The sequence below is a fragment of the Salmo salar genome, chromosome 18 (genome assembly GCF_965601325.2).
Source record: "Salmo salar chromosome 18, fSalSal1, whole genome shotgun sequence".
In the NCBI taxonomy this organism is placed as follows: Eukaryota; Metazoa; Chordata; class Actinopteri; order Salmoniformes; family Salmonidae; genus Salmo; species Salmo salar.
This window is the reverse complement of record NC_138308.1, coordinates 39,871,223-39,943,311: the sequence shown is the minus strand read 5'-3', so window position 1 is coordinate 39,943,311 and position 72,089 is coordinate 39,871,223.

Here is a 72,089-nt window from a genome sequence, read left to right as displayed (position 1 = left end):
AATACCTACTGTATCAGCCCTCTGACACAATGTTCAGTAATACGTACTGTATCCTTTGACACAATGTTCAGTAAAACCAACTGTATCCTCTAACACAATGTTCAGTAATACCTACTGTATCAGCCCTCTGACACAATGTTCAGTAATACCTACTGTATCCTCTGACAAAATGTTCAGTAATACCAACTGTATCCTCTAACACAATGTTCAGTATGACCTACTGTATCCTCTGACACAATGTTCAGTATTACCTACTGTATCCTCTGACACAATGTTTAGTAATTCCTTCTGTATCAGCCCTCTGACACAATGTTCAGTAATACCTACTGTATCCTCTGACACAATGTTCAGTATTACCTACTGTATCCTCTAACACAGTGTTCAGTATTACCTACTGTATCCTCTGACACAATTTTCATTATTACCGACTGTAATTTCTGACGCAATGTTCAGTAATACCTACTGTATCCTTTGACACAAAGTTCAGTAAAACCTACTGTATCCTCTGACACAATGTTCAGTAATACCTACTGTATCCTCTGACACAATGTTCAGTAATACCTACTGTATCCTTTGACACAATGTTCAGTAAAACCTACTGTATCCTCTGACACAATGTTCAGTAATACCTACTGTATCCTTTGACACAATGTTCAGTAATACCTACTGTATCCTCTGACACAATGTTCAGTAATACCTACTGTATCCTCTAACACAATGTTCAGTAATATCTACTGTATCAGCCTCCTGACACAATGTTCAGTAATACCTACTGTATCATCTAACACAATGTTCAGTAATACGTACTGTATCCTCTAACACAATGTTCAGTAATACCTACTGTATCCTCTGACACAATGTTCAGTAATACCTACTGTATCCTCTGACACAATGTTCAGTAATACCTACTGTATCCTCTGACACAATGTTCAGTAATACCTACTGTATCCTCTGACACAATGTTCAGTAATACCTAATGTATCCTCTGACACAATGTTCAGTATTACCTACTGTATCCTCTGACACAATGTTCAGTAATACCTACTGTATCCTCTAACACAATGTTCAGTATTACCTACTGTATCCTCTAACACAATGTTCAGTAATACCTACTGTATCCTCTAACACAATGTTCAGTAATACCTACTGTATCCTTTGACACAATGTTCAGTATTACCTACTGTATCCTCTAACACAGTGTTTAGTATTACCTACTGTATACTCTAACACAATGTTCAGTATTACCTGCTCTATCCTCTAACACAATGTTCAGTATTACCTACTGTATCCTCTAACACAATGTTCAGTAATACCTACTGTATCCTCTGACACAATGTTCAGTAATACCTACTGTATCCTTTGACACAATGTTCAGTATTACCTACTGTATCCTCTAACACAATGTTTATTATTACCTACTGTATCCTCTAACACAGTGTTTAGTATTACCTACTGTATACTCTAACACAATGTTCAGTATTACCTGCTCTATCCTCTAACACAATGTTCAGTATTACCTACTGTATCCTCTAACACAATGTTCAGTAATACCTACTGTATCCTCTGACACAATGTTCAGTATTACCTACTGTATCCTCTGACACAATGTTCAGTAATACCTATTGTATCCTCTGACACAATGTTCAGTATTACCTACTGTATCCTCTAACACAATGTTCAGTATTATCTACTGTATCCTCTAACACAATGTTCAGTAATACCTACTGTATCCTCTAACACAATGTTCAGTATTATCTACTGTATCCTCTAACACAATGTTCAGTAATACCTACTGTATCCTCTAACACAATGTTCAGTATTACCTACTGTATCCTCTAACACAATGTTCATTAATACCTACTGTATCCTCTAACACAATGTTCAGTAATATCTACTGTATCCTCTAACACAATGTTCAGTATTACCTACTGTATATGAGTGATAAACAGGTAGCACTGTACAACAACAGTTTTTTCCTCTGAAAGTATGCAATATGCAATGTCTAAGTGAACAATGCATCATACATGGAAAACGTAATTCATTTTGTTATAAAATGAATTTGTTTGACTGTGTTCAGGAGGTCTTGGTTGCCTGCGTGTTTTGAGGAGTAATGAGAGTTTCAGACCTCAGCAAGTTTGGAGGTAGTGGACCATGAAAGCCAGTATGCCAGTGGGTGAGCCAAGTCTCTGGGATGTAGGGATCATTACCAGTCTACCTCCTCCTCCCTCCTCCCTCTCCTCCCTCCTCGCTCCTCTCTCCCTCCTCGCTCCTCTCCCTCCTCTCTCTCCTCCCTCCTCTCTCTCCTCCCTTCTCTCCCTCCTCACTCCTCTCTCCCTCCTCTCCCTCCTCCTTCCTCTCCTTCCACCCTCCTCCTTCCTCTCCCTCCTCCCTCCTTCCTCCCTCCTCTCTCCCTCCTCCCTCCTCTCTCGCTCCTCCCTCCTCTCTCTCCTCCCTCCTCTCTCCCTCCTCCCTCCTCCCTCCTCTCTCTCCTCCTCTCTCCCTCCTCCCTCCCTCCTCGCTCCCTCCCTCCCCCTTCATCTCTCTCTCTCTCTCTCTCTCTCTCTCTCTCTCTCTCTCTCTCTCTCTCTCTCTCTCTCTCTCTCTCTCTCTCTTGCCCTCTCTTTCTTTCTCTCTCTCTCTCTCTCTCTCTCTCTCTCACTCTGTCAGTCTGTTTGTCTATCTGTGGGTCTGTCTGTGGGTCTTTCTGTCTGTGGGTCTGTCTGTGGGGGGTCTGTCTGTCTGTCTGTCTGTCTGGCTGTCTGTCTGTCTGTAATAAATATGAAATGAGCATCCACGAAAATATGTAAGACCTGACCATACTAACCCAACTTTGAAGATAGAAGACCTGACCATACTAAACCCACCTTAATGATAGAAGACCTGACCATACTAACCCAACCTTAATGATAGAAGACCTGACCATACTAAACCCACCTTAATGATAGAAGACCTGACCATACTAACCCAACCTTAATGATAGAAGACCTGACCATACTAAACCCACCTTAATGATAGAAGACCTGACCATACTAAACCCACCTTAATGATAGAAGACCTGACCATACTAACCCAACTTTGAAGATAGAAGACCTGACCATACTAAACCCACCTTAATGATAGAAGACCTGACCATACTAACCCAACCTTAATGATAGAAGACCTGACCATACTAAACCCACCTTAATGATAGAAGACCTGACCATACTAAACCCACCTTAATGATAGAAGACCTGACCATACTAACCCAACCTTAATGATAGAAGACCTGACCATACTAAACCCACCTTAATGATAGAAGACCTGACCATACTAAACCCACCTTAATGATAGAAGACCTGACCATACTAAACCCACCTTAATGATAGAAGACCTGACCATACTAAACCCACCTTAATGACAGAAGACCTGACCATACTAAACCCACCTTAATGATAGAAGACCTGACCATACTAACCCAACCTTAATGACAGAAGACCTGACCATACTAACCCAACCTTAATGATAGAAGACCTGACCATACTAAACCCACCTTGTGTAGTGTATATTCAGCACCTCTAACAACACTGTACTGTACATTACCCCACACACTCATCAACTTGGCTGATCTTTCTGTGATATATCGTCCCCTCGTTAATTAGTTTCCCATGATCCTCCACTTTCAAAAAACAGTAATAGGTTTGTACGTGTGTGTGTGTGTGTTTGTGTGTGACCAGTGACAGCGTCAGAGGAATGGGCTTTTAACTAACATGCAAAGTGATGAATGGATTGACCACAATGTAGACTAATGGAGCTGTGGAGCTAATTAGGCCAAGCAATGCTGGGCTTCAACTGTTCTGTCCCAAATGGTGCCTTATTCTCTATATAGTGCACTACTATTGATCAGAGCTCTATGGGTCCTGGTCAAAAGTAGTTTACTATATAGGGACCAGGGCGCCATTTGGGATGCAAATAATGTATATGGATTAGAATGAGCTGGACTGGATGAGGAATAAAAGAAGCCGACCTGAGAGAAGGATTAGGTCCTTCACTGGGGCTCAATCAATGGCTGAGTGACTGGATTGAGCATCCATAGTCCATACTCCTCCTCTACCACTGGGTACTAACGTTAGGTACTCCTCCTCTACCACTGGGTACTAACTTTAGGTACTCCTCCTCCTCTACCACTGGGTACTAACTTTAGGTACTCCTCCTCCTCTACCACTGGGTACTAACTTTAGGTACTCCTCCTCTACCACTGGGTACTAACGTTAGGTACTCCTCCTCCTCTACAACTGGGTATTAACGTTAGGTACTCCTCCTCTACCACTGGGTACTAACTTTAGGTACTCCTCCTCTACCACTGGGTACTAACTTTAGGTACTCCTCCTCCTCTACCACTGGGTACTAACTTTAGGTACTCCTCCTCTACCACTGGGTACTAACTTTAGGTACTCCTCCTCCTCTACCACTGGGTACTAACTTTAGGTTCTCCTCCTCCTCTACCACTGGGTACTAACTTTAGGTACTCCTCCTCCTCTACCACTGGGTACTAACTTTAGGTACTCCTCCTCCTCTACCACTGGGTACTAACTTTAGGTACTCCTCCTCCTCTACCACAGGGTACTAACATTAGGTACTCCTCCTCCCCTACCACTGGGTACTAACTTTAGGTACTCCTCCTCTACCACTGGGTACTAACTTTAGGTACTCCTCCTCCTCTACCACTGGGTACTAACTTTAGGTTCTCCTCCTCCTCTACCACTGGGTACTAACTTTAGGTACTCCTCCTCCTCTACCACTGGGTACTAACTTTAGGTACTCCTCCTCCTCTACCACTGGGTACTAACTTTAGGTACTCCTCCTCCTCTACCACAGGGTACTAACGTTAGGTACTCCTCCTCCTCTACCACTGGGTACTAACTTTAGGTACTCCTCCTCCTCTACCACTGGGTACTAACTTTAGGTACTCCTCCTCCTCTACCACTGGGTACTAACTTTAGGTACTCCTCCTCCTCTACCACTGGGTACTAACTTTAGGTACTCCTCCTCCTCTACCACTGGGTACTAACTTTAGGTACTCCTCCTCCTCTACCACAGGGTACTAACGTTAGGTACTCCTCCTCCTCTACCACTGGGTACTAACTTTAGGTACTCCTCCTCCTCTACCACTGGGTACTAACTTTAGGTACTCCTCCTCCTCTACCACTGGGTACTAACTTTAGGTACTCCTCCTCCTCTACCACTGGGTACTAACTTTAGGTACTCCTCCTCCTCTACCACAGGGTACTAACTTTAGGTACTCCTCCTCCTCTACCACTGGGTACTAACTTTAGGTACTCCTCCTCTACCACTGGGTACTAACTTTAGGTTGTGTTTCATTTTGATATCTCTCTGAAAGAATCTATATGGTTCTATATAGCTGTGATTTGGTGTTTGTTTGACATGTAGGGAAATGTCTTGGAGAAAACATCCGTTAATTAGGAAAGGATCATCAAAAAGGACAAAAATGGGGCCTGTATGATGAGCCAAAAAATAGATCCTGTACTGTTCTCAGCTGTTTTCCCTGTTGTCCAATGTCCTGCTCCTTCCTCCTGCTGCATGACACCTGCCACATGTTCCTCTGTGCTCTCTAACCTCTGTTCCGTGTAGACCCTCTTCCTGTTGGCCACAGCTCAAGTTCTGTGCCTGTGTGTGTGTGTCCTCTGCTTTCACCTCAAGAAAAATGCTCAATGATCACCGTGAGGAGCCACTATCATATCAGTGTGGCACTTCCCAGCTTTATTGCATGCAAAAATGCAAATAGCCCTTCCCTGCAAATAACCCTTCCCTGTAAATAACCCTTCCCTGTAAATATCCCTTCCCTGTAAATAGCCCTTCCCTTTAAATAGCCCTTCCCTGTAAATAGCCCTTCCCTGTAAATAACCCTTCCCTGTAAATAACCCTTCCCTGTAAATAACTCTTCCCTGTAAATAACCCTTCCCTATAAATAACCCTTCCCTGTAAATAACCCTTCCCTATAAATGTCACGTCCTGGCCAGTATAAGGGTTAATTGTTATTGTAGTTTGGTCAGGACGTGGCAGAGGGTATTTGTTTTATGTGGTCCGGGGTGGTGTTTTGGTAAAAGGGTGTTTGATTTAGTATTTCCGGGTTTTTGGTTTATGGTCTATGTTTATGTATTTGTATGTGTAGTCTAGTAAGTGTGTTTCTATGTAGAGTTAATTGGGGTGGACTTCCAATTGAAGGCAGCTGTGTGGTGTTGACTTTGATTGGAAGTCCTATATTAGTTGGGTGTGTTTGTGGGAGATTGTTCTGTGTTTAGCCTTGTGCCTTGCTAGACTGTCTGTATATCGTTCGTTCGTTCACTTGTTTTGTTATTTTGTACGTTCATTTTGGGAAGTTAATAAACGTCAAGATGAGCTTACACATACCTGCTGCGTTTTGGTCCTCCATTACCGACGAAAACCGTGACAGAATCTCCCACCAACTAAGGACCAAGCAGCAGAAGAAAAGGGATTTAGAGTTGGACTGGCGGGAGAGATGGACCTGGGAGGACATTCTGGACGGGGCTGGACCTTGGCACCAGGCTGGGGAGTACCGTCGCCCACGGGAGGAAATTGAGGCAGCCAAGGCAGAGAGGCGGAGGTACGAGGCCTTGGACGCACTGAGGGAGAAGCACGAGAGGCACCCCCAAGAGAAATTTTTTGGGGGGCACATGGGTAGTTTGGCTAGGCCTAGGAAGAGCCGGAAGCCAGCTACCCGTGGTTATATGGAGGAGCGTATGAGGTGGAGAGCGCCATGTTTTGCTGAGGAGCGCACTATCTCACCCATACGCACGCACAGTCCGGTGCGCGTTATTCCAGCCCCTCGCAGGTGCCGTGCTAGAGCGGGCATCCAGCCTGGTAGGAGGATGCCTGCGCAGCGCATCTGGTCGCCGGTTCACCTCCGAGGACCAGGCTACCCAACTCCCGCTCTACGCACGGCTACCATCAGGCCCCTGCACAACCCAGTCCGCCCTGTACAAACACCCCGCTCGTGCAGGGCTACTAGTTCCATCCAGCCAGGACGGGTTGTGCAGGAGGTAAGATCAAGACCGCCTGTGCGCCTCCATAGCCCTGGGTTTCCAGCTCCTGTCTCGTGCGGACCCTGAAGTGCGTCAACCCAGTCCGACTCGTCCTGTTTCCGCTCCCCGCACTAGCCTGGAGGTGCGTGTTCCCAATCTGGTACGCCCAGTACCAGCACCACACACCAGGCTTCAAGTGCGTAAACCCAGCCTCGCCAGTCAACAGTCACCAGAGCTGCCCACCAGTCAACTGTCACCAGAGCTGCCCGCCAGTCAACAGTCGCCAGAGCTGCCCGCCAGTCAACAGTCGCCAGAGCTGCCCGCCAGTCAACAGTCGCCAGAGCTGCCCGCCAGTCAACAGTCGCCAGAGCTGCCCGCCAGTCAACAGTCGCCAGAGCTGCCCGCCAGTCAACAGTCGCCAGAGCTGCCCGCCAGTCAACAGTCGCCAGAGCTGCCCGCCAGTCAACAGTCGCCAGAGCTGCCCGCCAGTCAACAGTCGCCAGAGCTGCCCGCCAGTCAACAGTCGCCAGAGCTGCCCACTAGTCAGGAGCTGCCAGACTGCCCCGAGCTGCCAGAGTGGCCCGACTGCCTGGAACGGCCAGAACCGGAGCCACCTCCAGATATAGGTGGGTTGGGGAGGGGGGGTGTAGCACAGTGCCGTCGTTGACGGCAGCCACCCTCCCTTCCCTCCCTTTAGTAGGGTGGAATTTTTGTTTTTGTTGTTTGGTGTTTTTTTTTGTTTTTAAGGTGCTTCCGGGGTTAGCACCTTTAAGGGGAGGGGGGGGTACTGTCACGTCCTGGCCAGTATAAGGGTTAATTGTTATTGTTGTTTGGTCAGGACGTGGCAGAGGGTATTTGTTTTATGTGGTCCGGGGTGGTGTTTTGGTAAAAGGGTGTTTGATTTAGTGTTTTTGGTTTATGGTCTATGTTTATGTATTTCTATGTGTAGTCTAGTAAGTGTGTTTCTATGTAGAGTTAATTGGGGTGGACTTCCAATTGAAGGCAGATGTGTGGTGTTGCCTTTGATTGGAAGTCCTATATTAGTTGGGTGTGTTTGTTTGTGGGAGATTGTTCTGTGTTTAGCCTTGTGCCTTGCCAGACTGTCTGTATATCGTTCGTTCACTTGTTTTGTTATTTTTGTATGTTCATTTTGGGAAGTTAATAAACGTCAAGATGAGCTTACACATACCTGCTGCGTTTTGGTCCTCCATTACCGACGAAAACCGTGACAATAAATAGCCCTTCCCTGTAAATAGCCCTTCCCTGTAAATAGCCCTTCCCTGTAAATAGTCCTTCCCTGTAAATAACCCTTCCCTGTAAATAACTCTTCCCTATAAAAGTTGACATTGCCTACTCTGATAGGTTTTTCTGCTGAGGTAAGGTAATTTACTACAGAATAGGAAGGCTGCTCTCTGTCACTCTCAGGGTCCATTTACACCCTTAATTAGCTGTAATTCTAGCACACACCCATTAGAGAGAGGGGGGAAAGGTGGGGGGAGAGAGAAAGAGAGAAGGGGGGGAGAGTGTGAGAGAGGGAGGAGAGAAATGCAGAGAGATGGGAAGACAGACACACCGAGAGAGACAGAGAGAAAGGAGGCACTAGGAGGCAGATAAAGATACATCCTCTCATCACAGTCTGAGACAAAATACACATGGAGAGAGCCAGTCCAGTCGGTGGGGTAACACTCTTTAGAGGAGAGGAAATGAGGGCCTCACTTTGTCCTTTGTGTCAGAGTGTGTGTGTTTGTGTGTCTATGTGTGTGTGTTTTGGTTTTACCAAACAAGGACAATTTCTCCGGGCCCCACAAGGAAAAACGCTTATTTTAGGCTTAGTGGTTATGTTTAGGGTTAGGGTTACAATTAGGGTGAGGGGCTGTGTGTTTCAAGTTTTATTAGTTGTAGGTGTGTGTGTGTGCAAGTGCGTGCGTGTGTGTGTGCGTGTGTGTGCGTGTGTGTGTGTCAGGGTAGGTGTGAGTCACTATGTCTGCCCTGGCTCCTGTCTCTGTTGTGTTTGTCTTGTCCTTTCCACCCGAGAACTCCAGAGAGGGCACCGTTAGATACGCTTTATAGACCTTATTTAGATAGTGACACAACAGGATGCTCCTCTGCTCTGCTCTGTTCTGTCTGAGTGACAGCCACGTGCACCACACTAAACACTAACAGTGCTTAGCCACGTGCACCACACTAAACACTAACAGTGCTCAGCCACGTACACCACAGTGGGAGTTCACATGATATGAGTGATGCTGTGTGTCCATCAGTCCCTTTTTGAAGGTGAAGTGACTGTTTCTTTCCCTGTTTCCTTGTTCTTACCAGAACTATTTTACCAGTTAAAGTTATAATGATATCTATCTTCCTACAACACCCTGCACTCTGAAGGTGTTAGTCAATATGTCTATTTGTTTTTCATTTCATGTTTACTGTTTATTCCTAAGATTCATAACCTTACATCCTGTAATAATGTCCGACAGCTTGGTGTCGTTGTTGTTGGTATTGTTGCTCTTGTTGTTGTTGTTATTTTTGTTATTGTTGCTGTTGTTGTTGTTATTGTTGCTATTGTTGGTGTTGGTGTTTGTATTTGCGTAGTAAATATTCAGTTCATTTTGTCAATTGTGTCTCAATCTCTTAATAAAACACTTACAACAGTATACAGTGTTTTCTTGTTATTTCTAATATTTTGGGGGGATTTGTCATGCTATTTACCTGAAATGGGATAATACATATAAATGATGTAAAACGGATACATTTTCTCTGAATCTGTGAAAAAACATGCAATTCTGACAACACGTCTTCTGTTCATGTTTCCCCCCAAGAAAGCCAGTGCAGAATGCTGCTGCTGCAACAGAAAACGTGTTTCTTTCTTTCCTGCAAGAAAAATGAAGTGTCAACATTTAATGATAGATATTTGCATTGTGATACAAATTGTGTCCTTGGCCCTAAACATAAGATATAGATCCATTAATAACGAATTCAGATGAAGTGTCCATTTTACATTCAGCTCTTAATGGATCTCTCTCTGTGTGTGTGTGTGTGTGTGTGTGTGTGTGTGTGTGTGTGTGTGTGTGTGTGTGTGTGTGTGTGTGTGTGTGTGTGTGTGTGTGTGTGTGTGTGTGTGTGTGTGTGTGTGTGTGTGTGTGTGTGTGGGGGGGGGGGGGGGCACCACCACCACCATCCAACAGTGACCCTGGTGCAATCGACTGACGAGAAACCCACCCAGAAGATTCATCACAAAGAAATCTATCACACCCATTCACCTTCTCAGATCAGACACTACATACCACAGTTTAGGGCTACTATACATTTCTTGTGTCTTTTACATCTAAAATATACATGTTAGTTTCAAAACAATATGCTAGCTGATGTTTCTTTTTTATTTCTGTTTTTCTTCACGTTTATCTCTCTCTTCTTGAAATTGGGAAGAGAGAGAGAGAGGAAAAACAAAGGGAGGAAAAACCAAAAAGACATAATCTTTTTTTCCATCATTAAGCTGTGTCTGGGAGATGATGTAGAAGCCGTATGTGGTCCAGAGGAAGTATTTATAGCTGGTTGGGATCTTGCTGGGCGCCGCTGATAGCTCAGATAATGGCAGAGAATGGGACGCAGCCAAGTGTTCTAATGACACCATGACAACGAGACAAGAGAACAGCGAGGATAAATAAATGTTAGCCATTTTCTCCCTCTCCTTCATTCTTAATGTCATTTTTTCTTGTTAAGGTCACTTAGATATAGACTCAAATAATAATAATAATAATAATAACAATAATAATAAAAAAGCTTGCGATAAATATTAAAATACTAAACTACCAAAACAAAACTATTTAACATAAAATAAATTGAAATTGGTTTTCTTGGGGCCTAATAGTGTGACATTCAGTTAAAAAGATAGCTCGATTTTTAATTTTTACCCTCTTTAATTCTTACGTTGATGGTTCAGTGGGTTTCCTTGGTGAAATAGGGGACAATACAAACAAGATTTCACCTCATTAAACAGGAACAAACTGTACAGAAATGGCACTTACTTATGGAAATGACTGTTAAACATGCACAGCATTATGTGCTCTAGCTGCCTGGGCCAAAAATGCTCTTAGTTGGAAACATTTAACCATGAACATATGATCAGTGTAGCCGCGACAGTGGAGTCAGTCTCAGACATCAGACTCAATTACCAATAGCTGTGTTTGGGCAGGAGGGTTGGAGGGTTGGAGGGTTGGAGGGATGGATGGTTGGAGGGCAGGAGGGTTGGAGGGCAGGAGGGTTGGAGGGCTGGAGGGCAGGAGGGTTGGAGGGCAGGAGGGCAGGAGGGCTGGAGGGTTGGAGGGAACGAGGGAACGAGGGAAGGAGGGTTGGAGGGATGGAGGGTTGGAGGGTTGGTGGGTTGGGGGGTTGGAGGGTTGGAGGGATGGAGGGCAGGAGGGTTGGAGGGTTGGAGGGCAGGAGGGATGGAGGGTTGGAGGGTTGGAGGGTTGGAGGGATGCAGGGTTGGAGGGCAGGAGGGCAGGAGGGTTGGAGGGCAGGAGGGTTGGAGGGATGGAGGGTTGGAGGGATGGAGGGTTGGAGGGCAGGAGGGTTGGAGGGATGGAGGGATGGAGGGTTGGAGGGTTGGAGGGATGGAGGGTTGGAGGGTTGGAGGGTTGGAGGGCAGGAGGGTTGGAGGGCAGGAGGGCTGGAGGGTTGAAGGGTTGGAGGGCAGGAGGGTTGGAGGGCAGGAGGGTTGGAGGGCAGGAGGGTTGGACGGTTGGAGGGATGGAGGGTTGGAGATGCAGGGGGGATGGAGGGCAGGAGGGCTGGAGGGTTGAAGGGTTGGAGGGCAGGAGGGTTGGAGGGCAGGAGGGTTGGAAGGTTGGACGGTTGGAGGGATGGAGGGTTGGAGGTGCAGGGGGGATGGAGGGCAGGAGGGCTGGAGGGTTGGAGGGTTGGAGGGCAGGAGGGTTGGAGGGATGGAGGGTTGGAGGTGCAGGGGGGGGGGGGCAGTGCCCCTGTGACAACAATTTTGGACCCCCTTGTGGCCCACCCTAAATGTGGAGTATGAAATAATTTGTACATAACTAATTTTTGCTATCGTTCTTTTTTTACATCCGTTATTAGGCAGTGGCAACAAGGAACACTAATTTAACCCACACATTTTCTAGAGGGACGGCTTTAGGCGGAACACAACAGTATTGTACCACATGCAAAACGATATGACTACAATAACGTCTAATGTAACGGGCCCCACTAACAGTACAACTGGCCCCAGCTTGGCCCCCCCTGTTGAAATGGTCTAGAACCGCCACTGTTGGAGGGTTGGAGGTGCACTCGGCACCCTGTGATGATCAAAAGGGACAACTGATTAAAGAAATACATTGACCTTAAAATGGAGCTAATTTAATCAAAGACTGTTTTTGCTATAGCGGAAATGCACTGTTATGATCTAACCACTTTTCTTTTACTAACACTGTCCTGTTAAGGCCTTCAGACAGTGTTGGGACGATGACCTGGACCTTTTGGTAGATATAGTTGAGGGGATTGTGATATAGAATATAAATGAACTCTGCATAGTTATTTTACTGTGCCATGCAACCACAATACATAAATAGGCCTACAGAGGGTCAGTTACAGGTCATACGACTGACTGACTGTCCTACAGAGGGTCAGTAACGAGGTCATACGACTGACTGACTGTCCTACAGAGGGTCAGTAACGAGGTCATACGACTGACTGACTGTCCTACAGAGGGTCAGTTACAGGTCATAAGACTGACTGACTCTCCTACAGAGGGTCAGTAACGAGGTCATACGACTGACTGACTGTCCTACAGAGGGTCAGTAACGAGGTCATAAGACTGACTGACTGTCCTACAGAGGGTCAGTAATGAGGTCATACGACTGACTGACTGTCCTACAGAGGGTCAGTTACGAGGTCATAAGACTGACTGACTGTCCTACAGAGGGTCAGTAACGAGGTCATACGACTGACTGACTGTCCTACAGAGGGTCAGTAACGAGGTCATACGACTGACTGACTGTCCTATAGAGGGTCAGTAACGAGGTCATACGACTGACTGACTGTCCTACAGAGGGTCAGTTACAGGTCATAAGACTGACTGACTGTCCTACAGAGGGTCAGTTACAGGTCATAAGACTGACTGACTGTCCTACAGAGGGTCAGTAACGAGGTCATACGACTGACTGACTGTCCTACAGAGGGTCAGTAACGAGGTCATACGACTGACTGACTGTCCTACAGAGGGTCAGTTACAGGTCATACGACTGACTGACTGTCCTACAGAGGGTCAGTAACGAGGTCATACGACTGACTGACTGTCCTACAGAGGGTCAGTTACAGGTCATAAGACTGACTGACTGTCCTACAGAGGGTCAGTAACGAGGTCATACGACTGACTGACTGTCCTACAGAGGGTCAGTTACAGGTCATAATACTGACTGACTGTCCTACAGAGGGTCAGTTACGAGGTCATAAGGCTGACTGACTGTCCTACAGAGGGTCAGTTACCAGGTCATAAGACTGACTGACTGTCCTACAGAGGGTCAGTTACCAGGTCATACGACTGACTGACTGTCCTACAGAGGGTCAGTTACCAGGTCATAAGGCTGACTGACTGTCCTACAGAGGGTCAGTTACGAGGTCATAAGACTGACTGACTGTCCTACAGAGGGTCAGTTACGAGGTCATAAGGCTGACTGACTGTCCTACAGAGGGTCAGTTACGAGGTCATAAGGCTGACTGACTGTCCTACAGAGGGTCAGTTACCAGGTCATAAGACTGACTGACTGTCCTACAGAGGGTCAGTTACCAGGTCATACGACTGACTGACTGTCCTACAGAGGGTCAGTTACCAGGTCATAAGGCTGACTGACTGTCCTACAGAGGGTCAGTTACGAGGTCATAAGACTGACTGACTGTCCTACAGAGGGTCAGTTACGAGGTCATAAGGCTGACTGACTGTCCTACAGAGGGTCAGTTACCAGGTCATAAGACTGACTGACTGTCCTACAGAGGGTCAGTTACGAGGTCATAAGACTGACTGACTGTCCTACAGAGGGTCAGTAACGAGGTCACAAGACTGTAGGAATGTTCTGCTAACTAGAAAGGGACATTTTTCACAGAATATTGTGTGACTTGCATTTTAATGTTAGTGGAAGATGTCCAGAAGTTTAAATTGTTAGAGGCTAGTGTTGAACAATTGAGGCTAATGTAGTAATGACTGTATTATAACTAGTAGTGGGATGGTAGCCTTTATATAAAGTGAGCCATTGGATGCTTTCTGGTTCTATATAGCAACATTTCTTCTAGCAAGTTATCCAACCTCTGGGGCCATGTTGAACAGTGTAACAGTAGAAAGGTAATGACAGACAAACAAAGTGGTCAGCAGTAGTGAGTATCAGTGGGTAAGCGCTGGTGTTTATGAGCAGTCCTCTGTGGCCCACATTACCACTGATGTCACTGCCAGGACCAGGGATGTTTTAGCACCAGGCTGCTAATTGAGAAGACTATGGGCATAACAATGACATTGTTGGGCCAAATAGCCCTCTTTCCAGCCCTCTCCAGCCCCCTCAAGCCCCCTCTAATCATCTAGCACTAGCTTCAGTCAAAGAGAGTTTAGGAAGTGCAACCTTGGTATTTAGGATGGTACCTTGCCTGAAACCCTTTTGTGTATCTCAAAACAATTAGCATCTCTGGAGAGGGAACGACCAACACACATTCTCAGACAGTTTTAAGTAGTTGATCGTCTCACTTTTAGTTAGTTTGTTTTGTTTTACCTGCTGGGTACAGCCTGCTTTACGGCTACCGTAACGAATTTATCTCGGACCAAAGGAAATGGACTGATGGTATCTGCCGTAGACTACAATTGTGTTCATCTAACAGTATTGTTTTTGATGATGTTGTTGTTGTTTTGTAGTACAGTATTCCTGGTGACTTTGGATATGACATGTACGTCATCCACGTATGTTTTCGGCAATTTATTTAATCTACTTCACAGTTTCATCGTCAACACAAATTACAGCTATAACATATTGCAACGGCAATTGACACTCCATAGAAAATATATACCATGTTAACAAGGACACATAAAAACAGGCCAGCTGTTGAAATAATTATCTTTGAGTAGTATCCTAAAAAACAGACGTGTTATTTGTGACCAATTAAGGTTCTGCTGGTATTCCATTTTAACATTGAGAACCAGGACATCTTCTGTTACCATCTAATAATAGTAACACACATGGTGATGTGTTTTGATTAACATAATGGAAAAATAGCCCACCTAATTTATCTTCTAAGTCCGAGGGAGAAGAGCGCCAGATTGGAGCCCGAGGACTCAATCCACCTCAACATATGCCGCCGCCATTGTATAGTCTCTGAATGCGACTGGAGAATATCTATCCGAGACCTTGTTTTCCGTGATATTTATTGAAAGAAAAAAAACATTTGACTTTACACGCTGCATACTTAGTGCATACCTACTGTGGTTATCAATGTTACAGCTCTGGCTAGAGGGGGCTAGAATTATGACTTCTAGTATCATGTGCATATACACAAGTGGACCTGTGATGGACCTGTGACGGACCTGTGATGGACCTGTGATGGGGATCTCTAAATAATGATCTATCATAAACTTTGTGTTTTAACCTTGCTGTGTATTAGCCTGTTTTTTTGTGGTCAATTTTAGACATTTGAATCTAGGAAGATTTGATTCTGTTATAATACAGGATCCACAAGATGAAGTATCCTGCGTTTGTATTGTCGAAAATGTTCCCACATATCTTCTCAGTTGTGAACACAGACGGACTATCTTTACTCTCCTAGAAACCAATCACCAGCCAAGGTGTGATAAATAACCCTGTAGCTACGGTAACACCGTCCGTTCTCAGACTATTTATCACGCAAAGACAATCAGTCAGCTAAGCCTGATTAATAATTTCAGGGGGATCCTCTCAACTTCGGAGGCTTGACCTGACCAGCAACATTAGGCAGAGTATTGTTGAAGAGGAAGCCAATAATACGGGTTTGGGTGTTTGCTCAGCGTGACCCGAGGCCTGTCAATGCTTTGCCCCCTGAAAGAGATCTGCCATTAAAGGGACATGAGAAACAAATGAGGCCAATTTCTCCTGCAGTGTCCCGTCTGATATGTCAATAAAGGTTCCCCGGCAGCCGCAGGACGCTCCACGATAGATTTTCTTCTCGCAGCAAGCAGACAACCAAATGTAATACATCTAACTTTCCTCCCTGCGATAGGCGGTGGAATCAGTCAGACAAACCGATGGACTAGCGGTAAGTAGCAACTAAGAGCAAACCTGAGGTCAGAGAATGATAAATGAATGAGATTTACATTGAAAAGAGGATTTGTTTCCCCTTGTTACAAGATATCCTCCAATAACATAAGACACGTTTTCATTTAAATGGTACTGTGTTTGGTAATGAATTGTCTTTTTGCTGTGTCGATGCTATAGCCAAGCATTAGAGGGAGAAGGAAGGTCAACTTTAAGCATCATCTACAGTTATTCGGTCTTCACCTTACCACCTCACAATGAGTATAATGGTACTATTGTTAGCAGTGGTGTTGTGGCCAGATAAAAGTCTCACATAAAATATTTTACTGCAGTGAGGTAAATCAGGGACACAGAGTGGTTCTGGGGGTTCTTAAACAAATCTACTTTGAAACAAAAGTCTACACCTCACACACATGGTTATGGACTATAAAAACAAAGACACCTGTACCATGTCAGATATAGAGTTGGAATGTATTACATTTTGAGTTTGCATCCCAATATTACACCTTATATACATCACAAAAGACTGAAATATAACTATACCGTTTGATATAGAAATACTGGATTTTCAGTGTTTAAAAAAAATGAAGGTTTATTAATTATGAAATTACTCCAAATAAGAATAACATTCCACCCATGAGGCCACTAGAGGGTGCTTCTGGTCATCGACTGCAGGAAAGGGCTACAGGGGCAAGCAGCAGCTGCTACATCAATTTCTTTGGACTTATAAATGAATGACATGTACCCAATGATTCTTGAAGAATATAACTTATAAATGCCTCATGAGTTCAACTGTCGTACCCCATCAGAACCCGGAATATAAGCATGTTTTACTCCTATGTTTGTAAACAAAGTAAATGTAAACCTACACTGTTTAGTGTCAAGACATGGTTAAAACTATTATACTGTTGATATCATGGATGGTCAGTTCTTGGTTAGTACTATACTGTTGATATCATGGATGGCCAGTTCTTGGTTAGTAATATACTGTTGATATCATGGATGGCCAGTTCTTGGTTAGTACTATACTGTTGATATCAAGGATGGTCAGTTCTTGGTTAGTACTATACTGTTGATATCATGGATGGTCAGTTCTTGGTTAGTACTATACTGTTGATATCATGGATGGTCAGTTCTTGGTTAGTACTATACTGTTGATATCATGGATGGTCAGTTCTTGGTTAGTAGTATACTGTTGATATCATGGATCGTCAGTTCTTGGTTAGTACTATACTGTTGATATCATGGATGGTCAGTTCTTGGTTAGTACTATACTGTTGATATCATGGATCGTCAGTTCTTGGTTAGTACTATACTGTTGATATCATGGATGGTCAGTTCTTGGTTAGTACTATACTGTTGATATCATGGATGGTCAGTTCTTGGTTAGTAGTATACTGTTGATATCATGGATGGTTAGTTCTTGGTTAGTAGTATACTGTTGATATCATGGATGGTCAGTTCTTGGTTAGTAGTATACTGTTGATATCATGGATGGTCAGTTCTTGGTTAGTACTATACTGTTGATATCATGGATGGCCAGTTCTTGGTTAGTAATATACTGTTGATATCATGGATGGTCAGTTCTTGGTTAGTAGTATACTGTTGATATCATGGATGGTCAGTTCTTGGTTAGTACTATACTGTTGATATCATGGATGGTCAGTTCTTGGTTAGTAGTATACTGTTGATATCATGGATGGTCAGTTCTTGGTTAGTAATATACTGTTGATATCATGGATGGTCAGTTCTTGGTTAGTACTATACTGTTGATATCATGGATGGTCAGTTCTTGGTTAGTACTATACTGTTGATATCATGGATGGTCAGTTCTTGGTTAGTAGTATACTGTTGATATCATGGATGGTCAGTTCTTGGTTAGTAGTATACTGTTGATATCATGGATGGTCAGTTCTTGGTTAGTAGTATACTGTTGATATCATGGATGGTCAGTTCTTGGTTAGTACTATACTGTTGATATCATGGATGGTCAGTTCTTGGTTAGTAGTATACTGTTGATATCATGGATCGTCAGTTCTTGGTTAGTACTATACTGTTGATATCATGGATGGTCAGTTCTTGGTTAGTAGTATACTGTTGATATCATGGATGGTCAGTTCTTGTTTAGTACTATACTGTTGATATCATGGATGGTCAGTTCTTGGTTAGTACTATACTGTTGATATCATGGATCGTCAGTTCTTGGTTAGTACTATACTGTTGATATCATGGATCGTCAGTTCTTGGTTAGTACTATACTGTTGATATCATGGATCGTCAGTTCTTGGTTAGTACTATACTGTTGATATCATGGATGGTCAGTTCTTGGTTAGTACTATACTGTTGATATCATGGATGGTCAGTTCTTGTTTAGTACTATACTGTTGATATCATGGATGGTCAGTTCTTGGTTAGTACTATACTGTTGATATCATGGATGGTCAGTTCTTGGTTAGTACTATACTGTTGATATCATGGATGATCAGTTCTTGGTTAGTACTATACAGTTGATATCATGGATGGTCAGTTCTTGGTTAGTAGTATACTGTTGATATCATTGATGGTTAGTTCTTGGTTAGTAGTATACTGTTGATATCATGGATGGTCAGTTCTTGGTTAGTAGTATACTGTTGATATCATGGATGGTCAGTTCTTGGTTAGTACTATACTGTTGATATCATGGATCGTCAGTTCTTGGTTAGTACTATACTGTTGATATCATGCATGGTCAGTTCTTGGTTAGTACTATACTGTTGATATCATGGATGGTCAGTTCTTGGTTAGTACTATACTGTTGATATCATGGATGGTCAGTTCTTGGTTAGTACTATACTGTTGATATCATGGATGGTCAGTTCTTGGTTAGTAGTATACTGTTGATATCATGGATGGTCAGTTCTTGGTTAGTACTATACTGTTGATATCATGGATGGTCAGTCATTGCATCCATAGCTCTGTCTTTGAATTTGAGAGTTGGTTACATTTTTACTGCACCATCCCCTTCCCTTTTTACCAAAACAGTGGTGGGGAGGACGCTTTGTTATTCTTTCAACTGCTGATTGCCATTTTAAGATTACAAATTGGAAAAGGTAAATCCCATTTCACCCACAAGCTTCCTCTGGTTTCTGACTTTTTGAGTGACTGCATGACATTTGGTGGCAGCAGTGGGATATCTGATTGTATCTCACTGGTGTTGTTAGTCCTCTTCCTTCACTGTGCATGCAGACGAGCCAGCACAACACAAGCTCTTTCATTCTGGCCCCAACAATCAGCAGCAGTAGAGCTCTGCCCCTCCATGGCAATTCTTCAGTCACAAACCATTGGACTTTCAGACGTGTTCTAAGGCTTGTTTCTTGACCTGATTGAAGTTTTCTGTCAGTGGCTGTGTGCGGCCCATTTGGCACCCTACTCCCTATATAGTGCACTACTTTTGAAGCATTTGATTGAACTCAAAGAGGCCCTGCTCAAAAGTAGTGCACTATGTAGGGAAAAGGGTACCATTTTGGATGGGCCCAGTTACTCCCTTCACTCTGTAAGTAAACAGGTGTCAACACAGCACTGCCACCTTGCAGATGGCAGCATCATTACCATTGATTCTGGCAGTGTTTCTCAGACAGGCCAGGGTCTAGATGGCCATGATGACTAACTAACCTTCCCACCTCTTGATGGGCTGCCGGCTACCTCAGGGGGAGATCCAACCTCATTTTAACTCCAGGAGCTGTGGAAGCCCTAATAAAGGCCTCTTTAGTGCCGGTGGAGACTATTTCAGTCCCAATGAATTTTAGCATCCAGTCCTTGTGAGAGACCGAGAAAGTGACGACGTGACCGCTTTGTTGTTGTCGTCTGAATACCATATTGCCCCTTTAATATTAAAACAACCTGACTTGAGTCCATTGTGTAACTTAGAGGAGTATAAATGACAGTTGTTAATGAATAACAATTGAACTAGACATGACTACTAGGCTAGCAGTCAGGTTGTTGTGAGGTAAAGGGGCCACTTCAAGCCATCGCCATTGGCCCCATTCATGTAGACCAGAGCAGACATTTTGAAAAGGGCCTGTGTCTGTAATACACTCAGCATGTACAGGACACAGGACCAGGTATGATCACCATACATGCTGGATAATCATTATCCTCATTTAACAAGTGTAATTAACCTTGATTGGACCAACATCATTAAGGGTGTTCCGGCTCTGTCTGTCAGACTACAGAGGGGCCAGACACACAGACCACATAGAGAATGGTCCCAAATGGCACCCTATTCCCTATATAGTGCACTACTTTTGACCAGAGCCCTATGTCTGTGTGTGAGAGTATTCTTATTAGGGGATGCAGAAGGAGTGAGAAGCAGGATATTTCCTTCTCTCCACTTTTAAAATGAATCTCATGTAATCTTATTTCACCAAGTCAAATGGCAGTGGGACAGGCTGGTTTATGCTGTAGCATTTGGTGATGCTGTTGGAACCAGTTGACTGCTGTAACATTTGGTGATGCTGTTGGAACCAGTTGACTGCTGTAACATTTGGTGATGCTGTTGAAACCAGTTGACTGCTGTAACATTTGGTGATGCTGTTGGAACCAGTTGACTGCTGTAACATTTGGTGATGCTGTTGGAACCAGTTGACTGCTGTAACATTTGGTGATGCTGTTGGAACCAGTTGACTGCTGTAACATTTGGTGATGCTGTTGGAACCAGTTGACTGCTGTAACATTTGGTGATGCTGTTGAAACCAGTTGACTGCTGTAGCATTTGGTGATGCTGTTGGAACCAGTTGACTGCTGTAGCATTTGGTGATGCTGTTGGAACCAGTTGACTGCTGTAACATTTGGTGATGCTGTTGAAACCAGTAGACTGCTGTAACATTTGGTGATGCTGTTGAAACCAGTAGACTGCTGTAACATTTGGTGATGCTGTTGAAACCAGTTGACTGCTGTAACATTTGGTGATGCTGTTGGAACCAGTTGACTGCTGTAACATTTGGTGATGCTGTTGGAACCAGTTGACTGCTGTAACATTCGGTGATGCTGTTGAAACCAGTTGACTGCTGTAACATTCGGTGATGCTGTTGAAACCAGTTGACTGCTGTAACATTTGGTGATGCTGTTGAAACCAGTTGACTGCTGTAACATTTGGTGATGCTGTTGGAACCAGTTGACTGCTGTAACATTTGGTGATGCTGTTGGAACCAGTTGACTGCTGTAACATTCGGTGATGCTGTTGAAACCAGTTGACTGCTGTAACATTCGGTGATGCTGTTGAAACCAGTTGACTGCTGTAACATTCAGTGATGCTGTTGAAACCAGTAGACTGCTGTAACATTCGGTGATGCTGTTGAAACCAGTTGACTGCTGTAACATTTGGTGATGCTGTTGAAACCAGTTGACTGCTTTTCCTTATACACTGGTTATTAGAGGACCCATGTAACATTGTGTAGACATTGTCGACACACACACATGCACACACACACACACACACACACACACACACACACACACACACACACACACACACACACACACACACACACACACACACACACACACACACACACACACTCATATTACCGTTAAAAACAATCCATAGAAAATGTCTTCTTTTCCACAATGGTTGTAAGATAAGGGGAGAACACAGTTTTTTCTGTGATGCGTTTTATGTGAAGTGATGCATTATGAAAGTATTATAGTGTCTTATGTCATTTCATAATGCATTGTAAGCCTTCATAACAGTTTATGACTAAGCATCATACACAAACTTCATATGACTATACAGTATTAATAATAAACATATGCATTATCACAAGGCCTAACACACAGCTATTTCAATAAGTGATGCTATTTCCTCCTCTCTGCATAGTTTCCCTCTCACCTCTGTCTCTCTCTACCCCTTTAAGACACAACAGTGTCAGCACACAGAAGACGTCCTCACTACTAAACCATGATAAACCAGCCATCCTTTATTCTGTCCTGGTCAGGTGTCATGACTCATTATATTTGCATAATGCAGGAGGCATCAAATTAGATTAGCATAATTCCTTTGATTACACTTGTTATTAAATGTGAGTGACATTGATGTAGAAAATGACCTGGTATAAAGGTTAATAGAGGATGTCACCTTCCAGGACCTGTTCCCTGTATCTGTCCCCTGTCTCTGTCCCCTGTCCCCTGTCTCTGTCCCCTGTCTCTGTCCCCTGTCCCCTGTCTCTGTCCCCTGTCTCTGTCCCCTGTCTCTGTCTGTCTGTCTGTCTGTCTGTCTGTCTGTCTGTCTGTCTGTCTGTCTGTCTGTCTGTCTGTCTGTCTGTCTGTCTGTCTGTCTGTCTGTCTGTCTGTCTGTCTGTCTGTCTGTCTGTCTGTCTGTCTGTCTGTCTGTCTGTCTGTCTGTCTCTGTCCCCTGTCTCTGTATCCTGTACCCTGTCCCATGGTTCTGTCCCCTGTCTCTGTCCCCTGTCCCCTGTCTCTGTATCCTGTACCCTGTCCCATGGTTCTGTCCACTGTCTCTGTCCCCTGCCCCTGTCCCCTGTCTCTGTCCCCTGTCTCTGTCCCTTGTCTCTCTCTGTCCCCTATACTGATCCATCATTCAGTCTCTCTCTGTCCCCTATTCTGATCCATCCTTCAGTCTCTCTTTGTCCCCTATACTGATCCATCCTTCAGTCTCACTCTGTCCCCTATTCTGATCCATCCTTCAGTCTCTCTCTGTCCCCTATTCTGATCCATCCTTCAGTCTCTCTCTGTCCCCTATACTGATCCATCCTTCAGTCTCACTCTGTCCCCTATTCTGATCCATCCTTCAGTCTCTCTCTGTCCCCTATTCTGATCCATCCTTCAGTCTCTCTCTGTCCCCTATACTGATCCATCCTTCAGTCTCTCTCTGTCCCCTATTCTGATCCATCCTTCAGTCTCTCTCTGTCCCCTATTCTGATCCATCCTTCAGTCTCTCTCTGTCCCCTATTCTGATCCATCCTTCAGTCTCTCTCTGTCCCCTATTCTGATCCATCCTTCAGTCTCTCTCTGTCCCCTATACTGATCCATCCTTCAGTCTCTCTCTGTCCCCTATACTGATCCATCCTTCAGTCTCTCTCTGTCCCCTATTCTGATCCATCCTTCAGTCTCTCTCTGTCCCCTATTCTGATCCATCCTTCAGTCTCTCTCTGTCCCCTATACTGATCCATCCTTCAGTCTCTCTCTGTCCCCTATTCTGATCCATCCTTCAGTCTCTGTCTGTCCCCTATTCTGATCCATCCTTCAGTCTCTCTCTGTCCCCTATACTGATCCATCCTTCAGTCTCTCTCTGTCCCCTATATGGACCTCTTTTACAGAGCACTCTTTATACAGCCTATGCATCCATATCATTACATTTCTATTGATTGTATTCTTCATGTCTATGCATCTCAGTATGCGATTTTGGAAACATTAACCTTAACCCTAATCTATATTAATGGGTTACTTGTACACACACACACACACACACACACACACACACACACACACACACACACACACACACACACACACACACACACACACACACACACACACACACACACACACACACACACACCACACACACACACACACACAATGGTTAAAGGTGTTTGTAATCATATATTTCAGGATGTAATGTCTATAGGGTGAGCAGTCACAACATTGGCCTTTCTTGGCCCATTTAGGCCCATTTACGAAGGTAATTATTGACAGAGGGCTTCAGTGTCATCAGTCAAGGAGGGGCCACATTGACTGGGTTAGAAAATACTGTGAAAGACCAGATCAATAGACTCTATCGTACATTTGAAAAGGGGAATGTAGGACATTCTCCTCTACACGGTTTATTTTTTATGTAAGTGGATGGTATAATACTGATTAGTGTATTGTGGCCATAATGGCTGTATGTATATGGGTGCCATAGTATCACCTCTCTCTTTAGTGTCTAAAGCATTGGCCATTTGTCAGGGGCAAAAGAGTTTCAATCTCTTTTCCATTTCATCCAGATAGCGGCGTCATTTTATTACCGATGGGCGAACAGGGACGGCGTTTCATAAGGTAAAAGGAGTTCCGCCCGCATGCTTTCCCCCAAGATAAAGTTGGCGGTTTACAGCTATTTCCAGAGCGGCGACTGGTAATGTATTATTCCGTTAAAGCAATGATCAGGTAGTGTTGGATGAATGGGAGATGTTCAGCACCATTACAGACTGGCACATCAGTGAGGCATTATTACATTATCGCTGCTCTTTAGTAGGAGATTGGGTGTGTGACCGGGTCCTGAATACACTCATCCCGCTCTCGGCGGCGTAAATTGCAGATTGGCTCATTGACTTCAATGATAAAATGTAAAAATTGCCAGTAAAGGGAACATAGACTCAGGTTCACTCCTTAGCTGTTTGTCAACGGGCAGATGTGGCTCAGACAGCGAACGCTGAGCATGTTAAAGAGATGCTTTTCATCTCCTGGAGAAGGAAAGGCAATGTCATTTATTTCCTAGAAACTACTAAAGCAATACCTCACAAGACACAAACATTTAAAAGAGGCGCATTACGTCTCTGGTTTGTCATACCACAATGCCTTTGTCCAAGATTAAAATTCCCCATAGGGTGAGAGATGAAATTCTAAAAGTCAAGGATAACATAAAATTCAACAAATAACTAACCCCAGACAGTATTACAGTATAGACATGCACAAGGCAATGACCTGCTCTTTATGGTGTTGTGCATCTAAATTAGCATTATATTTTCACATATAACATAGGACAAAAAGTTAGCTAAAAAGTGTTATTGTTTTACTAGTTCTGTGGTCTAATGTAGTTCTGTGGCTTAATGTAGTTCTGTGGCCTAATGTGGTTCTGTGGCCTAATGTAGTTCTGTGGCCTAATGTGGTTCTGTGGCCTAATGTAGTTCTGTGGCTTAATGTAGTTCTGTGGCCTAATGTGGTTCTGTGGCCTAATGTAATTCTGTGGCCTAATGTGGTTCTGTGGCCTAATGTAGTTCTGTGGCCTAATGTGGTTCTGTGGCCTAATGTAGTCCTGTGGCCTAATGTAGTTCTGTGGCCTAATGTGGTTCTGTGGCCTAATGTAATTCTGTGGCCTAATGTGGTTCTGTGGCCTAATGTAGTTCTGTGGCCTAATGTGGTTCTGTGGCCTAATGTAGTCCTGTGGCCTAATGTAGTTCTGTGGCCTAATGTGGTTCTGTGGCCTAATGTAGTTCTGTGGCCTAATGTGGTTCTGTGGCTTAATGTAGTTCTGTGGCCTAATGTGGTTCTGTGGCTTAATGTGGTTCTGTGGCCTAATGTAGTTCTGTGGCCTAATGTAGTTCTTTGGCCTAATGTGGTTCTGTGGCCTAATGTAGTTCTGTGGCCTAATGTAGTTCTGTGGCCTAATGTAGTTCTTTGGCCTAATGTGGTTCTGTGGCCTAATGTAGTTCTGTGGCCTAATGTAGTTCTGTGGCCTAATGTGGTGACTGTTGTGTGTGCTTGTATTGTTTATTTGGTAGAGAATGAAGTCATCATTTACCAGTGACCTTACCAGACCTTGGGATCTTCAGCAGCATTACTGTCACTGTGAGGAAGTTAAGGCCTTAAAGGGTTATTACACTGTTTACTAGACCTGGATAGTCCATTCATACTGTTTACTAGACCTGGATGGTCCATTCATACTGTTTATTAGGCCTGAGTAGTCCATTCATACTGTTTACTAGACCTGTATTGGAGAAGGAGGAAAGTTTTAAGTTCCTGGGCATACACATCACAGACAAACTGAAATGGTCAACCCACACAGACAGTGTGGTGAAAAAGGTGCAACAGCGCCTCTTCAACCTAAGGAGGCTGAAGAAATTTGGCTTGTCACCTAAAACCCTGACAAACTTTTACAGATGCATAATCGAGAGCATCCTGTCGGGCTGTATCACCGCCTGGCACAGCAACTACACCGCCCTCAACCAGAGGCTCTCCAGTGGGTGGTGCAGTCTGCACAACGCATCACCGGGGGCAAACTACCTGCCCTCCATGACACCTACAGCACCCGATATCACAGGAAGGCCAAAAAGATCATCAAGGACAACAACCACCTGAGCCTCTGCCTGTTCACCCGGCTACCATCCAGAAGGCGAGGTCAGTACAGGTACATCAAATATGGGACCGAGAGACTGAAAAACAGCTTCTATCTCAAGGCCATCAGACTGCTAAAGAGCAATCACTAACTCAGAGAGGCTGCTGCCTACATAGAGACTCAAATCACTGGCCACTTTAATAAATGGATCTCAAGTCAATTTAAACAATGACACTTTAATAATGTTAGCATATCTTACATTACTTATCTCATATGTACATACTGTACCTTATAGCATCTATTGCACCTTGCCCATGCCGCTCAGACATCGCTCATCCATATATTTATGTGTATATATTCTTATTCCATTCCTTTATATTTGTGTGTATTAGGTAGTTGTTGGGGAATTGTTAGATTACTTGTTAGATATTACTGCACTGTCGGAACTAGAAGCACAAGCATTACGCTACACTGACATTAACATCTGCTAACCATGTGTATGTGACCAATAAAATGTAATTTGATTTGATTTGGATAGTCCATTCATACTGTTTATTAGACCTGGGTAGTCCATTCATACTGTTAACTAGACCTGGGTAGTCCATTCATACGGTTTACTAGACCTGGGTAGTCCATTCATAGTGTTTACTAGACCTGGGTAGTCCATTCATACTGTTTATTAGGCCTGGGTAGTCCATTCATACTGTTTATTAGACCTGGGTAGTCCATTCATACTGTTAACTAGACCTGGGTAGTCCATTCATAGTGTTTACTAGACCTGGGTAGTCCATTCATAGTGTTTACTAGACCTGGGTAGTCCATTCATACTGTTTACTAGGCCTGGATAGTCCATTCATACTGTTTACTAGACCTGGGTAGTCCATTCATACTGTTTATTAGGCCTGGGTAGTCCATTCATACTGTTTACTAGACCTGGGTAGTCCATTCATACTGTTTACTAGACCTGGGTAGTCCATTCATACTGTTTACTAGACCTGGGTAGTCCATTCATACTGTTTATTAGGCCTGGGTAGTCCATTCATACTGTTTACTAGACCTGGGTAGTCCATTCATACTGTTTACTAGACCTGGGTAGTCCATTCATACTGTTTACTAGACCTGGGTAGTCCATTCATACTGTTTACTAGACCTGGGTAGTCCATTCATGCTGTTTATTAGACCTGGGCAGTCCATTCTCAAAATGGAGACTGCCAGCTAATGTTATTCCTCCCTATCCTCTAACAAAAGCGTGAAACCATTATAATTACCATGGAAGAAAGCAAATAAAGACAAACTAATGGTTAGCCTGATCAACAACTCTAGGCCTTGGACTCTACAGCCCTACATTTATATACAGGAAACATCCAGTTGCTCTAGCTGCTGCTTTGAATAGCCCCGTTAAGTGTAAATTATCCTGTCCTTGGCGGGGAAAAAATGCAGAGAGAAATCATTAAAGCACATTAGACTATTAGCATTCCAAAGAGCATTTATCTTGTGGATCAATAGGCTCTCATCTTCTTTAGAGGACTCTTTGGTGTCCTTAAGCCATTATGAGGTAGATTATGAGCATAATCAATTCATTACATGCAGATAGAACAATAATGATTGACACCATTGACACCAATAATCATTTCAAGTCCAGTGATTTCTTTCTACAATTTTTTTCTTAAAATATATATATATAAAAAAAAGGTATTCAAAAAAAAGGACACACACTTACCATTTAATATTAGAACAATATATTAAACACAATTTGTGCTAGATTTGCTGGTCCGTTGTTTAAGTTATGAGTGAAGTGATTATTGACACGTTAACATAGTGTCTGTCTGTCAAGTATTCTGCAGTTCAGACTGAAGAGTCTGTGTTAAATGCATCCACTCCAAAACATCTCTTGGCAGTGATTTAGTAGCTGCAGATCATGCAACACTTCACCATATGACATTCCTTGCTTTGTTGGCTGTGTGTGAAGACACCATACTCCACGAATGGATTGGATCTGAAATGTACCATTTTATTAAGATCTGTGACGCTCCAATCAACACCAAGATGTTCAGATATTTATTATTTATTATTTATTATTGGATCATATTGCCGCCTTGACTTGGACGTGACGTCACAGTCCAAAGTCTATTTTTGAAACCTCATGGAAAATAAACAAAATAGATATTTCTATCTTTAGGATTTGTCAACAAGATTAAAAAAACACACACACATTTTATTTTTAGAATAAAAAATAGATATAGTGGTGTTTAAATAGCAATGCTCCCTTTATGCATTGCTGACCTACGTTTACAATAATGTAGACACAATCACTGTGTCCCAGAGTCAACATACACAAACCAGCGTGGCACTCCCTTTGACTGGATGTAGATTTGATGAACATGATACAAGCCCATTATCACTCCCTCTGTGAGCCCCAGCCAGTCTGTTGACTGTGACTCGTATTGTTAAGGACCAATACACCCCCCCCCCCTTTCCTCCAACCCGCTCCACGCCAATAATAGCCCTAAATGGGAATAAAATGACTTTTCACTTTTTCATTCAGTTGTTATGCTAAAAAGTGTAACCTTGAAGTGACCGCTGCCATGCATACGTGGATTGGCGTTTGCTCCGCAGCCTTTCCGCGCTGAATAGACTGAGCAGGAGATCCTTCTGTTCCCCATATGGCACCATTGTCTTGGTAATGCCGTACAATGCTCCCCCTCGGAGCTTGCTCCAGGCCCTGCTGCTAGAGAATAAACTGTTGGTTTCATAGATGCAGGAGGAGACAGGAGGAGGCAGGCTCGGGACAGGCAGGAGGCCTGTGGACACAATGACTGTGTTACAAATGGCACCCTATTCCCTATGTAGTGCACACCTTTTGATCAAATGTAGTGCACTATATAGGGAATAGGGTGCCAGTTGGGACACATACAGACAGAGGCTGGCTGTGAGATGTGGGGCTCCCATACGCGTGGCAGGTCCTGGTCCTTTCCCCCCCTATGGACACTGACAAGCAGCTAGGCTCCAGGCGGTAGGAGGCAGAGGAAATTGAAAGCATTCCCAATTCCGGTCGCCGCGCTGGGAAACTGGGAGGAGAAGGAGAGAGAAGAGAAGATGTTTTGAAAAGTTTTGTGAAAGGAAAGGTATTTTATTGGCTTGTAATTACATATAATAAATCATTATGACAGACATTTTTGTGTAACTAAAATGGGGTGACTTTCCCCAAAACATAAAGATTATCTTTAGCTATAAAAATCATCTTGAATCCATTGTAGTCAATGGACGAACGATTATCTTAATGCTTGTGGGAAACTCCCCCAGTGAATAAGAAGGGCTGTAGTGGTGGTAAGAGGTTTTTAAATACAGCAGGTCATTGTTAGGTACCTCTGTCAGAGTTTATGAGGATAATCTTGGTTCAAAAAGCATTTCATCTTAATCCTGTTAGTTCATGATATCTTCACTTGATTATGCTTTGGTTTTATGACTAACTGTAATTTCCTGTTAGATTTAATGTCAGTCGTTGGTTGTGACTGACATTAGAAAAATGTGATCACACAGAAAGCTGTTTATTTCTGGCTGGTAGATTACAGTAAAACAATGCAACAGTCCTGCTATATTCTCCCTAATTATTCCAAATTCATTTGAAAACAGATGTTAGTTTTCTTATGTTCTCACTTTTAAGTTGTGCTCATTACGTCACTCTCTATATCTCTCCCTTGTCTAGACTCAGGGCTTTGGGAATATTTCCTCCCATAGTTCCCTTTGTCCGTGAGACTCTTGGACTGTCAGAATTGAGCCCATGTTAAACTAATCAGTCAGGCAGTTTCTGAGTAGACAACTAGCTAACACTAACTAAAATCAAATAAGGTACCATGAGAACACTAATTGGCCTTAAGGTCACAAGAGAGTCATCACATTTCTCCAGCCTCCTTTTTCCTCCTCCAGCCGTCAGGGCAGACAGAAGACGGTGTAGGACAGATTTATTAAGCCTTTGCACCTAAGTTTGCAACTGTTTTTTTAAACAAGAAATGAATAGACCAAACTCCTATTGTTTTGGTTGGAATTCTAAAGTTTTTTGCTGCTTGCAAAAGCAACCGATTTGCCCATATTCCTTTTGGAGGTTGGGTTGTAAATTAAACATTGGCGACAGATCAAAAGGGTCAACTAAGGGTTAAGATAAATAACAAAACATTAAGGTAAAATTGATACAGTTTGTTTTGGAGTTTTAGCCTATACCTAACTTCAAATCTTTAGTAAATCTTTAAGATCTTCATTAAATCTTTAGTAAATCTTCAGTAAATCTTCAGTAAATCTTTAGTAAATCTATAGTAACTCTTTAGTAAATCATCAGTAAATCATCAATAAATCTTCAGTAAATCTTTAGTAAATCTTCATTAAATCTTCATTCAATCTTTAGTAACTCTTTAGTAAATCTTCATTAAATCTTTAGTAAATCTTTAGTAAATCATCATTAAATCTTCATTAAATCTTTAGTAAATCTTTAGTAAATCATCAGTAAATCTTCATTAAATCTTCATTAAATCTTTAGTAAATCTTTAGTAAATCTTCAGTAAACCTGTCCCTGTGTGTGTTGTGTTCAGCAAGCCATAAACCCACATACCTCCCTGGTTCCTGTTCTTGTACTTGATCCCACTTCCCCTTTTTTACACTCTGTCTTCCTTCTCTCTCTGCTTTAATAAATTGTGTCCCCCACAACATTAATGTGAGAAGTGCTGGAACATGGCTCAGGGACTCCTGGCTCTGCGTCCCAAATGGCACCCTCTTCCCTTTATAGTGCACTACCTTTGACCAGGGCCAATAGGGATCTGGTCAAAAGTAGTGCACTATATAGGGAATATAGTGCCATTTGTGACTACTCTCTACTGCTAGGATGAGACTGGAGGCTTTGGGATTGGAAGGGTCACCTGGTCAATGAATATGAAGGCTTCTCCTATTATAACTTTGTCAATGACAAATAACAAACTGTTGGTATATGAAATGCTACATTGCATCATTTTGTGGAGGACAAGGGACATTTTCAGCTTGGCTGCCTGTACACCAGCCTCTAAGCCTAGCTCTGGAAAAGCAGTTTGTTTGACCCTAAGGAGTGAGAATTGACAAAGCAAGCCAGAAGCATTTGTTTCTTCCGCTAAGCCAAAGATTGAAAATGATTTCCCAATGCCCCGTTTGAGATCCGCGTGAAAGGGGTCATCAATTATGTCCTGATACCTGACACAATATTGTACCTATTTTACTGACCACTGCTTTCCGCCCGACCAGATAGCATCTCTTTTATCAGGCCATTATTGATGGTGAGTTTGAGCACTGCAAACAGACCCACTATGTGTGGGTTTATTGCTATTTCTCTACAGCAAGGTGTTGTTAGTTTTGAGGAGATGAAGAGAGCCACTGTCGCTGTTACTGTACTACTACTGTACTGCTAAAAATAATAATAATAACAATACTACTACTACTACTATTACTACTACTACTACTACTACTATTACTACTACTACTAATACTACTGTACTGCTAAAAATAATAATAATAACAAAACTACTACTACTACTATCACTACTACTACTACTACTGCACTGCTAAAAATACGAATAATAACAAAACTACCTCTACTACTCCTATCACTACTACTACTACTACTACTACTACTACTACTACTGTACTGCTAAAATAATAATAATAACAAAACTACCACTACTACTACTATCACTACTACTACTACTACTACTACTACTACTACTACTGCTACTACTACTACTACTACAACTGTTGCTGCTACTACTTCTACTACTACTACTACTACTACTGTACTGCTAAAAATAATAATAATAACAAACTACCACTACTACTACTACTACTACTACTACTATTACTACTACTACTACTGTACTGCTAAAAATAATAATAATAACAAAACTACCACTACTACTACTATTACTACTACTAATAATAATAATAATAGCAAAAATAATACTTTTCATAATAATCATAATAATAATAATATTTTTTTGTATTTATTTCTGTATTTCTTAACGACCAAAATAAGTCATGTTCATATGTACTATGCAGTGTAGCGTTGGAGGCGTTTTCAAACCACACTACCATAATGATACCTGTTTATTAGTCTGACCAACCACACTACCATAATGATACCTGTTTATTAGTCTGACCAACCACACTACCATAATGATACGTGTTTATTAGTCTGACCAACCACACTACCATAATGATACGTGTTTATTAGTCTGACCAACCACACTACCATAATGATACCTGTTTATTAGTCTGACCAACCACACTACCATAATGATACGTGTTTATTAGTCTGACCAAGCACACTACCATAATGATACGTGTTTATTAGTCTGACCAACCACACCACCATAATGATACCTGTTTATTAGTCTGACAAAGCACACTACCATAATGATACGTGTTTATTAGTCTGACAAACCACACTACCATAATGATACCTGTTTATTAGTCTGACCAACCACACTACCATAATGATACGTGTTTATTAGTCTGACCAACCACACTACCATAATGATACCTGTTTATTAGTCTGACCAACCACACTACCATAATGATACCTGTTTATTAGTCTGACCAACCACACTACCATAATGATACCTGTTTATTAGTCTGACAAACCACACTACCATAATGATACCTGTTTATTAGTCTGACCAACCACACTACCATAATGATACGTGTTTATTAGTCTGACCAACCACACTACCATAATGATACCTGTTTATTAGTCTGACCAACCACACTACCATAATGATACCTGTTTATTAGTCTGACCAACCACACTACCATAATGATACCTGTTTATTAGTCTGACCAACCACACTACCATAATGATACGTGTTTATTAGTCTGACCAACCACACTACCATAATGATACGTGTTTATTAGTCTGACCAACCACACTACCATAATGATACGTGTTTATTAGTCTGACCAACCACACTACCATAATGATACCTGTTTATTAGTCTGACCAACCACACTACCATAATGATACGTGTTTATTAGTCTGACCAACCACACTACCATAATGATACCTGTTTATTAGTCTGACCAACCACACTACCATAATGATACCTGTTTATTAGTCTGACCAACCACACTACCATAATGATACGTGTTTATTAGTCTGACCAACCACACTACCATAATGATACCTTTTTATTAGTCTGACCAAGCACACTACCATAATGATACCTGTTTATTAGTCTGACCAACCACACTACCATAATGATACGTGTTTATTAGTCTGACCAACCACACTACCATAATGATACCTGTTTATTAGTCTGACCAACCACACTACCATAATGATACCTGTTTATTAGTCTGACCAACCACACTACCATAATGATACGTGTTTATTAGTCTGACCAACCACACTACCATAATGATACCTGTTTATTAGTCTGAACAAGCACACTACCATAATGATAGCTGTTTATTGGGCTCTCCAGACACAGAGCTGGGAGTACATGAGTTAACCACTGGAAAGGAGGAGACAAAAGAGAATGGAAAACCATTGTAACACATCTACTTGCTGTAAAACTCTATAAAGCATTGCTGTTTAATCTTCATTTTGCTGAGAGAAGTGTGAAGGTCTAGTAAAAGGAAACTGTTTTTTTGTGCAAATGGAGTTGTAGTAAATGGGATTTTTTTAAGTACCCAGCGCCAGGGTAATGTCTTGAGGTACCGACACAGCAATCCACTGGCAATGATTTATGTGCCGGGGCAGCCACAAATTGACTTGTATGCAAGAAATGTAAATGGGTCTGGGACGTTTGATGGAGAAGCTCATTTCCAGACTTAAATGTTTTAAATTAACAGCACAAACTCACAAGGCACAAATGTTAATGGCAATTTTTTTTTTATCCCCCCCCCCCTTCTTTTTATATTTCCCTTAACGTAATTAACATTACAGGTCAATTTATTATACAAACATTGATATTGCTCCCAGATTTGCAAGGATCAATGGATTTGATGAAGAGGATTCATTTCGGGAAATAAACCTTTGAAATTAGCTGAGGGAATGAGGTAAATATTTGAAATGATATATGTTGGTGGTGTGGTCGGGCATGGGACAGAGTAAATCAAATGGAAGGTAGCTACCAACACAGAACAAACAGACACAGAGACAGTCAACAAAGACAACAGTGTAAATCTAACTTAATTTCTCATCCAACCAAGGAGTTGTGAAGCAGCAATTTTTTTGGGAAAAATCTTTTGTTACACTGTGACATATAATGATTTAATGTTTATCTACCACTTGCAATTATAGATGATTATAATAATAGCTAGAAACATGGGTTTATGAGACATGTTTTGACCCATGTTGAAGAAGGTGAACTCCAACCTGAGGACCTCTGCTGGAGACCTTGATGAACATAATGTTAGATTCCTGTTCATTGTACAGGCACTGGGAGTGCCACCCAATAACCTGCTATTCTCCCTGAAGTGTGTACTCATTCACTACTCCCCCACAAATGTAAAACACATTGGATTGGTGTAGAGAGGTACACAGTACAGACAGTAGAGACAGTACAGAGAGCACAGGCAGTAGAGATAATAGAGAGACAGTACAGAGAGCACAGACAGTAGAGACAATAGAGAGACAGTAGAGACAGTAAAGATAGTAGAGACAGTACAGAAAGTACAGACAGTAGAGACAATAGAGAGACAGTACAGACAGTACACAGTACAGACAGTGCAGACAGTAGAGACAGTTCAAACAGTACAGACAGTACAGAGAGTAGCGACAGTAGAGACAGTACAGACAGTAGAGACAGTAGAGACAGTACAGACAGCCCAGACAGTACAGGCAGTAGAGACAGTACAGACAGTACAGACAGTACAGACAGTAGAAACAGTAGACAGTACAGACAGTACAGACAGTGACGAGACAGTACAGACAGTAGAGACAGTAGAGACAGTAGAGAAAGTACAGACAGTACAGACAGCACAGCCAGTAGAAACAGTAGAGACAGTACAGACAGTACAGACAGCACAGACAGTACAAACAGTAGAGACAGCACAGACAGTACAGACAGTAGAGACAGTAGAGACAGTACAGACAGTAGAGACAGTACAGACAGTACAGACAGCACAGCCAGTAGAGACAGTAGAGAGACAGTACATGCAGTACAGACAGTACAGACAGTACAGACAGTACAGACAGTAGAGAGACAGTGCAGGCAGTACAGACAGTACAGGCAGTACAGACAGTACAGACAGTACAGACAGTAGAGAGACAGTGCAGGCAGTACAGACAGTACAGACAGTACAGACAGTAGAGGCAGTAGAGACAGCACAGCCAGTAGAGACAGTAGAGACAGTACAGACAGTACAGACAGTAGAAACAGTACAGACAGTACAGACAGTAGAGAGACAGTACAGGCAGTTCAGAGAGTACCGACAGTAGAGACAGTAGAGACAGTAGAGACAGCACAGCCAGTAGAGACAGTAGAGACAGTACAGACAGTACATACAGTACAGACAGTAGAGACAGTAGAGACAGTACAGACAGTACAGGCAGCAGAGCCAGTAGAGACAGTAGAGACAGTACAGACAGTACAGACAGTACAGACAGTAGAGACAGTAGAGACAGTAGAGCCAGTACAGACAGTAGAGAGACAGTACAGGCAGTACAGACAGTACAGACAGTACAGACAGTACAGACAGCACAGCCAGTAGAGACAGTAGAGACAGTACAGACAGTACAGACAGTACAGACAGCAGAGCCAGTAGAGACAGTAGAGCCAGTACAGACAGTACAGACAGTACAGACAGTAGAGACAGTAGAGACAGTACAGACAGCACAGCCAGTAGAGATAGTAGAGACAGTAGAGACAGTACAGACAGTACAGACAGTACAGACAGTAGAAACAGTACAGACAGTACAGACAGTAGAGAGACAGTACAGGCAGTTCAGAGAGTACAGACAGTAGAGACAGTAGAGACAGTAGAGACAGCACAGCCAGTAGAGACAGTAGAGACAGTACAGACAGTACATACAGTACAGACAGTAGAGACAGTAGAGACAGTACAGACAGTACAGGCAGAAGAGCCAGTAGATACAGTAGAGACAGTACATACAGTACAGACAGTACAGACAGTAGAGACAGTAGAGACAGTAGAGACAGTACAGACAGTACAGACAGTACAGACAGTAGAGACAGTACAGACAGTACAGACAGTACAGACAGCACAGCCAGTAGAGACAGTAGAGACAGTACAGACAGCAGAGCCAGTAGAGCCAGTAGAGCCAGTACGGACAGTACAGACAGTACAGACAGTAGAGACAGTAGAGACAGTACAGACAGCACAGCCAGTAGAGACAGTACAGACAGTACAGACAGTAGAGACAGTACAGACAGTAGAGACAGTACAGACAGTAGAGACAGTACATGCAGTACAGACAGTACAGCCAGTAGAGACAGTAGAGACAGTACAGCCAGTACAGACAGTAGAGACAGTACAGACAGTACAGACAGTAGAGAGACAGTACAGGCAGTACAGACAGTACAGACAGTAGAGACAGTAGAGACAGTACAGACAGTACAGACAGCAGAGCCAGTAGAGCCAGTAGAGCCAGTACAGACATTACAGACAGTAGAGACAGTAGAGACAGTACAGACAGTACAGACAGCACAGCCAGTAGAGACAGTAGAGACAGTAGAGCCAGTACAGACAGTACAGACAGCAGAGCCAGTAGAGACAGTAGAGCCAGTACAGACAGTACAGACAGTACAGACAGTAGAGACAGTACAGACAGTACAGACAGTACAGACAGCACAGCCAGTAGACACAGTAGAGACAGTACAGACAGTAGAGACAGTACAGACAGTAGAGACAGTACAGGCAGTACAGGCAGTACAGACAGTGCAGACAGTAGAGACAGTAGAGACAGTAGAGACAGTACAGACAGCAGAGCCAGTAGAGACAGTATAGACTGTACAGACAGTACAGACAGTACAGACAGCCCAGACAGTACAGACAGTGCAGACAGTACAGACAGTAGATACAGTACAGACAGTAGAGACAGTACAGACAGAAGAGACAGTAGAGACAGTAGAGACAGTACAGACAGCCCAGACAGTACAGACACTGCAGACAGTACAGACAGCCCAGACAGTACAGACAGTACAGACAGTAGAGACAGCAGAGACAGCACAGACAGTAGAGACAGTAGAGACAGTAGAGACAGTAGAGCCAATACAGACAGTACAGACAGTACAGCCAGTACAGCCAGTACAGCCAGTAGAGACAGTAGAGACAGTACAGCCAGTAGAGACAGTACAGACTGTAGAGACTGTACAGACAGTACAGACGATACAGACGGTACAGACGGTACAGACAGTAGAGACAGTACAGACTGTAGAGACAGTACAGACAGTACAGACAGTACAGACGGTACAGACAGTACAGATAGTAAAGACAGTACAGACAGTACAGACAGTACAGACAGTAGAGACAGTACAGACAGTAGAGACAGTACAGACAGTACAGCCAGTAGAGACAGTAGAGACAGTACAGCCAGTAGAGACAGTACAGACTGTAGAGACAGTACAGACGATACAGACGGTACAGACGGTACAGACAGTAGAGACAGTACAGACTGTAGAGACAGTACAGACAGTACAGACAGTACAGACGGTACAGACAGTACAGATAGTAAAGACAGTACAGACAGTACAGACAGTACAGACAGTAGAGACAGTACAGACAGTAGAGACAGTACAGACAGTACAGCCAGTAGAGACAGTAGAGACAGTAGAGACAGTACAGACTGTACAGACTGTAGAGACGGTACAGGCGGTACAGACGGTACAGACGGTACAGACAGTACAGACAGTACAGACAGTATAGACAGTACAGTCAGTACAGACAGTACAGACGGTACAGACGGTACAGACGGTACAGACAGTAGAGACAGTACAGACTGTAGAGACAGTACAGACAGTACAGACGGTACAGACGGTAGAGACAGTACAGATAGTACAGACAGTACAGACAGTACAGACAGTACAGACAGTGGAGACAGTACAGACAGTACAGACAGTACAGACTGTAGAGACAGTACAGACAGTACAGACAGTAGATACAGTAGAGACAGTAGAGACAGTACAGACAGCACAGCCAGTAGAGACAGGACAGACAGTACAGACAGTACAGCCGGTACAGATGGTACAGACAGTAGAGACAGTACAGACAGTACAGACAGTAGAGACAGTACAGACAGTACAGACAGTAGAGACAGTAGAGACAGTAGAGTTTGATCCTGATCTGGAGGTCTAAATAAGGTCTTCAACATCATTAGGGGTAAAAACCCAGACAAGATCTATTGAGATATTGAATAAGTTGAACACTTTATCATCAAATCACCGTTTAACCATCAAGAGAGTAGCAAAACATGAGTTTGCAGTACTACCCATCTGTTACATCTCTCATTGTTTTACTAACAACAATTTACATGTTACTTGGTGCAAAATAAATGTATTAAGGGCAAAATGTACCATAAACCTCATTGTCCTTTAACTAAAAGCCACAAAACAGCCAAGTGTAATCAACAGCGTCACCACAGGAAAGTAGAACATGCCCACAGCTTTGGTTAAGCTCATTCACCACGACTGACTGGAATTTAGAGATTCAACACTCACCCAGAACATTTACTGGCTGGATGGTCTCAGTTTGCCAAACTGCATAAAGGGGAATTTAAATGAAAGAGGAGGCAATAATCTCAACTCTTCTATCCTCCTGGGGGACAGACAGAGAAAACGGAGGAAATGGATTTAAACTGTACAATTTCAGTTAGTGTTAGCTAATCCACACGATGCTTACATCAAGAGCTGAGAATAATCGTTTTTAAGTAACAGACTAGAAAGCAGTTATTTTAAGAAGTATGAACGTCTAGGAGGCCGTAGATTATTACATTAGGCTTTTCAAAAATAATTGTAGGTACATTTCTTTCAGAGTTATAACAGAAGGTTATGCAGGTGTCAAAAACATGACAAAAAAAACAGAAATGATGCCAGCTCTGCCATGCCATGTTAGATCAGTATTGTAGGTTATCACCTATCAACATTGATTTGAGAAACACAGTGACAATGCTCCCAGGGTGCTCCATTGAATGTTAAATAGATAAAGAGCCCCATAGCAAAGACAGACACAGCCATTGCCCCCCTGTTACCACTTAGCCCTATTAGGCTGGCCTCTCTTCCCCATACAATCAAGAACCCCTACTGTGCATTTAAATAGATCCTCAATCAATGGCCATAGAGAGAAATAAAGCAGACCAAGAGGATATCTCAGGGGCAAACATAATAGTAGTATTATGATGAAATGGAGCAGCTTGTGAGCAGCTCTTTACTTTGATGAGGAAGCTATCATTCTAATTGTTCCCCAGTGGAATAGAGTCCTCTGTTATTAGGAGACAATTTGTCCCTTTTGGCCACTTCTTCTTCTTCTTCTTGTTCTTTTTTAGCCCCAGGGCATGGCGGCTCTCATGTTGCAGCCACTTCCTCTCTCTCTCTGCTCTCCCTCTCCTATCCTCCTGACTAACCTTATTTTGCATCATAGATCCAACTTCAGTGCATGACTCCAGTATTTTTCTTAGTTCATAAAAATACCGTTTTTGGGGAGAGAGGAAATGCATCGATGCTCTTTAGTTCTTTATGCAAAAGCAATCTGATAAGGTTTCCAAAGAATACTGGCAATAAATGCATAAAGCCATAACAGTGAAAGATCTGTGGTTAGTTCATTTAAAAAAATCATTTTCAAGCTAGACATCATCAGTTCCTCCTCTGACATCACAGACAAATAATACGAAGTGGGTTCTACGGTAACTTGGTCTGCGTCCCAAATGGCAGCCTATTCCTTATTTGGTGCCCTGCTTTTGGAACAGAGAGCGTAGTGAACAGGGTGTCATTTGGAATGTAACCTTTGTGCTGCTGATAGGGTTCAGTGGCGATGCAGCAGCCACAGTGGCAGTCAGACCAGTGTTGTCAGACCAGTCGCCTGCTTCTGCTGTACTCATACAGAACCCCCCAGCCCTGTGTCCATACAAATATAATTACTAGAACGGAAACCACCCTTCGGATCCACCCATCCACCCTCACTGACCTCAATCTGGACTCCACCAAGTCTAGAAATTATATTTCTATGCCTGTAACTTTACTTTAAAAAAAATAAAAATATGAACTGAGATATACAATTACCCATCATGGCATCATTGACTTGAATGGGGGATTCCCGAGTGTTCTAGTAATTCTGTTTCTATGGCTGTATCTGCCGTTGGTTGGTCGTTGGTGACAGGGGCACATTGTGTTCCTGTCTTTTCCCTTTAACCAGTCAGCCATGGACTACACGGTTTGTTGTGGGCCCAAGATCAGAAGGAGGAAGCTTGAATAATGTCTTCCTACTCTTTGAGGGGAGGGACACGCTCTGCTGATTATAGAATAGCTTTGACAGGACAGAGGAAACTATGTCTGTGTACCAAATGCCTCCCTATTCCCTATGTAGTGCACTACTATTGACCAGAGCCCATAGGGTACTGCACTATGTAGGGAATAGGGCACGGTTTGGGATGCAATCCAAGGCTTTTGTCCAATTCCCCCCACAAAGAAAAGTTCAGTTTAAAAAAAAAAGAGGCTGCAGCCCAAGCTGGTCTTTTGAAAACAGATGCTGCTGGCCTATTGCTTATCGTAGCATTATAAACTTATCGTACCAAACAAACAGCTCCCACCTCGCTAAGCCTGGCCACCACCAAGCCATCAAAGGATAGACCAAAGAGTTCACACCCCCTGGATAAGAAAGCTTGAGTAATATTCAGCTAAGGCCACCGTGAACTCTAATGTCTCACTTCACATTATATTTTGTATTCATTTTAAGCTTTAAAAAACGAACAGAAACCCGACAGCCATTAGACATCCGTTGGTTGTACAGTATAACATATGGATGCTCTGGTTTTAGTAAAACCTTTTTTAGGTGTGAAAATCTGATAACAGTAGCTGGTAGACAAAACATAATGTTTTAGTCTTAAATTCTTAATGAGGACTATTTAACTTGAGACCCAAACTGAGATTAACAGCTGTACTGAATAAATGTATCCCCTGTCACACACACACACACACACACACACACACACACACACACACACACACACACACACACACACACACACAAACACACCCCGTACACTCAACCCCTACCCCCCTCACCCCCTACTCACACAATCCAAATCCCGAATTAGCATTTCATTCAATGTAACAAGGCCAATATGTTTCCAGAAGTGCTGCCATACTGAAACAAGCTTCCCTTACCAAACAGAGCCTGAGGGCTGGAGGCTGAGGGAGGGTTGACTCCAGGGACCCCGGGCAGGCTCCAGAGCCTATTTGTTCAGCAGAATTTGTTATTCTGTCACAGCAGGCCTGTCACAAGTGAAATTATTTAAATGTCCAATCCTGTATTTAAGCAGACTGTCTCTTGGAGAACATATGAGCAGTGCTCACAATTTATAGCCAGGCTGGAAAGAGGTTAAGAGATAGCCAGGCTGTACCAGAGGTTAAGATAGATAGCCAGGCTGTACCAGTGGTTATCATAGATAGCCAGGCTGTACCAGAGGTTAAGATAGATAGCCAGGCTGTACCAGAGGTTAAGATAGATAGCCAGGCTGTACCAGAGGTTAAGATAGATAGCCAGGCTGGACCAGAGGTTAAGATAGATAGCCAGGCTGTACCAGTGGTTATCATAGATAGCCAGGCTGTACCAGAGGTTAAGATAGATAGCCAGGCTGTATCAGAGGTTAAGATAGATAGCCAGGCTGTATCAGAGGTTAAGATAGATAGCCAGGCTGTACCAGAGGTTAAGATAGATAGCCAGGCTGGACCAGAGGTTAAGATAGATAGCCAGGCTGTACCAGTGGTTATCATAGATAGCCAGGCTATATCAGAGGTTAAGATAGATAGCCAGGCTGTACCAGAGGTTAAGATAGATAGCCAGGCTGGACCAGAGGTTAAGATAGATAGCCAGGCTGTACCAGTGGTTATCATAGATAGCCAGGCTGTATCAGAGGTTAAGATATATAGCCAGGCTGTATCAGAGGTTAAGATAGATAGCCAGGCTGTATCAGAGGTTAAGATAGATAGCCAGGCTGGACCAGAGGTTAAGATAGATAGCCAGGCTGGACCAGAGGTTAAGATAGATAGCCAGGCTGTATCAGAGGTTAAGATAGATAGCCAGGCTGGACCAGAGGTTAAGATAGATAGCCAGGCTGTACCAGTGGTTATCATAGATAGCCAGGCTGTATCAGAGGTTAAGATAGATAGCCAGGCTGTACCAGAGGTTAAGATAGATAGCCAGGCTGTATCAGAGGTTAAGATAGATAGCCAGGCTGGACCAGAGGTTAAGATAGATAGCCAGGCTGGACCAGAGGTTAAGATAGATAGCCAGGCTGGACCAGAGGTTAAGATAGATAGCCAGGCTGTATCAGAGGTTAAGATAGATAGCCAGGCTGGACCAGAGGTTAAGATAGATAGCCAGGCTGTACCAGTGGTTATCATAGATAGCCAGGCTGTATCAGAGGTTAAGATAGATAGCCAGGCTGTACCAGAGGTTAAGGTAGATAGCCAGGCTGGACCAGAGGTTAAGATAGATAGCCAGGCTGTACCAGTGGTTATCATAGATAGCCAGGCTGTACCAGAGGTTAAGATAGATAGCCAGGCTGTACCAGAGGTTAAGATAGATAGCCAGGCTGTACCAGAGGTTAAGATAGATAGCCAGGCTGGACCAGAGGTTAAGATAGATAGCCAGGCTGGACCAGAGGTTAAGATAGATAGCCAGGCTGTACCAGTGGTTATCATAGATAGCCAGGCTGTACCAGAGGTTAAGATAGATAGCCAGGCTGTATCAGAGGTTAAGATAGATAGCCAGGCTGTATCAGAGGTTAAGATAGATAGCCAGGCTGTACCAGAGGTTAAGATAGATAGCCAGGCTGGACCAGAGGTTAAGATAGATAGCCAGGCTGTACCAGTGGTTATCATAGATAGCCAGGCTGTATCAGAGGTTAAGATAGATAGCCAGGCTGTACCAGAGGTTAAGATAGATAGCCAGGCTGGACCAGAGGTTAAGATAGATAGCCAGGCTGTACCAGTGGTTATCATAGATAGCCAGGCTGTATCAGAGGTTAAGATAGATAGCCAGGCTGTATCAGAGGTTAAGATAGATAGCCAGGCTGTATCAGAGGTTAAGATAGATAGCCAGGCTGTATCAGAGGTTAAGATAGATAGCCAGGCTGGACCAGAGGTTAAGATAGATAGCCAGGCTGGACCAGAGGTTAAGATAGATAGCCAGGCTGGACCAGAGGTTAAGATAGATAGCCAGGCTGTATCAGAGGTTAAGATAGATAGCCAGGCTGGACCAGAGGTTAAGATAGATAGCCAGGCTGTATAAAACGGCACCCTGCTCCCTATATAGTGCACTACTTTGATCAAGGCCTATAGGATAGTGCACTACATAGGGAATATGATGCCATTTGTTACTCAGTAAAAGTGTTTGATGGAGCTAGGGGAGAAACAGAGACAGAGTCGTGTGGGAGCTGATTTAATAGCCAAGGTCCTTTCTCCCCATATGCAACAATAACAAACACAAGTCTTCTGGAATGAATATCTTGGGGATTCATTCTTCTTCATTCAAAACTGTTACTCCTGTAGCCGATCAGAGTTGTAGAGTAAGTGGTTATGTTTTGAACTTATGGTAGCATTTGATTTGGATAGTCCCAAATAGATGCTGGTAGATAGTTTCAATAACTGGCAACAACATTCCAACTAACTATCCACTAACCTTAACACTAACCATAACCCAACCCTAACGCTATCCCAAGCAATTGGTTATCAACAGCTAGTATGAGCATCTATAGATTCTCTATATGGAACTATCCATCTGTAGATCATCTATATGGAACTATCCATCTGTAGATCATCTATATGGAACTATCCATCTGTAGGTCATCTAGATGGAACTATCCATCTGTAGGTCATCTATATGGAACTATCCATCTGTAGATCATCTATATGGAACTATCCATCTGTAGGTCATCTATATGGAACTATCCATCTGTAGGTCATCTAGATGGAACTATCCATCTGTAGGTCATCTAGATGGAACTATCCATCTGTAGGTCATCTATATGGAACTATCCATCTGTAGGTCATCTAGATGGAACTATCAAAATAAAGTGTGACCAAACCCATTATTAAAGGACAAAAGAATACTTTTTTATTTATTTTTATAGTCAGCCTATTCCTCTGACTCTGTAAGAGTTTTCTATTGTCAGCATATAGTTGTATTGTTATTCCTCTGACTATATAAGAGTGATGTCAACAATGCTTTAACAGCCAATAATATACCTTTCCGTTTTTTAAGAGAAAGGCTTAGTCATATTGCATTGCTGTTTTGGACACGGTGATACAAGAGACTGGTTTGATGACAGAACTAGTTTGATATTGACTGGTAATGGACCTGTCGCGGTTGATGGATTCCTACCTCAGAGGGATATCCTCCAAACCCCCCACCCCAACTGAAGACAAGCACACACTTACTATGAGTAAACAGATAGGATGTGTCCGAAATGGCTCATATTCCCTATATAGTGAACTACTTTCAACCAGAGCCCAAATGGCTCATATTCCCTATATAGTGAACTACTTTCGACCAGAGCCCAAATCGCTCATATTCCCTATATAGTGAACTACTTTCGACCAGAGCCCAAATGGCTCATATTCCCTATATAGTGAACTACTTTCGACCAGAGCCCAAATGGCTCATATTCCCTATATAGTGAACTACTTTCGACCAGAGACCATAGGGCACCTTATTCCCTAGTGTAAAAACACCAGGAAATCAGCTCCAATTGATTTTAATTCATGTATTCCCAAGCATAATAGAAAGACATCTGATCATATATAAAGGTAAGCAGAGTTCTACCCCACCATGCAGACGCTAGATTCTACCCCACCATGCAGACTCTATATTCTACCCCACCATGCAGACTCTATATTCTACCCCACCATGCAGACTCTAGATTCTACCCCACCATGCAGACTCTGGGTTCTACCCCACCATACAGACTCTAGATTCTACCCCACCATGCAGACTCTATATTCTACCCCACCATGCAGACTCTAGATTTTACCCCACCATGCAGACTCTGGGTTCTACCCCACCATGCAGAATCTGGGTTCTACCCCACCATGCAGACTCTAGAATCTACCCCACAATGCAGACTCTGGGTTCTACCCCAGCATGCAGACTCTAGATTCTATCCCACCATGCAGACTCTATAATCTACCCCACCATGCAGACTCTGGGTTCTACCCCAGCATGCAGACTCTAGATTCTATCCCACCATGCAGACTCTGGGTTCTACCCAACCATGCAGACGCTAGATTCTACCCCACCATGCAGACTCTATATTCTACCCCACTATGCAGACTCTGGGTTCTAACCCACTATGCAGACTCTGGGTTCTAATCCACTATGCAGACTGGGTTCTACCCCACTATGCAGACTCTGGGTTCTAATCCACTATGCACACTCTGGGTTCTACCCCACTATTCAGACTCTGGGTTCTAACCCACTATGTAAACTCTGGGTTCTAACCAACTATGGAAACTCTGGGTTCTAAGCAACTATGCAGACTCTGGGTTCTAACCAACTATGCAGACTCTGGGTTCTAACCAACTATGCAGACTCTGGGTTCTAACCAACTATGCCGACTCTGGGCTCTAACCAACTATGCAGACTCTGGGTTCTAACCCACTATGCAAACTCTGGGTTCTAATCCACTATGCAGACTCTGGGTTCTAACCAACTATGTAAACTCTGGGTTCTAACCAACTATGTAAACTCTGGGTTCTAACCAACTATGCAGACTCTGGGTTCTAACCAACTATGCAGACTCTGGGTTCTAACCAACAATGCAGACTCTGGGTTCTACCCCACTATGCAGACTCTGGGTTCTAATCCACTATGCACACTCTGGGTTCTACCCCACTATGCAGACTCTGGGTTCTAACCCACTATGCAGACTCTTGATTCTACCCCACCATGCAGACTCTGGGTCTACCCCACCATGCAGACTCTAGATTCTACCCCACCATGCAGACTCTGGGTTCTACCCCACCATACAGACTCTAGATTCTACCCCACCATGCAGACTCTAGATCCTACCCCACCATGCAGACTCTATATATTCTACCCCACCATGCAGACTCTAGATTCTTCCCCACCATGCAGACTCTGGGTTCTAACCCCACCATGCAGACTCTAGATTCTACCCCACCTTGCAGACTCTGTGTTCTACCCCACCATGCAGACTCTGGGTTCTACCCCAGCATGCAGACTCTGTGTTCTACCTCACCATGCAGACTCTGGGTGCTACCCCACCATGCAGACTCTGGGTTCTACCCCACCATGCAGACGCTAGATTCTACCCCACCATGCAGACTCTATATTCTACCCCACCATGCAGACTCTTGATTCTTCCCCACCATGCAGACTCTGGGTTCTACCCCACCATGCATACTCTGGGTTCTACCCCACCATGCAGACTCTAGATTCTACCCCACCATGCAGACTCTGGGTTCTACCCCACCATGCAGACTCTGTGTTCTACCCCACCATGCAGACTCTATATTCTACCCCACCATGCAGACTCTAGAATCTACCCCACCATGCAGACTCTGGGTTCTACCCCACCATACAGACTCTAGATTCTACCCCACCATGCAGACTCTAGATTCTACCCCACCATGCAGACTCTATATTCTACCCGACCATGCAGACTCTAGATTCTTCCCCACCATGCAGACTCTGGGTTCTACCCCACCATGCAGACTCTAGATTCTACCCCACCATGCAGACTCTAGATTCTACCCCACCATGCAGACTCTGGGTTCTACCCACCATGCAGACTCTGTGTTCTACCCCACTATGCAGACTCTGGGTTCTACCCCACCATGCAGACTCTGGGTTCTAATCCACTATGCAGACTCTGGGTTCTACCCCACTATGCAGACTCTGGGTTCTACCCCACTATGCAGACTCTGGGTTCTACCCTATATGCATACTGGGTTCTACCCCACCATGAAGACTCTGGGTTCTAATCCACTATGCAGACTCTGGGTTCTACCCCACTATGCAGACTCTGGGATCTAACCCACTATGCAGACTCTGGGTTCTAATCCACTATGCAGACTGGGTTCTACCCCACTATGCAGACTCTGGGTTCTAATCCACTATGCACACTCTGGGTTCTACCCCACTATTCAGACTCTGGGTTCTAACCCACTATGTAAACTCTGGGTTCAAACCAACTATGTAAACTCTGGGTTCTAACCAACTATGCAGCCTATGGGTTCTAACCAACTATGCAGACTCTGGGTTCTAACCAACTATTCAGACTCTGGGTTCTAACCAACTATGCAGACTCTGGGTTCTAACCAACTATGCAGACTCTGGGTTCTAACCAACTTTGCAGACTCTGGGTTCTAACCAACTATGTAAACTCTGGGTTCTAACCAACTATGCAGACTCTGGGTTCTAACCAACTATGCAGACTCTGGGTTCTAACCAACTATGCAGACTCTGGGTGCTAACCAACTATGCAGACTCTGGGTTCTAACCAACTATGCAGACTCTGGGTTCTAACCCACTATGTAAACTCTGGGTTCTAATCCACTATGTAGACTCTGGGTTCTAACCAACTATGCAGACTCTGGGTTCTAACCAACTATGCAGACTCTGGGTTCTAATCCACTATGCAGACTCTGGGTTCTAACCAACTATGCAGACTCTGGGTTCTAACCAACTATGCAGACTCTGGGTTCTAACCAACTATGCAGACTCTGGGTTCTAACCCACTATGTAAACTCTGGGTTCTAATCCACTATGTAGACTCTGGGTTCTAACCAACTATGCAGACTCTGGGTTCTAACCCACTATGTAATCTCTGGGTTCTAATCCACTATGCAGACTCTGGGTTCTAACCATCTATGCAGACTCTGGGTTCTAACCAACTATGCAGACTCTGGGTTCTAACCCACTATGTAAACTCTGGGTTCTAATCCACTATGCAGACTCTGGGTTCTAACCAACTATGCAGACTCTGGGTTCTAACCAACTATGCAGACTCTGGGTTCTAACCAACTATGCAGACTCTGGGTTCTAACCAACTATGAAGACTCTGGGTTCTAACCAACTATGCAGACTCTGGGTTCTAACCAACTATGCAGACTCTGGGTTCTAACCCACTATATAAACTCTGGGTTCTAATCCACTATGCAGACTCTGGGTTCTAACCCACTATATAAACTCTGGGTTCTAATCCACTATGCAGACTCTGGGTTCTACCCCACCATGCAGACTCTATATTCTACCCGACCATGCAGACTCTAGATTCTTCCCCACCATGCAGACTCTGGGTTCTACCCCACCATGCAGACTCTAGATTCTACCCCACCATGCAGACTCTAGATTCTACCCCACCATGCAGACTCTGGGTTCTACCCACCATGCAGACTCTGTGTTCTACCCCACTATGCAGACTCTGGGTTCTACCCCACCATGCAGACTCTGGGTTCTAATCCACTATGCAGACTCTGGGTTCTACCCCACTATGCAGACTCTGGGTTCTACCCCACTATGCAGACTCTGGGTTCTACCCTATATGCAGACTGGGTTCTACCCACCATGCAGACTCTGTGTTCTACCCCACTATGCAGACTCTGGGTTCTACCCCACCATGCAGACTCTGGGTTCTAATCCACTATGCAGACTCTGGGTTCTACCCCACTATATAAACTCTGGGTTCGAATCCACTATGCAGACTCTGGGTTCTAACCCACTATATAAACTCTGGGTTCTAATCCACTATGCAGACTCTGGGTTCTAATCCACTATGCAGACTCTGGGTTCTAACACACTATGTAAACTCTGGGTTCTAATCCACTATGCAGACTCTGGGTTCTAACCAACTATGCAGACTCTGGGTTCTAACCAACTATGCAGACTCTGGGTTCTAACAAACTATGCAGACTCTAGGTTCTAACCCAATATGTAAACTCTGGGTTCTAATCCACTATGCAGACTCTGGGTTCTAACCAACTATGCAGACTCTGGGTTCTAACCAACTATGCAGACTCTGGGTTCTAACCCACTATGTAAACTCTGGGTTCTAATCCACTATGCAGACTCTGGGTTCTAACCCACTATATAAACTCTGGGTTCTAATCCACTATGCAGACTCTGGGTTCTAATCCACTATGTAAACTCTGGGTTCTAATCCACTATGCAGACTCTGGGTTCTAATCCACTATGTAAACTCTGGGTTCTAATCCACTATGCAGACTCTGGGTTCTACCCCACTATGCAGACTCTGGGTTCTAACCCACTATGCAGACTCTAGGTTCTAATCCACTATGCAGACTGGGTTCTACACCACTATGCAGACTCTGGGTTCTAATCCACTATGCACACTCTGGGTTCTACGCCACTATGCAGACTCTGGTTTCTAACCCACTATGCAGACTCTTGATTCTACCCCACCATGCAGACTCTAGATTCTACCCCACCATGCAGACTCTGGGTTCTAACCCACCATACAGACTCTAGATTCTTCCCCACCATGCAGACTCTGGGTTCTACCCCACCATGCAGACTCTAGATTCTACCCCACCTTGCAGACTCTGTGTTCTACCCCACCATGCAGACTCTGTGTTCTACCCCACCATGCAGACTCTGGGTGCTACCCCACCATGCAGACTCTGGGTTCTACCCCACCATGCAGACGCTAGATTCTACCCCACCATGCAGACTCTACATTCTACCCCACCATGCAGACTCTATATTTTCTACCCCACCATGCAGACTCTAGATTCTACCCCACCATGCAGACCCTGGGTTCTACCCCACCATACAGACTCTAGATTCTACCCCACCATGCAGACTCTATATTCTACCCCACCATGCAGACTCTATATTCTACCCCACCATGCAGACTCTAGATTCTTCCCCACCATGCAGACTCTGGGTTCTACCCCACCATGCAGACTCTAGATTCTACCCCACCATGCAGACTCTAGATTCTACCCCACCATGCAGACTCTGGGTTCTACCCCACCATGCAGACTCTGTGTTCTACCCCACTATGCAGACTCTGGGTTCTACCCCACCATGCAGACTCTGGGTTCTAATCCACTATGCAGACTCTGGGTTCTACCCCACTATGCAGACTCTGGGTTCTACCCCACTATGCAGACTTTGGGTTCTACCCTATATGCAGACTGGGTTCTACCCCACCATGCAGACTCTGGGTTCTAATCCACTATGCAGACTCTGGGTTCTACCCCACTATGCAGACTCTGGGTTCTAACCCACTATGCAGACTCTGGGTTCTAATCCACTATGCAGACTGGTTTCTACCCCACTATGCAGACTCTGGGTTCTAATCCACTGTGCACACTCTGGGTTCTACCCCACTATTCAGACCCTGGGTTCTAACCCACTATGTAAACTCTGGGTTCTAACCAACTATGTAAACTCTGGGTTCTAACTAACTTTGCAGACTCTGGGTTCTAACCAACTATGCAGACTCCGGGTTCTAACCAACTATGCAGACTCTGGGTTCTAACCAACTATGCAGACTCTGGGTTCTAACCAACTATGCAGACTCTGGGTTCTAACCCACTATGTAAACTCTGGGTTCTAATCCACTATGCAGACTCTGGGTTCTAACCAACTATGCAGACTCTGGGTTCTAACCAACTATGCAGACTCTGGGTTCTAACCCACTATGTAAACTCTGGGTTCTAATCCACTATGCAGACTCTGGGTTCTAACCAACTATGCAGACTCTGGTTCTAACCCACTATGTAAACTCTGGGTTCTAATCCACTATGCAGACTCTGGGTTCTAACCAACTATGCAGACTCTGGGTTCTAACCAACTATGCAGACTCTGGGTCCTAACCCACTATGCAGACTCTGGGTTCTAATCCACTATGCAGACTCTGGGTTCTAACCAACTATGCAGACTCTGGGTTCTAACCAACTATGGAGACTCTGGGTTCTAACCAACTATGCAGACTCTGGGTTCTAACCAACTATGCAGACTCTGGGTTCTAACCCACTATGTAAACTCTGGGTTCTAATCCACTATGCAGACTCTGGGTTCTAACCAACTATGCAGACTCTGGGTTCTTACCCACTATGTAAACTCTGGGTTCTAATCCACTATGCAGACTCTGGGTTCTAACCAACTATGCAGACTCTGGGTTCTAACCAACTATGCAGACTCTGGGTTCTAACCCACTATGCAAACTCTGGGTTCTAATCCACTATGCAGACTCTAGGTTCTAACCAACTATGTAAACTCTGGGTTCTAACCAACTATGTAAACTCTGGGTTCTAACCAACTATGCAGACTCTGGGTTCTAACCAACTAAGCAGACTCTGGGTTCTAACCAACTATGCAGACTCTGGGTTCTAACCCACTATGTAAACTCTGGGTTCTAATCCACTATGCAGACTCTGGGTTCTAACCCACTATATAAACTCTGGGTTCTAATCCACTATGCAGACTCTGGGTTCTAATCCACTATGCGTTTTGGAGGAATTCTAATCAATGGTGCAGCTCGACCCACCATGTTGATGATAGCCTATCATTAGAGATTATACTCCTTGAGTAATGGGAGCACACAGGGGCAGATCATGTGATTCAATAATATATTTACTGCATTCCTGGAAAGGAAAGAAGGAGAAGAAAGCTTGCTGTATTGGATGCTGTAAAACCGCAATTAAAACAGCTAGATCCTCAAACATCACCAACTGTATAGCACCACCCTCAACATTGACACCCATAGGGCAACGGTGACAGCACTATGAAATCATGAAACACAGATGAAATGCTGTTGTTTTACAATAAGTCACATTTAAAGCGGGAGATGTAAACACACCATGATATTGTGTGTGGGTCCAGATTATGATCAATGATTCATGTATTATCTTTCCAATCAAGGGGGTGATGGCCTATTGGCCTTGTTATGGCAGCTGCTAGTGGGGGAGATATAGAAACGCACATTGTTTAGTAGGGCCCTGTTATTTCCCACTATTACTCTGAATGTAAATAGCCCAGGAAGGGCATTCAAATAGATCATCTCTGTGTGCCATTGTGCAATTCCTAAGAGATAAACATTGAGCAAGGAATCAAGGAATGGGGCATTAAAAGAGACACCATTGGAGCTAGCTATAGTTATTAGCATGGATCCTGGGGATATTCATATTAACAATAAATGTATGTTAGTAAATGACAGAGATTGTCTTAAGTACGCACTCAGCGGGGTGCTCCCTTTAACTCTAATTCACATCAGAGTCAAATCACCCAGCTAAGACCTCATCAGTCTTATTACCCCAATGCTTTATAGCGACCCACCACCACCAGCCCACCAGCCCCTCTCTCTTCTCTCTCTGTTGTCCACGGTTGCATCTCATACAGCCCCCCATTTCCTATTTAGTGCACTACTTTTGACCGCTCGACCACATAGGGCTCTGGTCAAAAGTAGTGCACTATTAGAGAATAGGGTGCCATTTAGGACACAGCCCATGAGTGTCCTGTAGAGCAGAGCAGCAGAGCAGGCCTCAGTCATCAAGCCTCAACACAGGGCAGACGACTTCTTCATTATCTTTTCTGATTTCATTTAAATGGGCTCCAACTTAATGTTGGTATTTTGGAAAGGAGTGGAGGGAGGGAGGGAGGGAGGGGACTGTTATCTTTATACTTCAGATCAGTTAGTTATTAACAGGAAGGAAAGAGTCTCTACCGAATAGATGGCTGTGACTGTCTCTCTCTCTCTTTAGTTGCCAGATCAGTTAGTTATTAACAGGAAGAAGTAGTATTTACTAAATAGATGGCTGTGACTGTCTCTCTCTCTCTTTAGTTGTCAGATCAGTTAGTTATTAACAGGAAGAAGTAGTCTTTACTAAATAGATGGCTGTGACTGTCTCTCTCTCTCTCTTCAGGTGTGAGATCAGTTAGTTATTAACAGGAAGAAGTAGTATTTACTAAATAGATGGCTGTGACTGTCTCTCCACTCTCTTCAGGTGTCAGATCAGTTAGTTATTGAGGGGAAGAAGTCGTATTTACTAAATAGATGGCTGTGACTGTCTCTCCTCTCTCTTTAGTTGTCAGATCAGTTAGTTATTGAGGTGAAGAAGTAGTATTTACTAAATAGATGGCTGTGACTGTCTCTCCTCTCTCTTTAGTTGCCAGATTAGTTAGTTATTGAGGGGAAGAAGTAGTATTTACTAAATAGATGGCTGTGACTGTCTCTCTCTCTCTTTAGTTGCCAGATCAGTTAGTTATTAACAGGAAGAAGTAGTATTTACTAAATAGATGGCTGTGACTGTCTCTCTCTCTCTTTAGTTGTCAGATCAGTTAGTTATTAACAGGAAGAAGTAGTATTTACTAAATAGATGGCTGTGACTGTCTCTCTCTCTCTTTAGTTGTCAGATCAGTTAGTTATTGAGGGGAAGAAGTAGTCTTTACTAAATAGATGGCTGTGACTGTCTCTCTCTCTCTTCAGGTGTCAGATCTATTAATTATGGCATAGTCGACTGAGTCCCAAATGGCACCCTATTCCATATATAGTGCACTACATAGAAAATGATCCAGTGTTAAATCAACACAGGCAGTTTAAATGTAACACTGTTCCAGTGTCCATACGGGTCCAACATTTTCAGGGTTCAATTATCACATTGTTAGTGTAAAGCCTTATTTGGATATTTCCCAGAGTGCCTGGCGTTTCGAGAGAAGTGTAGAGTTAGCACTCATTACTTTTTTTTTGTTATTGACAGAGACATGGTTGTTGCATTCATCTGTTTTCAGTCCTGTGGCCTTCAATCAAGTGAGCTCCTAAGTGAATATGTTATCATTCAAATGTTATTATTTGACACAATACAACACGCATTTCATGAGGCTTTATTTTGAGGGCCTGGTTTTACCCTAAAATAGTCATCTGAAACTCATAGTTTACAGGCCACATCAGGCCTGCAAGATGCTGGCTTGCAAAGTGATGTGTAATTCCTATTGGAATCCAGCCATTTTAAATGTTTAATCTGCATTGAGTACCAATGCCGGGTTGGGAAAACTAAGATATGAGACTGCCTAAACCATCTTAAATGGAACAGCCATTTCAGCAACAGGTGCAAAAGTTCAAGTAACAGATTGACTCAGTTTAGAAAAAAATTATGTTATATACATTTGAGTAGCATAACATTAATTCATCAAATAATGTACATGCAAAAACATAAATATTTAAACAAACAACTCTAAAAATGAACCTGTAATAAAGCATGCTGGGAAATATGTTAATGGTGGGCGTGGTTTTGGTTTCCCACTGGTTATTAACACCAACACAGAGTGTTAATTTAACACTTACAGACTGAATGTAACAGCTGACAGTAGAAACACTACACTGAAAAATCAACACTAGCTAACACTGGCCAATTTACTGTGTACTTTTGACCAGAAGGCTTTAGTCAAAAGTACTGCACTATGTATGGAAAAGGGTGTCATTTGGGATGCAGGAGTAGATAGCTAGCTAATGATGTTGTACAGTTGGTCACTGAAGCTCAATGGAGACTCAGGCTAAAGTAACACAATAGGGGAGTAGTTCTTCAGCAAACTTCTTACCGACCAATCAAGACAGTTGTCTTTTTAAAATGTATCTTCAGTAAGTAAATGTATCGTTGATGAGTGGTTGATCGTTCTGAACATTTATTTAGGACATTTCTTTTTAAATAGTGGTATAGAAAGAAACAAGTTATTGGGGGTGTTTTACAGGTGTGTGTTTGTGTGTTTGTGTGTGTGTGTGTGTGTGTGTGTGTGTGTGTGTGTGTGTGTGTGTGTGTGTGTGTGTGTGTGTGTGTGTGTGTGTGTGTGTGTGTGTGTGTGTGTGTGTGTGTGTGTGTGTGTGTGTGTGTGTGTGTGTGTGTGTGTGTGTGTGTGTGTGTGTGTGAGTGTGAAGACTGGCTTTATATCCACAACTGAAGTGGTTTCACACAGGTCATCAGAAGCTCCAAGGCTTCAGTGTCTTGATAGCCAAATTGATAGAGCTTTGCCGAGAGAATACTTAACTACTAAACGTGGGCTTACATCAATAAAAGGCGCTGTACTGTATATATCCATCGAGATGTGAATTCAATTGAACCCATTAAAATGGTGAGAAAACCCCATAGCGCCAAATGAAATTGTTGTACATACTCACTGGGCCCTGACCGACAAAATGGAGTGCAAATGTTAAATACTGTGAGATGTAAAGTACAAACACATTATGGGCAGATATTAACTTAGAAACACCATGAACACACAGAAATCTTTTTGTTGCCACGCTTGACCCTCCAGAAAAATATTTTATGGTTGCTATGTAGACCATATAAAATATCCTGTGTGTCCTAAATACACCCTATTATTTTAACTAGCACTCTACGGCTCTGGTCTAAAGTAGTGCACTACATAGGGAATAGGTGCCGTTTGGGATGCATCCTGGGTGTTTTAGGTGGAAATCACATTGTGACATTTAGGGATACAACTCTAGGATTTTATTGTATATGCTTGTTTTTTATTTAATTTGTAAAGCATACCAAAGGGATGTTTACAGGATTTGGTTTTCATTCACTGACAACATCATTGATTCCCATCAACTCTGTAGAGCACAGAATGGTTGGCCATTGCTCTGTTGCCATAGACCTTTTACTAGTGTCATACACATATACCACCCACATCACATCTATATCATCTACGCCACAGCTATTCTACAGTAGAATGGGATGTCAAGATTTGACAAACGCTTGTAGCAAGTGGTAAATGTAGGTATTTTTCCTAATGCCTTTAAAAGCTATGGTAACACTTTAGAAAAAACTTTCATGAATAAGTTTTTATAAATGCTGATTTGTATTTATAAATGTTTATGAGTGTTTATAATTCTTTACACATGTAACTGTAAATAGTTTGTTAGTTAATGCTTATTAATATATAAAGTGAACCAAAGCTACAGTTGAAGTCAGAAGTTTACATCCACTTAGGTTGGAGACATTAAAACTCATTTTTCAACCACTCCACAAATTTCTTGTTAACAAACTATAGTTTTGGCAAGTCGGTTAGGACATCTACTTTGTGCATGACACAGGTCATTTTTCCAACAATTGTTTACAGACAGATTATTTCACTTATAATTCACTGTATCACAATTCCAGTGGGTCAGAAGTTTACATACACTAAGTTGACTGTGCCTTTAAACAGCTTGGAAAATTCCAGAAAATGACGTCATGGCTTTAGAAGCTTATGATGTGTTACCAAAACTATATAAAACTGTAGAAAGTGTTACCAAAGCTGTATACAGCTATATAAAGTGTTACCAAAGCTCTATAAAGCTTTATAAAGTGTTTCCAAAGCTATATAAAGCTATATAAAGTGTATATAAAGTGTTATCAAAGCTATATAAATCTATGTAAAGTGTTACCAAAGCTATATAAAGATATGTAAAGTGTTACCAAAGCTATATAAATCTATGTTAAGTGTTACCAACACTTAGAGCTATAAAAAAAGATACCAACGCTATAATAAGCCATATAAAGCTATGTAAAGAGTTAGCATTGCAATATAAAACTATATAAAGTGTTACTAAAGCAATACAAATTGTTACCAAAGCTATTTAAACCTACATAAAGTGTTAACAAAACTTTATAGAGCTAAACAAAGCTATATACATTGTTACCAAAGCAATATAAAGCTACATAAAGCTAAAAAACAGTTTCCAAAGCTATATAAAGCCATATAAAGTGTTACCAAAGCTATATGAAGTTATATAGAGTGTTACCAAAGCTATATGAAGTTATTTCAAGTGTTACCAAAGCTATATAGAGCTATATAAAGATATATACATTGTTACCAAAGCTATATAAATCTATATTAGGCTAAATAAGGTGTTACAAAAGCTATATAAATCTATATAAAGTGTTACCAAAGCTATATAAAACTATATGAAGTGTGACCAAAGATATTTAAAGATATATAAAGTGTTACCAAAGCTATTTAAAGATATATAATGTGTTACCAAAGCTATATAAATCTATATAAATTGTTAGTAAAGCTATATAAATTCATATAAACTGTTAACAAAGTGACGTAAAGCTATGTAAATCTTTATAAAGTGTTACCAAAGCTGTATAAATTCATATAAACTGTTAACAAAGTGACGTAAAGCTATATAAATCTATATACATTGTTACCAAATCTATATAAAGTCATGTAAAGTGTTACCAAAGCTGTATAAATCTATATAAAGTGTTACCAAAGCTATATAAATCTATATAAGCCTATATAAAGTGTTTCCAAAGGTATTTAAAGATATAAAGTGTTCATCTATATAAAGCTATAGAAAGTGTTACCAAAGCAATATAGAGCTATATAAATGATGTCTGTATAGAATCTTTCTGAGGTACATGAAGGTGGATGCTGCTCACTGATTTGTTACCACTCAGCAGTACTTTTATACTATACTATACTACTATACTATAATATACTAATATACAATACTATACTGTACTGCTAAACTATACTATACCATACTAGTGTTCAAAGGATTTTTCTGAGGAACATGAAGGGGGATGCTGCTCACTGATTTGTTACCACTCAGTAGTACTTTTATACTATACTATACTACTATACTATAATATACTAATATACAATACTATACTGTACTGCTAAACTATACTATACCATACTAGTGTTCAAAGGATTTGTCTGAGGAACATGAAGGGGGATGCTGCTCACTGATTTGTTACCACTCAGCAGTACTTTTCTTGTTAATGAATTTTTAATATCCTTAATGACAGCAGAAGAATGATGTCATTACCGGATGAAGTTTGGAAAACGCTGACTTGAACTCTTTTGGTGGGCAGACTATTTTAATAGTAATTTAATATAGATGAACACATCATCTTAATGAGCAGTATGCCTTCAAGGGGGCTATCATATAATATCCATTTTCTATAGCTTCCTGGATCCAATACTGAAGTTTGAACTTTGAGGGGAGGTTTTCATGGCCTTGAAAAAAACTATTGTTTTGGGTCATTAGCTAAAGGGTGGATCAATATCTGGAATGCTGGACCAAACTTCGCATGCTGGACCAACCTTCGCATGCTGGACCAACCTTCGCATGCTGGACCAACCTTCGCATGCTGGACCAACCTTCGCACGTTGAAGTTGTCTTAAGGACCTGGGCTTTTTAGCCTGTCATGCGTACACATGCAACCCTTCCGGTGTTTACACTACATTTACATAATGTGATATAAACAAGGCAAGATAATGTCATATAAACAGGGCAGAATATGGAGTCTTTTTCCTTCCAACTGCCCCTGGACAACATAACATAAAGCCATTATTGAGGCTGGTAGACAAGACAGATTACATCTCATAACAGACAGACTGTACTGTATGGCTCTCAACTAACTGCCATGTCTGTCATTCCACTACAGAGATCATCATACCAGTGGCTATAACGACCAAAGCTGTCTAACCTTTTACTGCAGTGAGCTAAATCAGGGACACAGAGTGGTTCTGGGGGTTCTTAAACAAATCTACTTTAAAACAAAAGTCTACACCTCACACACATGGTTATGGACTATAAAAACAAAGACACCTGTACCATGTCAGATATAGAGTTGGAATGTATTACATTTTGAGTTTGCATCCCAATATTACACTTTATATACATCACAGAAGACTGAAATATAACAATACCGTTTGGCACAGAAACACCGGATTTTTTAAAACAATGTTTATTAATGATGAAATAGTGAGAAATGTTAATAACATTCCACCCATGAGGCCACTAGGTTATTTGACTGCAGGAAAGGGCTGCTATTCTATGGATCTATAATTTGTCAATAAAGTGTAGTTGTTCTGCTGCTCTCCCTGCTGCAGATAATGGATGATAGCTAGCTGACGTTCAGGGCATGCACCCTAATGTCTACACATAGTGACCCCATGTAGACCTGTCATTTCCTGGACTGAGGAGAGAGAATGACCCCATACAGACCTATCATCTCCTGGACTGAGAAGAGAGAGTGACCCCATGTAGACCTGTCATTTCCTGGACTGAGAATAGAGAATGACCCCATATAGACCTACCAACTCCTGGACTGGGAAGAGAGAGTGACCCCATGTAGACCTGTCATTTCCTGGACTGAGGAGAGAGAATGACCCCATACAGACCTATCATTTCCTGGACTGAGAATAGAGAATGACCCCATATAGACCTGTCATCTCCTGGACTGGGAAGAGAGAGTAACACCATACAGACCTGTCATCTCCTGGACTGGGAAGAGAGAGTGACACCATACAGACCTATCAACTCCTGGACTGAGGAGAGAGAGTGACACCATACAGACCTATCAACTCCTGGACTGAGGAGAGAGAGTGACACCATACAGACCTACCAACTCCTGGACTGGGAAGAGAGAGTGACACCATACAGACCTACCATCTCCTGGACTGGGAAGAGAGAGTGACACCATACAGACCTACCATCTCCTGGACTGGGAAGAGAGAGTGACACCATACAGACCTACCAACTCCTGGACTGGGAAGAGAGAGCGACACCGTACCAACTCCTGGACTGGGAAGAGAGAGCGACACCGTAGCAACTCCTGGACTGGGAAGAGAGAGCGACACCGTACCAACTCCTGGACTGGGAAGAGAGAGTGACACCGTACAGACCTACCAACTCCTGGACTGGGAAGAGAGAGCAGTAATAATACAGAGGATAGAGAATTAACATTGTGTCCTCCTGGTAATTTACTTACTGGACCTTGTGTGCTGCTGAAGTGTGAATCAATTTGTAAAGGATAGTTAAATCTCTATAACTACCTCCCCCCCTTCTTCACACATGACTATCAGCTATTAAAAAAAATGAAAGGAAAAAAAATCCTGTGGCGTCTTATGAGGATGATGATCAGGGGGAAGGAGGATAAAACGATAAGGTGGTTTGCTCTCTTTAACCCTCCTCTCTGAGCGGCCAACCTCTCCTTTCTACTGTCTATATACGGTCCAAATAAATAGATAAGTAGAGAAATAAATAAACCAATAAGTGAATAAAACAAGCTGGATCGGAGAGGGTGTGAGCGCTGTTAAGATACTGATGTCCCCTGGCAAAATGTTTGATCATATTCATTTGAAGGAAGGGTTTTTATTTTATTGATAAAACCCAGAGGCACTAAAAGGAACAGGCAATGATTAATGTCCCTCTCAGAAAAAGAAATTATATGGAATAAATTAAACTACTGCGGCAGCAAATTGAAAAATAAGGATGTAAATGAGGTTTGAATACTTAATATTTTATAAAGAAAAATAGTCAATGAGGCCCAAAAATGATGAAGGATTGCCAAAGAAACACAATATTAACTCTAATGACGGAGGCTAGATTTTCTGTACTGTCAGAGTGTACCTGTCACAACTGATTTTCTTCCAAGGAAATGAAAAATGAGGGATGCTACATGAAGTAATTGAAAATAACTAAGAACCCAGTTCACAATGTAAAAAATTAAGAACAGTGGAACAGAGAAGGGAAGGGCTGGCACTGAGGAATTAGAATTCAGTGAGGTTTAGACTTTACACTTGCTCTGTAATACACATTACAGACATGGTTGGGTCTATTGCTCAGAAGCCATTAGTATTTAGCACCTAAAGAATGCCACTTTTGACATGTCGCTATGCTATACCAATTAACAATTAACGGTATTTGGCCGAGGAAAGATACAAGCCAATACTTTTCATCTCAATAAAATTCTGTGTCATGAATGTCCCATAGACTGTTTATGCAGGTAAAATGTTTTATTTTTTAATTGTTTGGATTTTGATATGCGATCTTTGAAACTTTTTTGAGTCCGTGCTTGGGTACTATTACATCAGCCATGTCACCACAACACAGAATCCAGGGACAGACAGCAAACTGCACCCAAAAACATGATAGTTGTTATTTTTATGACCCATACAATACTTTGGGTGATATGTAGGCCAGTGATCCCTTAAGACTAGAGTAAAGAGCTTGATATGTAAACCAAGCAGCTGATGTTACATGGTGATTTACAGTGTCCCTCCCAGACCTCGTAGTGCAGCTCCTTCCCTGCTGAACAGGCCCAGTTAGGAACACACCCCTGTACAGACAGGTGGAGCACATTGGATTTTATACCCCACCAGTTTTTATTATAGCAGTCTTCTGGTGGCATGGTATGCTGTATTTCAGTGCAAAAACACCCTCATAATAGTAGGGGGTGATGGAGGTGGGGGGGACGGGTATTAAAATCAAACCACATGCCCCCCTGTGTGCCTCTTCCCCTCCTCTCTCCTCTCCCTCCTCCCTCCTCTCCCTCCTCTCTCCTCTCCCTCCCCCCTCCTCTCTCTCCTCCCTCCTCTCCCTCCCCCTCCTCTCCCTCCTCTCCCTCCTCTCTCTCCTCTCTCCCTCCTCTCTTTCCTCCCTCCTCTCCCTCCTCTCTCCTATCCCTCCCCCTCCTCTCCCTCCTCCCTCCCTCCTCTATTTCCTCCTTCCTCTCTCTCCTCCCTCCCTCCTTCCTCTCCTCCCTCCTCCCTCCTCCCTCCTCCCTCCTCTCTCCTCTCCCTCCTGTCCCTCCTCTCTCCTCTCCCTCCTTCCTCCTCTCTCTCCTCCCTCCTCTCTCCTCTCTCCTCCGTCCTCTCCTCCTTCCCTCCTCTCTCTCCTCCCTCCCCTCTCTCCTCCCTCCCTCCTCTCCCTCCTCTCCTTCCTTCCTTCCTCCTCCCCACCCTAAAAAGACACCACCGTTGTTGTCCTCAGAGATGAAGCATATCGTCAGTCTCTTGACATACCATCTGCATCTCCCTCCACCCCTCCCTGAGATTAAGTAAGGTAGGGTAACCAAGCCGCCACACACAGGGTTTAAACATCTGTGCCGGGCTGCTGTAAAGTGATACTGAGGAGTTATAATTAAAGGTTCCGACTGAGGGAACAGTGTTTAATGTCGAGCACCCCTCTGCTATCCATCTGAAGTAATGGGGTGCGATGCCAGCACCCCTCCTGCACCCCCTCTCACACTCATCTACGCTCTGTATACCCCACCTCTGGAAGGCCCCACCTCTGGAAGGGGGCGCGGCTCTGGAAGGCCCCACCTCTGGAAGGGGGGCTATACAATACAACCACGGCCAACTCCATGCACAGAGAAAGACTGACAGCTTTAATACAATTATCATCCAATTTTTATGTGTATTTGTATTTGATATTTTATCTAGGGAAGTCCCATTGAGACCAACATCTCTTTTTCAAAGGAATTATGCTTCACAAAGATCTGAAAACAACAGCAAGTAGTCAATAATGAATAAGTGACTCAATTATATCACAACTGTGATACAATTATCCTCCAATTAATGTCCTACCGTCAATATTTTATCACACAAAAGAAAACATTATTCAATGTCAAATGTATTCTCTTTGATCATGTCCAAAACAGTTTATGAATAGCAGTAACATCTTGAGAACGAAGTGAGTGATGGACATGTGCTTCCCCTCATGGTTGATGTTGGATGAAACGCCAGGCAGTAATAATAGATTCCAGAGGGCTTTAATTGAGGAGCAGTTGAGGATGATGAGGAAGAGCCTATCTAATGGCCCTATGATGACTAATAGAATATGTTTGAACAGGATGACCTTTCAGATGACAGTCAAAGACAAATATACATCACAACAATGTAAATCAAACACGTGACACACCACATTCTAAATCACAGGCAGTAATGAACAAACGAGAGCTTGAGTTCTGTCTGAACTGGCATCACATTCATTATACAGGGTAGTGCATTACTTTTGACCAGGGACCTATGTCCAAACTCATACAGTCCTTTTGGCCTCTTTCAATTTGAATTGAATGCCTTTCGGGCTTGTGAAATGCCCCCCAGCACCTTTGGTCTTTGGTGAAGTTTTCAGAGATTGTATTCATGATAGGTTGCCATGACGGACATTTAACCCTCACAGATATTCCAAATAAATGTGAAAGGAAACAATCAATAATATTAAATCATTGTAATAATAAACACATCATATTAAAATAGAGTTTAGGATTATTTATACAGTATTGCGCAATGATTGTGTTTAATTCTATGATGGTATTTAATTCTCTCGTCATTGAGATGTTCTGTCGGCAGGAGACGAGATTACGCTGCAGCTGTAGCGCGGCTGTTACATGCAAAACCATGTACATCCTCTGTGGAGCAGGGATATTCAACCTGACACATTAGAACAGGCTAGGCATTCATACAGCTATACACTTCAGTCACGTCCTACCAGCCCATACATAGTGAATTAGCCTGATTTAATACAATCCCTGTGGCTTAGTGACTTCATTCTATGTCTACGTCCCAAATGACACCCTACCCCCCTGTGGAGTGCACTACTTTTTTACCAGGGCCCTATGGGGAATAGGGTGCCATTTGGGATACACACTATAACTGTAGCGTACAGTGAGTATGTAGCTTTAAGGTAAAGTACTTTTTGTAAATTGCTTGCTGCTCTGGATGGGTGAAAGAGGACCCTCTGGATAAGGTTTTACGCTGAATTAGTGGCCAATCTCTGGTACAGTATATTAATAGTACAAAATTAAAAAAGATTAAATTACATTTGTTATTTACAGATGTTAACCTACACAATTACTAGTCACCCATACATCCGAATGCAGAGTGTTAAACTTTGGTGTATAGCACACAGTTGGGATCATTACAAATCCAGCCTCAGTTTTTCTACAATGTCTTTTCTCAATGACCTGTATCAGCCCAGTGCTGGACTCTTTGATAAGGCTGTAACTATAGAGACCTACCAATAGTACATTCTACCCAATGTGTCCTTTACACTAAGAGATGTTTTTCTGAATCGTATTAAACAGTACTACACTGTAAATTCGATTTGTAACAGTTTAAAATACAGATATAGAGAGGAAATGTTTTAAAGCAATTTAAGCATATTTTTGTGATTTATTATGTGTATTTTCACTATTACTATGTCTGAAGCTGTACTCGAATGTCGCGAAGAAAGTACAGGCCGGGTGAAGTTTTGCTTTATCAGTCTTTTTACTCATCAAGAGTTTACTGCTGCACACCTGTCTCCAGTCTTTACGAGTGTACGCTCATTTTAGAAGGTAGTAAATGACATCTGCGCTATCGTCCTATAAAACAATTCCCATTACTGTCACCTTCAAGATCGCAAATATCAAAACAACTTTTCAATCAAGTTCAGTTCTTTGTATACCTGGATATTACTGAATTAAAACACGTTCATACGATTTTATTTGATTTTACATGCATGATTAATTGTATTTATTCGATGTGGTTATAAATTGTATGAAATATAATTAGACAGTGCATTCGGAAAGTATTCAGACCTCTTCACTTTTTCAACATTTTGTTACGTTACAGCCTCATTCGAAAATTGATTAAACATTTTCCTCATCAATCTACACACAATACCACATAATGACAAATCGAAAAAAAAATGTTTTAATTGTTGCAAATCTACTAAACATAAAAAGCAAAAATATCTTATGTACATAAGTATTCAGACCCTTTGCTATGAGACTCGAAATTGAGCTCAGGTGCCTCCTGTTTCCATTGATCCTCCTTGAGATGTTTCTACCACTTGATTGGAGTCCACCTGTGGTAAATTCAATTGATTGGACATGATTTGGAAAGGCACTCAACTGTCTTTATAAGGTCCCACAGTTGGCAGTGTATGTCAGAGCAAAAACCAAGCCATGAGGTCAAAGGAATTGTCCGTAGTGCTCCGAGACAGGATTTTGTCGAGGCACAGATCTGGGAGAGGGTACCAAAACATTTCTGCAGCATTGAAGGTCCCCAAGAACAAAGTGGTTTCCATAATTCTTAAATGGAAGAGCTGGCCGACCGGCCAAACTGAGCAATTGGTGGAGAAGGGCCTTGGTCAAGGAGATGACCAAGAACCAGATGGTCACTCTGACAGAGCTCCAGAGTTCCTCTGTGGAGATGGGAGAACCTTCCAGAAGGACAACCATCTCTGTAGCACTCCACCAATCAGACCTTTATGGTAGAGTGACCAGACGGAAGCCACTCCTCAGTAAAAGGCACATAACAGCCTGCTTGGAGTTTGCCAAAAGGCACCTAAAGGACTCTCAGACCATGTGACAAGATTCTCTGGACTGATGAAACCAAGATTGAACTCTTTGGCCTGAATGCCAAGCGTCATGTTTGGAGGAAACCTTGCACCATTCCTAGCATGGTGGTGGCAGCATAATGCTGTGGGGATGTTTTTCAGCGGCAGGGACTGGGAGTCTAGTCAGGATTGAGGGAAAGAGGAACGGAGCAAAGTACAGAAAGATCCTTGATGAAAACCTGCTCCAGAGCGCTCAGGACCTCAGACTGGGGCGAAGGTTCACCTTCCAACAGGACAACGACCCTAAGCAGATTGATGAGGGAAAAAAAACAATTGAATCCATTTAGAATAAGGCTGGAATGTAACAAAATGTGGAAAAAGTCAAGGGGTCTGAATACTTTCTGAATGCACTGTACATTGAGAGTAGCTAGAGACTTGTGGCTTAAATGAAAACTCTTGATAGTATAGTATGAAATAATATTTCAATATATTGAAGTCAATGTAATAAAATGTATATTGATTATATATTCAATATACATATACAGTACATTGAACATACATTTAATATAGCTAAATATTTACTCAATATAATTCATCAATATCACAGAAAACGAACCAACCTGCAGTTCCATTTAGGGACCACAATGAAACTAAGTCTCAGACTTTTTTTGTGATATCCCTGTCACATTTGTTAAAAGGTGTGTACAGTGAGTATGTGTGTGTTTTCAATCAATCAATGAATCAATGAATCAATCAATCTGACTTGTAGTGTAACCACCAGTGCAGATCATCTGTAAAAAAAAGAAAAAAAACATCTCTTAAGTTTAATCTATATCCTGCAGAACATAGGTGACAACATATCCCTGGATGCAGACGATACAAGGTGCACGCCACACAAAAATGCACGGTAACATTGAGAACCTGACACAATTCATTTCCCTGAACCTATATGTTGTGCCTGAGTGAGTTTGTACTATGTGAACAGATAACTCATCTCTCTCTCTCTCTCAACCCCTACAAAAGCATTCTATGCTACTGGTGCATGCCATGGTACCTGAGCAGACACGCACCAACAATATGTAACTACCACCTACATACATTTCAGTTTTGCCACATTGTCACTGTGATGCAGAAGAAGTTGTCCAAAATGTTTTGCAATTTGTTCAATACACTGAAAAACCATGTTACCCTGCCATCTACAAGGCTAGGGAAATACTGTTCTGAATTGGCAGTGAGGATATTTCAATGTATTACAGTTTGTTTGGATATCTTCATCTTCTCTGTACATTTACATGGGGAGCAGAACATACATATTACTCAGGGTTTGTCTGAATAACCCTGCATGACGCTGGGACCATGTAATTCAGGGTGATATCCAGGTTTTGTCTGAATAACCCTGCATGACGCTGGGACCATGTAATTCAGGGTGATATCCAGGTTTTGTCTGAATAACCCTGCATGACGCTGTGACCATGGAATTCAGGGTGATATCCAGGGTTTGCCTGAATAACCCTGCATGACGCTGGGACCATGTAATTCAGGGTGATATCCAGGTTTTGTCTGAATAACCCTGCATGACGCTGTGACCATGGAATTCAGGGTGATATCCAGGGTTTGTCTGAATAACCCTGCATGATGCTGGGACCATGTAATTCAGGGTGATATCCAGGGTTTGTCTGAATAACCCTGCATGATGCTGGGACCATGTAATTCAGGGTGATATCCAGGTTTTGTCTGAATAACCCTGCATGACGCTGGGACCATGTAATTCAGGGTGATATCCAGGGTTTGTCTGAATAACCCTGCATGATGCTGGGACCATGTAATTCAGGGTGATATCCAGGGTTTGTCTGCATAACCCTACATGACGCTGGGACCATATAGAAATATAATGTATATTATATATCTAAAAAGTGATTAACATGATCTGTGTGGCTAGGACTTTTTCTGATGTTTTTAACACTATATAAATACAAGGGTATATTTATAATGCTATACTCATGAAATAGTGTATTTATAATGCAATACTCATGCAAGGGCATATTTATGACTCATTACTCAGACAAGGTCATATTTATAGATCTGTACTCACACAAGGTCATATTTATGAAGCTATAATCACACAAGGTCATATTTATGAGTCTATACTCATACGAGGGTATATTTATGAATCTATTCTCATGCACTGGTCATTGTAAAACCATGCTATCTGACTATATACAGTACCAGTCAAACGTTTGGACACAACTACTCATTCCAGGGTTTTTCTTTATTTTTAGAGTAATAGTGAAGACATCAAAACTATTAAAAAAACATATGGAATCATGTAGTAACCAAAAAAGTGGAAAATAAATACCAATATATTTTATATTTGAGATTCTTCAAAGTAGCCACCGTTTTCCTTGATTCCAGCTTTGCACACTCTTAGTATTTACTCAACCAGCTTCATGAGGTAGTCACCTGGAATGCATTTCAATTAACAGGTGTGTTGTGACAAGGTAGGGGTGGTATACAGAAGATAGCCCTATTTGGTAAAAGACCAAGTCCATATTATGGCAAGAACAGCTCAAATACTGCTGCTACTTGCTGTTTATTATCTATGCATAGTTACTTCACCCCCACCTACATGTACAAATTACCTCAACTAACCTGTACCCCCACACACTGACTCAGAACCGGTGCCCCCTGTATATAGTTGTGTTACTTTTATTATTACTTTTTATTTTAGTCTACTTGGTAAATATTTTCTAAAACTCTTCTTGAACTGCACTGTTGGTTAAAGGCTTGTAAGTAAGCATTTTACGGTAAAGTCTACACTTGTTGTATTCGGCGCATGTGACAAATAAAGTTTGATTTGATTAGAATATCTGCAAAGAAACCACTACTAAAGGACACCAATTAGAAGAAGAGATATCCCTCTAGTGGTGGGGGGGGGCTGTGCTTTGGCAAAGTGGATGGGGTTATATCCTGCCTGTTTAGCCCTGTCCGGGGGTATCGTCGGATGGGGCCACAATGTCTCCCGACCCCAGCTGTCTCAGCCTCCAGTATTTATGCTGCAATAGTTTATGTGTTGAGGGGCTAGGGTCAGTCTGTTATATCTGGAGTATTTCTCCTGTCTTATCCGGTGACCTGTGTGAATTTAAGTATGCTCTCTCTAATTCTCTCTCTTTTCCTCTCTTTTTCTCTCTTTATTTCTTTCTTTCTTTCTCTCGGAGGACCTGAGCCCTAGGACCATGCCTCAGGACTACCTGGCCTGATGACTCCTTGCTGTCCCCAGTCCACCTGGTCGTGCTGCTGCTCCAGTTTCAACTGTTCTGCCTGCGGCTATGGAACCCTGACCTGTTCACCGGAGACAGCAGGAGTGGTAGAAATACTCTGAATGATCAGCTATGAAAAGCCAACTGACATTTACTCCTGAGGTGCTGACCTGTTGCACCCTCTACAACCACTGTGATTATTATTATTTGACCGTGCTGGTCATCTATGAACATTTGAACATCTTGGCCATGTTCTGTTATAATCTCCACCCGGCACAGCCAGAAGAGGACTGACCACCCCTCATAGCCTCTCTAGGTTTCTCTCTAGGTTTCTTCCTAGGTTCTGGCCTTTCTATTGAGTTTTTCCTAGCTGCCGTGATTCTACACCTGCATTGCTTGCTGTTTGGGGTTTTAGGCTGGGTTTCTGTAAGGCAATTTGTGACATCTGCTGATGTAAGAAGGGCTTTATAAATACATTTGATTGATTGATTGATTGAGACTTTCTTGGGCCAAGAAACATGAGCAATGGACATGCCGATGGAATTGAGGAGTACACCACATCAGTCACTGGCTTTATCAATAAGTGCATCAAGGACGTCGTCCCCACAGTGACTGTACGTACATACCCCAACCAGAAGCCATGGATTGCAGGCAACATTCGCACTGAGCTAAAGGGTAGAGCTGCCTCTTTCAAGGTGCGGTACTCTAACCCGGAAGCTTACAAGGAATCCTGCTATGCCCTGCGACGAACCATCAAACAGGCAAAGCGTCAATACAGGCCTAAGATTGAATCATACTACACTGGCTCCGACACTCGTCTTATGTGGCAGGGCTTGCAAACTATTACAGACTACAAAGGGAAGCACAGCCGCGAGCTGCCCAGTGACACGAGCCTACCAGATGAGCTAAATCACTTCTATGCTCTCTTCGAGGCAAGCAACACTGAGGCATGCATGAGAGCATCAGCTGTTCCGGACGACTGTGTTATCACGCTCTCCGTAGCCGATGTAAGTAAGACCTTTAAACAGGTCAACATACACAAGGCTGCGGGGCCAGATGGATTACCAGGATGTGTGCTCCGGACATGTGCTGACCAACTGGCAGGTGTCTTCACTGACATTTTCAACATGTCCCTGATTGAGTCCGTAATACCAACATGTTTCAAGCAGACCACCATAGTCCCTGTGCCCAAGAACACAAAGGAAACCTGCCTAAATGACTACAGACCCGTAGCACTCACATCCGTAGCCATGAAGTGCTTTGAAAGGTTGGTAATGGCTCACATCAACACCATTATCCCAGAAACCCTAGACGCACTCCAATTTACATACCGCCCAAACAGATCCACAGATGATGCAATCTCTATTGCACTCCACACGGCCCTTTCCCACCTGGACAAAAATAACACTTATTGACTACAGCTCAGCGTTCAACACCATAGTACCCTCAAAGCTCATCACTAAGCTAAGGATCCTGGGACTAAACACCTCCCTCTGCAACTGGATCCTGGACTTCCTTGAGTGCCGCCCCCAGCTGGTGAGGGTAGGTAGCAACACATCTGCCACGCTGATCCTCAACACTGGAGCTCCCCAGGGGTGTGTGCTCAGTCCCCTCCAGTACTCCCTGTTCACCCACGGCTGCATGGCCAGGCAAGACTCCAACACCATCATTAAGTTTGCAGACAACACAACAGTGGTAGGCCTGATCACCGACAACGACAAGACAGCCTATAGGGAGGAAGTCAGAGACCTGGCCGGGTGGTGCCAGAATAACAACCTATCCCTCAACGTAACCAAGACTAAGGAGATTATTGTGGACTATAGGAAAAAGTGGACCGATCATGCCCCCATTCTCATCGACGGGGCTGTAGTGGTGCAGGTTGAGAGCTTCAAGTTCCTTGGTGTCTGCATCAACATCAAACTAGAATGGTCCAAACACACCAAGACAGTCGTGAAGAGGGCACGACAAAGCCTATTCCCCCTCAGGAAACTAAAAAGATTTGGCATGGGTCCTGAGATCCTCCAAAGGTTCTACAGCTGCAACATCGAGAGCATCCTGACTGGTTGCATCACTGCCTGGTACGGCAATTGCTCGGCCTCTGACCGCAAGGCACTACAGAGGGTAGTGCGTACGGCCCAGTACATCACTGGGGCTAAGCTGCCTGCCATCCAGGACCTCTACACCAGGCGGTGTTAGAGGAAGGCCCTAAAAATGGTCAAAGACCCCAGCCATAGACTGTTCTCTCCACTACCGCAAGGCAAGCTTTACCGGAGTGCCAAGTCTAGGACAAAAAGGCTTCTCAACAGTTTTTACCCCGAAGCCATAAGACTCCTGAACAGGTACTCAAATGGCTACCCGGACTATTTGCATTGTGTGCCCCCCCAACCCCTCTTTTTACGCTGCTGCTACTCTCTGTTTATCATATATGCATAGTCACTTTAACTATACATTCATGTACATACTACCTCAATTAGGCCAACCAACCAGTGCTCCCGCACATTGGCTAACCGGGCTTTCTGCATTGTGTCCCACCCGCCAACCCCTCTTTTACGCTACTGCTACTCTCTGTTCATCATATATGCATAGTCACTTTAACCATATCTACATGTACATACTACCTCAATCAGCCTGACTAACCGGTGTCTATGTAGCCTCGCTACTTCTACAGCCTCGCTACTGTATATAGCCTGTTTTTTTACTGTTGTTTTATTTCTTTACCTACCTATTGTTCACCTAATATCTTTTTTGCACTATTGGTTAGAGCCTGTAAGTAAGCATTTCACTGTAAGGTCTACACCTGTTGTATTCAGCGCACGTGACAAATAAACTTTGATTTGATTTAGACTGGTGGAAATCTGTTCTTTGGTCTGATGAGTCCAAATTTGAGATTTTTGGTTTCAACCGCCATATCTTTGTGAGACGCAGAGTAGGTGAACAGATGATCTCAGCGTGCGTGGTTCCCACCGTGAAGCATGGAGGAGGTGTAATGGTGTGGGGGTGCTTTGCTGTTGACACTGTCTGTGATTTATTTAGAATTCAAGGCACACTTAACCAGCATGGCTACCACAGCATTCTGCAGCGATATGTCATCCCATCTGGTTTGCACTTAGTGGTATTGTCATTTGTTTTTCAACAGGACAATGACCCAACACATACCTCCAGGCTGTCTAAGGGCTATTTGACCAAGAAGGAGAGTGATGGAGTTCT